At 46.8% G+C, this 58,613-nt stretch overlaps 1 protein-coding gene across 2 annotated transcripts; it reads right to left on the bottom strand.

Annotated features, from left to right (window-relative positions):
* Positions 1–2,272: 2,272 nt before the first annotated feature.
* On the bottom strand, positions 2,273–52,456 carry NKAIN4 (sodium/potassium transporting ATPase interacting 4). Of its 2 annotated transcripts, none has more exons than XM_030233073.2 (7): positions 52,308–52,456; positions 27,763–27,900; positions 27,241–27,321; positions 18,196–18,393; positions 10,469–10,529; positions 7,376–7,460; positions 2,273–3,551 (listed from the first exon to the last, which is right to left on the bottom strand). In XM_030233073.2, exons 1-7 carry the CDS (start codon positions 52,359–52,361, stop codon positions 3,542–3,544), a joined length of 627 nt encoding a protein of 208 aa, XP_030088933.2. In that variant the 5' UTR covers positions 52,362–52,456; the 3' UTR covers positions 2,273–3,541. The 2 variants fall into 2 exon arrangements, with proteins under 2 accessions (XP_030088933.2, XP_050838199.1); XM_050982242.1 differs by lacking the exon at positions 2,273–3,551 and adding an exon at positions 4,055–4,074.
* Positions 52,457–58,613: the final 6,157 nt, after the last annotated feature.

Below are 58,613 nucleotides of genomic sequence, written 5' to 3'. Positions count from 1 at the left end.
CCAGGGATCCAGGGGCAGCCACAGATTCTCTGGGCACCCTGTGCCAGGGCCTCAGCACCATCACAGGTGAGAACTTGGCTCCTCAAGATTCTCTGAAACTGCAAAAGAAGGGATAAGGATGAAGGAGAATAAGGAACTGATACATTAAATTGCAAATGCAGAATAATTCTGATCTGAACTCCTTGTGTAGTTTTGGTAGGTGGTTCTTTTGAGTGTATTTGTGGCTCTGGAACTGCTTCTCTTTGGTTGCTCCTCTGGTTATTAAACAGCTTGCCTGTGAGTCACTTTAAGGTGTCAGTTATCTGTGGGTCCCATGGGAGGGCAGCTCTCTTCATCCTTGCCTTCAGAAGAAGGGAATATTAGCACAGTTCTTGGCAAAGATGAGAGAAATTAATTCTTGAGTGGTTTAAACTCTGCAACTCTTGAAGGAATTGGTTGGGTCTCTGCCAGACAGCAGCTTTCCTAAGGAACAGAATGTCACCACCATGCCAAATTAGGTCTTGTCTGAGTTCAGGATATCGTTGGCATTGTTTTGCCTCTATAAATACAGCACAAACTTACAGTTTAAATAGATGTGCTAATCTGGGGAGGGAAAACACCAGCTCAGTGCTGGAACAGTGTTGGTTCCTCCCAAACTCATCTGAGTGTGACTGGAATTGAAGCAAAGCTGGAACTGCACGAGCTATTTCTGGGACTAACCCTACTGAACAGTGTTAAAATGGTGAATGGCTTTTCCACCCCAGGGAAAGGGAGGAGCTGCTTTGTTTTCCTGCAGGGAAATGTCCATTCAGAACCAGGTACCACGTTGTTCTTTGAGAAGCATCTCCAGCGATGCCTGTCCCCAACAGAGGGCACTCCAAAACTGGAGATAAGGGAACCCACCACCTTCAGCTGCTCCTGGATCACGCTGGGCATGGCATGGGGTGGGCTGGAACGGACTGGCAGTCCCTGCCCTCACAGAGCACGGTCACTCTGTCACCTTCAGGTACTCTGAGTCTAGCACAAGCAGACCATGAGAGGAGTTCTCAGGAGGAATGGCTCTGCTGATGAAACCTGGAAGAGATAATTAAGTGTGGAATGTGACCCTTGGTAGCTTTGTCTCAGACCCATTTTTTTCCTTATGAATAATGGCAGTTATTGATATTGCATATTATAGGTTTCCCTGAAGTTGGGCTTGGTGTTTATTTTACTTCTGTTAATTGGTGCTTTATGCTACAATGAGCACAGGCAATTGTGGTAGTTCTGAAGTGACTCAGTCATCACACTTTTATTTCATTGTTCTTTATCAGTGTGTATTAAAGCCAAGGGGCAATGCTGTTAAGTGCAGAGTTTGATGCTTTATCTCTTTAGAGTGCTTAAAAAGTGGTTTTGATCAGTTTAATTGGTGACAGTGGCATCAGAGCTTGGTCAGTTGGAGAGGTGGAGAGTTAAAAACATGTTGAACTCAGTTCCCAAAGTTCCCTCCTCTTACCATCTAGAGGAATTGCTTCCTGGAAGTACCAGCAAAATGCTTCAGGTATTCAGAGCTGAAACGGTGCTTTTTCCACCATTTGTGCTGAATTTTGGTTGCTCCCAAACAAGGCTGACAAAGACTGCTGGCATCTGATTGATAATACTCTCTCTGAGGAAAAGGAATCATATTAAACCCAAAACGGGTGAAGTCAGTGCTTAATGAGAAAAGATTAATTTGAAAAGCCCCAAACAAATGCAATCTTTAATGGGAAAATCTCATTGAATACAGGATGTGTATTCTTCTGTTTTTCTGCCTTTCCAGGAACATCAGGTGGGCAGACAGAAATGAGTGTGATCCATAAAGAAAGTGAATAAAAGAGAGGTGGAGAAAGACTTCTAAGTGTGTGCACACTGCTGTGTGTGATCTCAAAATGGAGAGCAGATTGTGTTTCACTGGTTGTTTTAATTTGGTATTGACACAATGTTAATAATAAGGGAGGTAGGTGTGTTTTGTCATGCAGAGCTGCCAGGGTTGAGCTTTTTCCTTTGAGGTATTAAACAAGGATGAAACCAGTTGTCTGTTTTGCTCAGTCAGAAGCTGTGGCTTTTGGTGGCTAAAGAAGGGAAAAACACACCCTCCAGAAAACAACATTTTTACTTGCAGCTGCACCCAAGTAGAACTCAGGATGTTTGGGTATATGGAACAGAAGTTGCACAGAAGCAAAAAATACTCTCAGTGCTTATGCATTTGGGTTTGTAAAAGGATTTTGCTTCCTGGGCCCTGTGGAATGAGACTAAAAAAAAGCTGCATCATTCTGTCTTTGATTTAGCACTTAATGTTTTTATTTTTGTTTTTAATTCTTCCCTCACACTTCTCCCTAGCATGGCTTCAAACTTGACCCTTCTGAAAAGCATTTCTCAAAAAATGCAAAGTGATCCCAAACAAATTAGGCAAAACAACAATGAATTACAACAGCACTTGAAGTATTAGCCCAAAAAGGCCAGGGCTGGCTGACATCTGCTCCTCCCCTGCTTTTGACATTTAACATGCTGGGAGACACAGCTAACAAAACTGACTTGGTTTTGTTCTTCTTTTTAATCAACTGCTGCAGCTCATTAATGCAACTTAATTACACCTGCATTCCCCTTCAGCCCCTTCCCTCCCCTCAAAAAGCCTGTCACAAATGAAACTCTTCCACCAGGCTGTTACCATGGAGTAGGTGTGGCTCCAGGTGAAGAAGGCAGGTGCAAACCCACCTCTGCTCCATGAGGAACTGGGCCTTTTCCAGGGCCTGCAGCAGGATTCAGCTACACCAGGGTTAATTTAATGTAGCTGGGCAGACCCAGAGTAAGCTACAGCTGCTCCAAGGATGGCTGGGCTGGCTGGATGGGGTGAAGCTGCATGCTGAGTGAAGGGCTGATGGCTGCAGTAGTGTTCAGCATGACAGGAGTCAGGCCCCAGAAGGCTGAGCTCCAGGACAAAATCCTACTGCCATGTCTACAGAGAACGAGCAAGGGGGTCCTGGCTGGGGGGCACAAAGGAGGGAAAAGTTCTCACCTATAACTCAGAACCCAACAATGCCTAAGTAACTCAAGTGTAAAGAGCCCCCACCTCATTTTATGCAGGCAGGGAGGAGATGAAGTTGTGTTAGGGGATTTAGGCTCTGCTCAGAAAAAGGGGAGGAAACTAACTACAGAAGATATAAAATGTCCCAGGGTGTTATGCAGTGCTTCCTTCTTTCTGGATCCATGGCACAAGGAAGCAGCTCCAACTTCAACTGTAGCTCTGGAGAGAGGCTCTTGGTGAACTTGTTCTGCCAGAGGTCTTTAGGCCTGTGCCATTTCTGGGCCAGTGCCAGCAGACTGTGGTAGGAAAGGTTCGTCAGGGCACTTGGAGGATTAAAAACCAACTGTGTGGCCATTCTTTGATGTACATTCATTGCGTTTGAAAAGAAGACAAGGAGCAAAAAAATGGAGTGGAGTTCACCATCCTGCATTTCCTCTGCCAAAGATCCAGGCCCCAGGGGACTGTTTCCTGCAGCACCTTTGGTGGAGTGCAAGGTTCATCCATCCTCTGGCTCCTCTTCACTTACGCAGGCCTGTAAGAGGGGAAAGAAGGTGAAGGCAGGATGTGAGTGTGGAGCAAGTACTCAATGGTTTCTTTATGTGACAGAAATGGTGTGGGAATAATGAGGACAATTTTTTCTTTCTTCTTCTGGACTTTTAAATATGATTGACTACAGATGAGGAATAGGATGGAGAGCTCACAAGTAATGTGGTTATGTAGTCTTCAAGGCTGGAAGGAATGCAATACACGTGTCAGACCTGAATATGCTGCAGTTAGGCTCAAGTGTTAGATCTATGGATCCTCAGCGTTTGGAGCTGCATAAAATGTGGTTAGAAACTTAAAAAGCTAAGAGTCATCTCTAGGATACAGGAGCTGCTTGAAATTGCAGTGATATGCTTTTGGTGTAGGTGCAGCAGGATAAGCAGATCTACTTTTGGAGCCAGCAGTAAAGGTGAGTGAATGCTTTTGGCTGAAACATCACCTCTTACACATGCAGCTTCAGGATGATCAAAAGAGTTTGCAAATTCATGTTGTTTGTTTGGGAAAAAGTCTACCTAGAAAGAGAAGCAGAATTGTTTTGTTTTGTGTTTTTTCTCTCCTCAGAACAAAGTGGAATGTTTTCTCATTGTTTAAGTTTCCTTTGTAAATTATTCTGCTTGTCAAAGTTTGGAGAAGATAGGTGGGAAAACAATTCTAAAGGAGTTTTCCTCCCTCTCCTTCTTATTCCAGTATTTCAGTCTTGGACTTTGGTTTTTTGACTTAATGTTTTTTGTGTGCTTGTACTTGTTGGTGTGTTGAAGAACCCACTTTAGACCAGTAGGGGATGATGGATGTATGGGGACAAGTCCTTTAATGCTCACAGCTGCTTCGTGCCTCTGGCCGGCAGACAGTGACCCACAAAAGATTGATCAGGAACCACTGAAGTGAGAATTGCCAACTGGAGCCTCAGATCCCTCAATTAACCAATACCTCCTGTTGCTGCCCTGTCAATACTGAGGTCTCCATCTGACAGAAGTCACACCCTGTGTTAACACAGGGCCCTTTCCACTGGCAGATCTGAGGAAAGGCAAGTCCATAAAATCTGGCTCCACAACTCAAATTTGGCTCTGAAGCCCCTAAAGTGATGCAGTACTTGAGGTGCCAGATCCCTTTAGGGGCTGGAGCCTCACAAAGGTGCAGTTCACTGCCTGCCCTTGCAAACACAGCCTGAAAAGGCAGGAAGACCTAGTGCTTGTCCCTGTACCTTTTACATAAACAGAGAGCACCTCCTGCCACCCAGCAGGTTCTTGATTTAGCACTGCCCTGTGTACAAAATCACACTTTGTGGCTATTCTGCTTTATAATTCAGATTGCACAGTGCTGCTTTCCAAAACAAATCTGGAGAGTGATGTCAGGAAACTGAAAGGATTCAGCAGGCAGGAGGGGCTGACAAATGCTCAGGATGCTCTGGGTACTTGGCAGGTAGTGCAGGGCCTTGGAGAGAACAGCTTGAGTGAGAAATGTCAAAGCTGGCTTGGCCAGCGCTTCCAGTTATTGGTGCAAAAATGCTTTTTTGCCTCAAGTGATGAGAATTCTGTTACTACAAATGAACAAATAAGAAGAAAAGCAACTCAGAGCTGAGTTCCTGAGCTGTGCAGCACAAGGGGGGACAATAGTGCCAGGAGGCACAACCTGTGCCTGAACTCGTGCTTCAGTTGAGGGAGGAGAAAGGGTTGAACTCTTTCTTCCTAAAAACTCACTGAAAATATTCTCTTTTAGCCTCAGGTGAGCAACTTTGTCTTTCCAGAAGTGATTTACTATCCTTTGGGTAAGTACTTCAACAGAGAAACTCAGGCACTGAAGACTTTAACATGTCTTCTATCACAAATGCTAATATATTATTATTATTATTATTATTATTATTATTATTATTATTATTATTATTATTATTATTATTATTATTAAATAATTAGTGTAGTGCCTTGATTGGCAAAATCAATTGATTGGTGCACAGTTTGAATACTGAATTTAGCAGCTCATGCCATTGTTCTGTGGAGCTTCAGATCTCTAAAAACTCATAAATGCAGAGATGAAGAGGAGAGAAATGCAGGAAAGGGCACAGTGGGAGGAAAGAATGAGATCTCATCAGAAAAGGATAGGTAAAACTGGAGTGAATAGGATAATTCCATTAGGGAATGAAGGAAAGTGATCCTGTTAGAGAAGTGTGGCAGCCCAGAAAGTGCATCTGACTGCAGCCAAGGAGGTGATGCCATCCTAAAATGAAAGTTCCTGCTCCTGCTCAGCTCCAAGTGATCAGTTGTAGAATAAATTTGGTTTCATTCAGCATTTCCAGCAACAAAAAGGAGTTCAAACCAGAAACTGAGTGTTTTCCTTAGCCCTTCTTAAACTTAAATAAGTTTGATGAATGTGTTGTTTCACACCTTTTTGAAGAGGATATAAAAAAAACCCAAAAAAAAAACCTGCCTTCAAGTCATCACTAAATGATTTTCACAGCTGGACAAGGGCATCTGGCAGTCAATGCCTGCAACACTCCATGGCACCATAACCTGGGAATGAATTATCCCTTCCTCCCATTCACACGCATGGAAAAGAGGCAATAGGCTGAAATAAATAAACAAAAATTGCTATTTGGTGGCTGCTGAAATTTATAGAGGGTCACATTATCTACAGCTCAGCAGCTGTTTTCCCCTTCTGTTAGCCTGAAAGAAATATTATTTTGTGCTGGCAGAAGATATCAACAGAGAAGTGATGGGCTAAAGAATGGGAGGGAAGAACAATAAAATTATCTGTGGACTTGAGCAGCAGCTTCCCATCTTACTCAGGTCCTGGAAGAAAGTTTTACATTGCTAACTTCTCTTCATATTACAATCTTTCCCATATAGGAATCTTCATTTAGGAGTGATAGCTTGTTTCACAAGCAGAATTGGTCATTTTAAGAAAAAAGCAGCCCAAACCCGGTACTGTAAAAATGTGATGCTTCTTCAGCATGCTGCTGCATCCAGCTAGTAAATCAGGGAGCTGCTTAAAGCTGCACAGCTTCTGCCGACTATGAAAAATTCCACCCCACTGTGACAAAATGAGAGAGAAATCAATATTTAATCTCCTGTAGCATCCCTTGTAATAACACTAGAGAACCCCCAAAGTTACAGGGACTCCAATGGCTTTGCAGAAATTATTTGTATTCCTGATCTTGTGCTGCAGTGACAAAGTGGGCAGTAAGTCCTTATGAAATCAGAGGGGCACATCCACCACTCCACCTCAGGGAAGTATTTCTTCCCTCAGCCCCACTCTCTTCCACCATCCTCACATCCCTCTTTTTGGCAGGACTCTGGTAACTCTGTTCCTGAAAAACAGCCTCCCTCAGCAGCTGCTGTAAAAAACTTCCATGTGTTGAACTGCTTCTTGCAGAGCAATTTAAAGAATATAAAATCAGATCTCACTGCTGCTTTAAACAGAGAGAACTGGCCTTTGTGTTTGAGAATCTCATTAAGAACCAGCTTTTAAGTGGACACAGTGAAGTTGTGATCTTGGGCCTCAAGGCAGAAATGGGAATTCAACAGTGGCCCTTCATTATTGGTATGAGAGAACTGCTGTGGACAACTCCCCTTTCTGCTCTCAGCTGAACTCTTGGGCTGCCCCACACGTGGAAGGCTCAGTACTTGGAGGCAACAGAATTTAAAATGATTTTGGAGCTGAGAAAGGGCAGCTTCACCCCTTGTGGTGTCCATTTGTTCATTCCTTCCATGCCTGAAAAGCCTGTTGGAGAAATCAACCTAAAAGGAGGGGAAAACCCAAACCTGTGGCACCCTTGAAACCAAGAAGCACGTGGAGTCTCTTAGCACAGATGATACTTACAGGTATGTCTGCTTGAACAAAAGGTTGGTGGGTTTTTCATTGACATGGTAGAGAGGAAATGGATCAAATCCACCAATGAAATCAACTGAAAAAAAATCAAAACTCAAATAAACAAACAAACATGGCCAGAAAGTTGAAAGGAAATGAAAGGAAGGCTTGGTGAATGTCATGGCATAAACACAAAAATTAGTGACAGAACAGAACAGAAAAGTGATTTTTTTCAGGTATGGATTTCTGGGATCTCCTGGGATGGGCAAGCGTGCCAAAGAGGAGATTTCAGCTAACACAAAACTTAAAGCAGAGCTAAGGAAGACTCTAGAAAAGCCTCCTTGGGTATTGCCACCACGCTGTGACTGCATAGGAGAGGAGCAGACAAAGCCAGAGCTGAGGGGAGGAAGCTGGGGAACAGCTCCTGAGGCAGTGCCAGGGAGAGGCTGGCAGCACAGCCCTCCCCGTGAAGGTTACACACTGAAGTGGGAATTTGCTTGCCCCACTTGTCTTTCCTGAAAGACAACAGCAGCTTTGGAAAACTGCACCCAGCTCATTATCTCCAGCTCTGGTATTTTTTGCATCTCCTCTGCCAAGTGAATTTCTTTTAACTGTGCACAAGCAGGAACAATGCTTCCCTTCTCCAGGGCTCACGGAGGGCAGCGCAACTCAGCGGGGAGAGCTCCAAGTGACAATTCCCTCAGGCACCAGGGGAGAATGTTCCAGGGCTGCCTCAGTTCCCTGGACTCCAGGCCAAGCCTGCAGCACAGAGCTGGCCAGCACAGTCAGGGCAGGAGGGTGTCAGGTGCTGGGATTTGTCACTGACCTCGCAGGCCTTCCAAAGCCCTTTTAAACTGACCCAGTTTGGATCATTTTTTGGTGCCAAGTTAGCACATTTTGTATGGAAGTGTGAAAACCATCCTGTCCAACTGCCATTTAAAAATAACTGGAGAGTTTTATTAACTATTTAAGTGCCTGTTTATTTTTCTTTCCTGAAGGTGGCACTATTATTTTAAATTTAAGCTGAAGAGGTTTGAGGGTTTTTTTGCTGATCAAATAATAGAAAAAATATTTACTAATATACTGGATGTGAAAAAACCCAAACTTCTTAAAATATATTTAGAAACCTAAGGACGACAAATTCTGAGAAATTCCATCTTGATGGAGAGCTTCAGGCTGATATTGCAATTTTGGGACAACTGCCAGGTAATGGGTGAAACCTGCAGAGGTTCTAAGTTAATTGTGGGAATAATTCCCAAACAGTTTCAGTGAAACTTTACCTTTTCTCAGCCACTTTTGAAAGTGTTTGAGTATTCCAAAATCAAAACAGGCTACCATTTTAAACAAAACCAAGATATTAACTTTATCACCTCAGCTGTGGAATGCCTCAATTGGGAAACTTTAAAGAACTGCAATTTTTAGTAACTGCTGAGTACCTTGAACAAACACAACTCTTATCATCTGAACACACAAGCATGAGGGCACTCAAAATCCAAGATAGTTACAAAATAAATCTTAAGTGTGGTTCCTTGTGATTCAATACATTGCATTAGCACATCTAAAATATTCTTGCCCACAATTCAGCATTAGTAGGTCCCTACTGCTGTGTTTTCTCATGAAAATCACGTTAGCATGAGCTTCCTGATTAATGTGCCTCTGCACTTATAATTACTTCATGCTGCATATCAAAGCAACATTTAAAGGAAACCACAAATGGAAGAGAAAATTAAAACGCAGCTCAAATTTATTCAGGTCACTGGAAGGATCTACCCCTGTGAGTGTGAAATATTGATGGTTTGTCATTGTTAATTATTCAAGCTGGCATTTTAACTCCAAGCTGGGAGACTGGGAGGGAAAGTGAATTTGTTAGTGGGAAAAAAAATACATATTCTGAAATTACCAGCTCTGTGTTGCCTAGATAAAGCTTCCTTCCATGTTGTTGCCTCTCCTAACAGATCCCTACTATAAAAATTAGTTCTGTCAAGTTATTGCTTTACAATATTCAGCAGGGGCTCAGAACTGGAGCTATTTAGCTAATACAAGAGCTATAGCCTAATTTAAAAAATATTACTATAATGTAGCACCTTCTCTAAGTGCACTGCCAAGCTCTAAAGAAATGATCAATAAAGCCAGGAGAATGAGTTCAGCCAGGAAGGAAGGAAGAAAAAAACATAAGGACAAGGCAGATAAGTAATGCATCTCCTCCCGCTCCTATGAAAACACATTCTTCATGTACTTTCAAATATTCAGTTCAAAGCTGTTGTTTTCCAGCTCTCCTCCATGCCAGCTGCTCTTTAAAACAACAAAGCTACTTGCACAAACCTAATCAATGCCTTAAAAGAATTGGATGTAAAACCTTTGGATGAGATCCTTTGCTGGAGTAAACTGGCCTCGACCCAACACATTGCCAAACAAATCTAACTTTGCATTTACTTCATGCATCCATTTTCTGTTTGTAAAATCATTGCTCTCAAAGGGTATTTTAGAGGGGCAAAGAAATCCAGGAGCAGTTGGATACCTGCACAGGTGCCACAGACCTGGGGGTCTTTACCCTGACAGGTGACACAGTGACTGTCACTGAGATTTGTGTACCCAACTCAAGGGAGCTGGCTCCTTCCTCCTTGTAATTCAAATACAGCACTTCCTCTGCTCTTAAATTAAGTGGTCAGATTGCTTCTTGGCAAGAACTCTCATGATCTGCTTCATCCTCAGCTTGTGGCACATGAGACTCTGCAGGTCTCCCACTTGAGCCCTGGGCTGAGAGCTTTGTTGTAGGTGCTTTTAATCACAGCAGTAATATTTCAGAGCCATTATTCTCAGGCTACATGAGCTTGAGAACAAAAGCAGCTGCCCAGTTTCTCTTAGGCCAGCTGAGAAGCCAAAACCAAGCTCTTTTTGTGCTCTAAGTGTAGCAGAATTACAGCATCTAACACAGAGTGACATGGGGTAAAAATAGCTGATCCTTAAGGGGTAGTTAGTGCCATAACACACAGAGGCAGAGATGGAAAGAAGTCTGATGGCAGCTCAGCCCTGACAGACAAACAGCTGAGAGAGAAATAAAAATTACTGAAACCTTTGCCAAGGGATCTGTTGATAAATACTTACAGCTGTCTTCTTCTTCTGTAAAAACACTAACCACATAACAGGCGTACACAAAGCCCACCAGCTGGAAAAGAGAGAGAATAAATCATTTTAGCATCAGCCAGTGTGAGCCTGGTCAGAACCCACTGGGCACAACTTCAGCAGGCACTGTTTACACTCAGTTGGCAGCACTTCTGTAACTGTGGAGCCAAGCCATACCTACTGTAGGGAGGGAGGCAGGTGTGGGTGTCAGGGAAGGCACTGATGGAGCACAGGCAAAGCACCAGAAGGAAAACTTGTAAGAACCATCCTCACCTTCAGAGCAGCACCTTCAGCTGCTTGAATGATTGGCAAGAACATGGGTTGGCTTTGCTGAAACTGAAACTGCTGTGCTAAGTTAAGTCTCTGTAAGAAGTGATGGGGATAGAGGAGAGGGCCTTGTAGGACAGACAGCAATGCACAGGAGACAGAGCTGGAATGACAAGAACTCATCAGCTCAGCACTCCTGTCCTATGGGGTAAGTCACCAATTAGAGGTGAGTAGTTTTCATGCAGATGAGATAGAAAATTAGTTAACCATAAGAATGGTGCTGTACTGGCAGAAATGTTCAGATGCCAAAATAAGTAACTTGGTAGTTTCTAGAAGCTCTAAAGCATCAGAGCTGCCTCCTTCAGGCTCACCATCAAGGTGCTCCTCAGCCTAAACAGAGAAACAAACTCCTGGTACTATGGGAGTTAAGCACTCCAGATGCAGCAGGGTCTTATTTTGCTTTGCCTTCTTCCTGTTAATCAAATATCCTCTCCATCCTTCATTTCACATCTTTACATAACACCCCACTTAGTGAGATCTTGGTTGACAGTAACTGCATTAGTAAAGTTATTGTGAGGCATAATTGTTTTCCACTGTGAACTCAATTCCTGGGAACAAGAGTCAGCCTGTAACACACAGTGACTCACTCCAAGTGGAGACAGAATGATGCATGGGAGGGCTTGAAAAGTAGAGTCCATTCATTTCTAATATGACAGAAAAATACATCACACCCGAAAACAAAAGGCAGGATAATGAGATTTCTGCTGGCGACTTTTACAATGTTTGTGGTCTCTCCAGCTCTCCCTGACAAAAACCACCTTGTTGGGAGGAAATGGAATGTTTTTGTAGCATCACTAAACCCTATTTTTCCTTTGAAGATTCTTCTATAATCATCTGAAAGAGAAGGCAGCTCAGTCCTTTCCTCTTGGGTGAGCCTTATGAGAGCACATCCCATAACCTCAGTGGAGGAAGGGGAGCTCTGGGGACTCCCTCATTCCTCTGCTGGGCTTTTCTGTAACCAAGGCTGCTTCAGGCTAAGCTCCTGTGAGCTATAGAGAAACATAAATCCTCTGGCCACATGCAATGGACAATCTAATTGTACTTTTAGAATTGTCTCAGAATGGAACTATCACTGTTTAAGGCAGAATATCAGAGATTTTTCCTTTATCCTATGCAATACAATAAAACCTGGATTTTTTTTTTTCCTGAAGTTTGTGGCAGGTTTTGGACAGGTCAGAGCAACAAAGATGGGGAGGAGTCTGGAGCACAAGTTTGATGAGGAATGGCTGAGGGGGGCTCAGGAGAAAAGGATGCTGAGGAAGGACCTTAATGCCCCCTGTGCCTCCCTGGAAGGTTGTAGCCAGGTAAGGGCTTTCTTCCTCCCAAGAAACAAGCAGACAATAGGAAATGGCCTCAAGTTATGCCAGGGGAGGTTTAGATTGGATATTGGGGAATATTTCATAATTGAAAGGGCTATCTAGCCCTGGCACAGGCTGCCCGGGGCAGTGGTGGAGTCACCGTCCCTGCAGGCATTTAAAAGACAAGCAGATGTGGCACTTGGGGACAGGTTTAGTGGTGGGCTTGGCAGTGCTGGGGGAGCTCGATGGTCTCGGGCAGCTTTCCCAAGCCAAAGGATCGCGGGGCTCCCGGCCCGGGCTCTGGCCGTGGTGCTGAAGCCCCGAGGCCGCTCCCGGAGCCGGGAGCCACCCTGGGCTGCAGCACCTGAGCCAGGTGCTCTTGGAGAAACGAGAGAGCATCCTGCACGTCCCAGCACGCCAGGAGAGGTCCAACCAGCCTTCTGATCTCCAGCATAAAGGCATCTGAACCCAAATAACAAATTCGGAGAGTGCTCACACACATCCTCTGTACTTGCTTGAGCATTTTTATACTTGCAAGATGCAGCCTCTTACATCACATCAAATAACTCAATTTACACACCCACAAATATCCAGGCAGGAAAGATGCACCCTGAATACACACCCTGATTCCAAGGGAACTCTAGGAGCGTTTTGTCCCTCCCCAGATTTCCCATCACCTCTCAGAGCAGGAACTTTGGGTTAACAGCCATGCAAAGTGGCAGCCCTAAATCCACTCACTGCAATTACACTCTATAACACGTAGACACAAATCTTATGTGGTACCTGTGCCAGGAAACTCTGGCTAGAATTACCAATGAAAATGATTTACCTGCCCAGTTTATGAGCAGAGTCAGCAGCGATTATCAGCTGTACTGTCACAGCAAACCTGATAAAGCTCTGGGCATTTTTCACGGTTCGGAAGCACCAAGCAATGTGATTGACTTGGGAAGTTTGTTCTGCACAGGAATTAATGCTCCATAACCCTCAACCATCAGTCTGCTCACCCATACATTTTTCACTTTATGACTAAGGTGACTTTTTTTTGCATTCAGAAAAACAAACCAACCAACCAAAACCTAGTGAATTAAGTGAACTTCCCTAAATCTCTAATTCCAGCTTCATTGGAGTGGAGGGTTTTCTTTTTTGATTCTTTCCATCTCCTGGCTTTGATTCAAAATCATCTGCTTAGTGTTTAAAATTTACTTTTTATTGATTTTATAATCCATTCCTTCTTTAGATGCATTTCAGCAATAAAAAAAACTTGTTTATTTAGTGGAACTTTTTTTTCAAAGAAGCTTTGTCTTGTGATTTGGCCAGAACAGGAGAGTCTCAATGGCAAGGGGGGGAAGAGATGTACACCAAAAATATGAGCTCCAGTTTTTTATGTGCTGACCTAATTAAATGCTCTCAAGGATTCATCTGTAATTAAATAACCTCAAACTAAATAATCTCAAGGATTAACTGAACTCACAGAAATCCCCGTGTCTCACCTTCAGAATAAATTATGAATGAAATACAGCAAAGGAGGAGAAAGTCTTTCCCTTGGAAGAGTCTGCTGGGGTGTGGAATGAGCAGTCTCCAAGAAACACCTGAAATTCCCTTCTGACTGCATCTTTGATAACGATGTGTCAAACCCCCAAACATCACCCAGTTTATCAGCAATTAACACACAACAGGAAGCTTCACAGAAGCCAACAATTTGGAATAATCTCGCCCTTGCTCCAAGTGCCATCCTGGCTGCTGATTTCAATACCAACGAGGGGTTTAAGTTCTGTATCCCAGGGAAATACCAACAATTCCTGGATCTTGGCAAATTACATCGGGCAGGTGGAGGAGGAGGGAAAACGTCAGCGATGTAAAATGACACTAAGCCATTGCTCTAATTCCCCAAAGAATGTTCTAGGGCTTTAGCCTCTGCTGCTGTTTCTCTGCTTGTTCTGCATGTGCAGTACCAGCTTCTCCAAGCTGCAGAAGGATCTGATTAAGCCTTTTATGAGGAACACATGTTGAGGGCAGGTGTGTTGTGTCAGCCTGGGAACGCACACGCTGCCCCACAAGAGAGGAGGGAGCTGGGCTGCCCCAAGCATTCTGCAGGCAAACAGAGTGGGAAAGACAGGAAGAGACAAGTGTGTCCCAAGGGAATGGGGGAAACATATGTCTGAGCATCCCCTTGCCCCTCAGCCCTCTGAAGTGAACTTTTTAATAGAGAGTTGAAAACTGTTCATCCAACAGCAGTGTTGAATGAAGGCTCTGGGGCCAGAAAGAATAAATTAGAGAAAAACCTGGAGAAAGGGAGCAGCTGGCTGCAAGTGTGCAAAATACATCAAGGATGGGAAGGCAAATTTTAGGAGGTGTTACTGTTACTTGTGTAAGATCTTGGCTTTACTCTACCTCTGTCCTAGTGAAGATTCTCCAACGCTTCTCTCCATAGACAAACTTGCCACTGCTTTTCCATCACAGAGAAGAGGTGCAAAGACTCTTCTTTCAGGCAGATGCATTCTAGGTTTCACTTCTAATCAGAGCTAATGAAAGGTGCACACTGACATCAGTGCAAGAGGGAGAAATGAAGGGAAGTCTGCTGTGAGAAAGCAAAAATCCAGCTTGTGAAAGAGCTATTGTGACCAGATAGCCAAAGAGAGGCAATCAAAATCCTTTAATTCCTTGACCTTCTTTACTCTTTGGATGCAATTACAACCACTGAAAATCTACCTTCTGCCAAGAGCAAGGCATCTCTTGCACACTGCTTCTCACATAACATCTGCTGTCAAGGCTTGCCTTGCTGCCTCCCTGGGAACCTTCCAACCTGTCAGTCTGAGTGAAAACAACAGACAGGCAGGCAGCGAGTTTTGGCGCCTGGGAAGACATTTCCAATTTCTACCCCATTCAGTGGAGCCTCAGGAAAAGCCCAAGCCTCCCCACTCCCAGAAGTACCATATGGAGAGCCCAGAGCTATGCCAGGTATTTCAGAACTGGGAATCACTCCTCTCCCTGCTGGCTGGCAAGCTGGGGACGTGCAAGATGAATCCTTGCTAAGGAAAAGCAAAGCAAATTCTTATCTTGACAAAGAAGTTGCTGCTGCATTTCCTACCTGGGTTGGCAGGATTATCTTTACAGTTCATTTCTGTACCAGGACAGACTTTTAGATGTTGCCCCAATGAGCTTTTGCCTCTGATGTGTTTTGTGCATTGAGAAAGAGTTCATACTGGGCCCTACAGCAACTTGTATCATGTGTGGTGACTAATATGCCCAAGTTTGATTGCATTCCAGATTAAAGGAATTGCTTTTGCCTTCAAGGAGTACAGACAAGCTCTGAGCAAAAGCAGACTGAGACCTTATGTATCCTCAAATGTATGCCCGGGAGCAGGATGATACAATCAGCAGGAGTCAAGCTGACAGCCAACACTGTGCTCACCAGATGGGTCCAGGTTTGCTTTCCTCTCCTTTGGCATGCAAGACTGAGCTCAGGGAGCCTTGCCCCAGGTACACAACACTGCAGTACAGTCCCTCAGTAATCTCAAGGAATTGGAACTTCCAGAAAAAAAAATAAAGCGCTCAGAGTTGGGCACTGCATATTCACACAGCGTGGATTTCACAGTGCTGTATCTGGGGTGAAAACCAAACCAAGCAGAACACACTCCCCACCCCACAACTTCTAAAAAGCTTCAGAAAAAGCAAAACCAAACTACTGAAAGCAAAATTTTGCCTGTCCCTTGCCCTTCCTAACAGGGTACTGACTATTCTGGTCTCAGACAAGGAGGGAACGAGGTCATGTCTCTTGCTGCATCCCCTGAGCCTTCAAGCTGCTGGTTGTGTTTTTGTGCTATTGATCTGTGTCCCTGCCTGTCTGCAGCACTGGACCTGCCAGCACTCTGGGGACAGCTGCCCGTAAGAAAACCTGCCTCAAAGTGAGATAAAGTGAACAGAAAAAGATAGTGGCAGGGATCAAAGAGTTTGACCCTCAGAGGGTAAAAAGGGAGAGAATTGGCTGACTGCTTTCAGGCAAGGTCTGAGGGAGAAAGACTTGCTTTTTGCCTGACCTCAAAGAAGAGGGGAAAAGCTCCATTCCTTCCACTACATGACAAAATTACATGAGCATTTCAGAGCCAGAAGCACTTACAAACCTGGGCCTTCAGTACTCTACTTTTATTACAGGACAAATAGAAATTTAGTTCACTGCATAGCTCAGCCCATATGGGTTTCTTGCCTACAAGTATTTTAACCCCATTTCCAGGGTTTAGGACTCAAAAATTTATTGCGCCTTAAATGTCAGGGAGAAAGAAAGTATTTCCCTAAATCCTATTTTGTCTTGTATTTCCCTCCTGTCTCCCCATCTGGCCCTTAGTGATGATTTGCAGATGCACAGAGAATATTGTCATGTGCCTTTGGGAAGAAGCAGAGGAAAAGCCACTGCCAGAGACAGAGTTCTATATATCAGAGTGATCACTCAGCCCAGGGCCATGTGTGTAAGTCAGGAAGCTGCCAAAAAACGAAGATCTACTCCAAACAAACTCAGGACTATTTGCTGGCTCAACCTCTGGCCCAGGGCACAGTGGTTGTGCCAGCTCAGGAGTTCAGGAAGGATGCTGAGAGTGAGAAACCTCTGTGCTTTAAAAGGGGATGTTATGACTGCAAAGTCTGCCCCTGTTTCACCAAACTCAGGTACAGTCCTGCTCCACCTGAAAGCCCTCTCTAAAAGACACCAGGCTGTATTCTGCTGGACACACAGGTTTGCCTTTCTCACACAGGGCCATGGCAGCAGCTCTCAGACAGATTCATGCAGATCATTTGGCCCGAAGGAGAACTGAGGGAATATTAACAGCCAGCACACGTGCCAGGGAGCTCATCCAAGTCAGGAAACAGGAGCTTCTGCCTCTGCCTCTTCTCTGTGACGTGGCAAGAAAGGGGCCTGAGCCTTCCCCCTCCCTGCAGTTCCCTGGGTCACACAGACCAGCCCAGCTAATAGGAAATGCAGGATCAGGACAATATCAAAAATGTGCAGGAAAGAACTTGGCACTCCAGAAACTTGAAAAATCTCTGTTATCCTTCAGCATTTAAACAGGGCAAGGTGCCTTTCTTTTTTAAGCCAAAATGTGAATGGTTCCCCAGTTCATGTTTTTACCTAAAGCCATTAACCCCAAAGTAACAACCCAAAGCAGATTAGACATGTGGGTTACAAAATGCAAGAGCAGCACCAAAGTGAGGAGCACAATGGATATTTTGTTTGTGTTAATTTCACAGAAAAGTGAGAAACAATTAACACTAAATTTTAAGGATGCTGCATTTTTACAGAGTACTTTGAAAAGCCTGAAGAAGACTGTGATGAGGAAAGAGTGGATGAAAACATTTAGGGAATATATCTTGGGTATCAGCAGAAGGAAAATAAGCTGCTTACTGCCTCTTAAAAGTTGATTTCATTTTCTGGAGATTGTTCACAACAAATGTGCAGGTGTGTGTTCCACCACCCATCACTGAGCCATGGGGACTAAGAGCAATCCTTCACACAAACATGGAATTAAGGCTGCAAGAAGCCTTTTAAGATCAAGTCAATCATCGACCAGCATCACCACCACGTCCATCACTAAACCAGGTCCTCAAGTGCTATATCCACACATTTTTTGAACACTTCCAGGTGTGGTGGCTCCACCTCTTCCCTGAACAGTCTGTTCCAGTGCTTTACAACCCTTTATGTGCAGAAATTGTCCCCAGTATCCAAACTAAACCTCCCTGGTGCAATTTAATGCCATTTACTCTTGTGCTGTCAAAACTTTTTCTTTTGACCTTCCTCCATCAGGGTCAAAATGTGAATTCCCACACCCCAACAGGGATTCAGAACCCTTTGTTACTGTATGGTTGCACAGATGCATTACTTCAAGCATCAGGCTGCTGACCCCCTTTTCCAACTGTTTCCAGCAGTACTTTGCATTAAGAGAGAACAGCAAACAATCCAACAAAACACATTTACAGCAGCTTTTGCAATCAGGCAATACAAAAAGTGGTGGAAAGCACAGGCCAACCTCTGTGCCTGGGAAAGAACAAAACCAAAGCAGCATCTCCTAGGAGCTGCTGCCCTGCGGAGGCACTCACCGCGATGAGGATCTGGAAGGAGCTGTGCATCACCTCGATGTAGCGGTACTCCAGGGCACAGCCAATGACTGAGATGTAGGAATGGTTATCCAGCCCCTTGATGCCAGACATTGAAGCCTCCTTCCTCACACAGCCAGGGCCATTTTCACTCCACCAGGACTGGTGCCGGGAGATGTTGAACGTCAGGAGCTCGCTGTCCTAAAGGGAAAAGTTGCCAAGAGAGCTCTGGTTACTCTGAGAGTGTCAACTCACATGGCAGCTCCTTTGGGTCAGACCCCCTTAGAGTCAAAAGGAAAAACAGATTCTGTTGTGGTGTTCGGTCCCCAGGAGGAGGTGAGAGATGAGAATCTGACTCCAAGTTTTCAGAAAGCTGATTATTGTATATTATATCATATTATATCATATTAAAAGAAAATTATATATTAAAACTATACTAAAGAAAGAGAAAGGAGACATCAGAAGGCTAGAAAAAAATGAATAAAAAAACTTGTGACTGACCAGAGTCCTGACACAGCTGGACTGCAATTAGTCATTAATTGAAAACAATTCACATGAAACCAATCAAAGATGCACCTGTTAGTAAGCAACCTCTAAACTACATTCCAAGCAATCAGATAATTATTGTTTACATTTCTTTTCTGATGCTTCTCAGGAGAAAAATCCTGGTGAAGGGATTTTTCAGAAAATATCATAGTAACAAGATTCAGAGCAGCTTATCCAAAAAAAAAGTTCCTATTTTTAGTTATTAATACAAAGAAGAAGGGGAAGAACGTTGGGGTGAATGTGTACCTCCTCTCTAATATCATATTCTAATGTCTTTCAATCATATGAAAGTACAATAATCCTATGATAAAAACATTTCTGTGGACTCTGAGACATGCTGGACACCAGCTAGATATATCCAGCCTGCACTACATCCTGCATTGGACCACATGCTGTAAGATCAGGTGGTATTAAATCCACGGAAAACTTTGTTTCTGAGATCCCCACTCCCCACAAATGCTAGCACAGGTCAAAGCACATTGGCTTGATATTCCTTCATACAATCATGGAATGGGTTAGTTTGGAAGGGACCCTAAAGAACCTTCCACTACCCCAGGCTGCTCCAAGCCCTTCCAGCCTGGCCTTGAGCACTTCCAGGCACGGAGCAGCCACAGCTTCTCTGGGCAATCTGTGCCAGGGCCTCCCCAGCCCCACAGGGCAGAATTTCCTCCTATTATCTAATGCAAACATAGTTCCCAGCCAGGCTGCTGTAGTGAGAACCATTCCTGAGCCCTGCAACAAATCTATTTCACCATCCTGTAGCAGCACGGTTTGGATGCAGGCTGCAGACCCAAAAACATTTTGCTAGTGGTTTCTTCACCCAGAAAGGGACCCTCAAGTTTTGGGTTTGGGAGATGAAGCCTGTAACTCTGGAGGAGAAAGGTAAACAAGGCAGCACTCAGTGTCCTGCCAGCCACTTCCCAGCACAGGAATCAACACAAGCACCTGGAAAATATGAACTTCATAACCCCAAAGTGAGTTTCAAGACCCAACAGATTTTCCTCTGTTCCTAGCTTTTAACACCTCTGACAAGATCCTGTTCCATTTTTACCTGATTTCCTTCCACACTCTTCACATCTGGTGCTTCTGCATCTCCTGCCAGCCTACCCAGCCCAGCTGACAGTGCTCACAGTGCTGACTGCAGCTTCCTGTAAACTCCTCCCCTGCAATTTCTTATCAACTTTACCTCGAGAGGCTTTTTGTTTTGCTCCCTTGTCTTCCCTAGGTAAATACTTTAAACAGCTGAGGGGGCTACAGAGTGAAATGCCACACAAGGAGTGCAGGGCTTTGCAGCCAGGAGCTTATTTAGGAATAGCCACACTTTCCTCACACTTGAGAAAAGCTCAGTGTTTATAGGAGCACTCAGAAAAGCTTTGGGATTTTGAGCCTGCAGGACAAGGCAAAGGTAAAAGACAAACTCAGGACTGGCTGAACAGCTGCAATCCTTCATGGATGGGTGCCAAGTGCTGGCTGCCCCTGAAGGCCTCTCAGGGCACTCTGATGCAGAATCAACATTTCCTTTTGACCACAAAACAAGGCAAGGGCTTGGAAGTTTTATTCTCAAGAATAGATAAAAAAATTTGAAGGCAAAGAATCTGTATTTCTACAGAGAGGGATGAATGCTGGATATCCACACATCACCCACCCATTACTAAAGGTTTTAACACCTATCCATAAACTATTTCACACTGCTCATGCCAGGGTCCTACACAGTCCCAGGAGGAAAGCTGTGGCTCCCAGAACAGCAGCAGTCAGAGCTTGGGGTATTCACACTTCCCAACATGGAAAACCTCACATGGCAGCTCCTTTGTGTCAGCTCCCCGTAGAGTCAAAAGGAAAACCAGATTCAGAGCAGCCTATCCAAGGCCCTGCTCCAAATCACCCTCCAGAGAGAGGGCCTGTCTCCACAGCCAACACAGGAGCCCAGCCAGGCAGTCCTGCAGATATAAAACAGACACTGAAAAGCATGTCCAGGGCCAAACTCGAGCCACAGGGCCAGGAACCTGAATGCCAGCCACAGAACCAGTGAACAGTCCCCAGCTGCTCCACTCTGCACCTTGTGTGGGGACCCTCCTTCCACCACAGACACCCCAAACCAGCCTGCAGAGCCCTTATTCCAGTCTGCTGCAGGAAGCACGTGCTGAGCAATGTGGACAGTGAGGTGAGAGGACAGCTGCCAAGCTCCTGACAGAATCACCACAGCAGATGGCATGTGCTGGGCAGGAGATGGAGCAGGGCACAGAGATGGAGAGTGGCACTGGGGCAGCAGAGACAGTGGGGAAAACTCCAGGAACAGTTGGGAGTTTAGCCCTCTCCTGGGCTTCACCCTTCACACACAGCTCAGGAAGGCACCAAATCACAGCTTTTCTGCACAGCTTGCTCTTTTCCCCCCAAGTTTGTGTGTCATGAGGCTGATGGATTTTCCCCAGCCAAAGCCAGGCCTCCAGGCTGGGCTCTTCTCCCTCTCACAAGGCACTCGCTGCTATGGCTGGAGAAAGAAGCAAACATCTTCCTCAAAAAAAACCAAAACAAACCCCCACAAACAAACAAACAGAAAGAAACCTCCAGAACAACCAAGGAAGCCCCCAAGTGAATTCCTGTTTCTTTGCCTGGGGCTCCCCCCATTAGCACTGAACCAAAGCTGCTCCCAGGGCACCACAGCATCTCCTCCCAACCTCAGTCCCCAGGGCTGCCCTCTCCCAGCTCACAGATGGTGTCTTCCCAAACCTTCTGCCTCCCTGATGCACACAGAGCCCTCTCTGCTCCTTACAGAGGCATCAGTGTGTGCTTGGCAAAGCAAGAAACAGCCTGCTTTCCTTCTAGAATCTCCCTTTTGTCAGCCTTCAGAGATTTGGCTCTGCCTTGACTTTGCTGCTGAACTTGTAAATTCAGCCTGAAAAAGCAGAACAGGTGTGGCTGGATGTGGGCAGGTGGAGGAACAGGAGGTCCTAACCAGCACTCACTGCTTTTTGTCTGCAATCACACTCCAGCTCTGAGCAAAAAAAAAAAAAAAAAAAAGGAAAAAAAAATTAAAAAGTTCTGCCTCAGTGAAGAGCAGACTGGAAAACCAGAGCACATTTGGATTCTAAAAGCACCACAATGCCTGGAACTCATGAGCCATCAATCCCACAGATGTAGAGTGAATACTGATTGCACACTGGGATCAGGGAATGTCTCTGTGCTCAGAGCCACCCTCCTGAACCAGCACCTGTCTGGAACACAGGCAGCACAGAGGGTCTCAACATGCAAAGCAGAGCTGTTCCTTTGCCGTGTCCCTGGCTGGGTGCCCTCGGGGGACACCTCTGTGATGGGGCACAATAAAAAGAGCACTCAAGAAAATCCCTTAATTGACCTCCCATTGCTCAGAGCTTGCTGGGAGAGTACATAAACAACTCCAGGATGTCTCCTGTGGTTAGCCAGCTTCGTTTGTGAGAATGCAGTTGGAGAGAAACGAGACCATGAACAGAACAGCACACAAAAATCAGGAGAGAAGAGCCAGTTTTAAGAAGGTTTGGGGAACAGCTGTTTCCCAAAAGCTTTCTGTGATGCATTTGAAATCTAAGCACACTGAAATGCTCCCAGAAGCGGAATGTGGGCTGGGAGATGTTGATCAGCCCCAGCAGTGAGCCAGCCCTGCTGCAGGGACAGGGATCTGTGTGTGCCTGGCCCCTGCTTGTCCCTTGCCAGGGCCATCACTGCCTCCTTAACCTCCAGCCTGGGGGGAAACACCAGCCAGGAGCCACCCAAAAAATCACATCCCACTCTGAACTGCTGCAGCACCTGGCTGCCACCCGTTTGCCACCAGGCTGGGAGGGAAGACAAGAGCACTGAAACTGCAGCACCTACAGTTCCCAGAGCCTGTTCTCCCCAGCATGGCCCACGGGAAACTCACACCTACCTCCAACACCCACGGAGCCAGCTGTGTTCCTTTGCTAAAATAGCTTCCTGAAAGCTGTTCTGAAATTATTTTCTAAGGGACACTATCAGAGATGGTTTTATTTCTTGTTGTTAACAGCCTTCTGAACTGCCTCCCTCAAATTTCTTTAATTATCAGGCAAAACCACACTAGGACAGCTCTGGAATAAACTGAACTTCGTTTGGGAGCCACCAGAGCTTGACAGCAAAATCGTTTTGAATCCTTTTAGATGGAAATATTTCTTATTAAAATAGGAAATATCATGTTCATCTTTCAGTCCTGCATCACCTTGAGACACAGAGAAACACTCCCAGTGTCTCTCAGTGGGCTTGTTGACAATGCCAGCATTTAAAGCCAAATCCAGGCTTCCAAGTTGTACATTTAGAAGGAGCTGAGGGACAGTTTTACATACACATGAATTTATCCATCCTCCTGGTGTTTTAACCAGGTACAAAGTCATCCCAAGATGCCTCCCAGAATCTCTGAAATACAAATAACCCCTGTTTGACTCACAAGGGCTGCTTCCATTTCAACAGGAGATTTAGACCACCATGACTCTGGATTCAGATCAAAGCAGTGCATAGACAAGAGAGAACATAAAGGAATGATAAAAAAAAAATAAAAAAATTGGTAAGGAGCATACAAGAAGAATAATTCCAGAGGGAAAAGACAAAGGAATACATTGAAATACAGGACACCAGTTCCTCAAACCTCTCTGAACGTTTCTCAAGCACATGATGGAGAGTCAGTCAGCATGGCAGCTGGACAGACATATGCTCATATGTCTTAACAGCAGGATTTTAATAATTAACTCAGACTGAGGGGTTGCAGGAGGGATGTGTTTCACGCTCGAGTAGACAGGGAGAAGCTTAACATATTATAGCAAACCCAGCCTGGAAACTGCAGAGCTGGCTCCCAGCAATTCACCTACCCAAAAGGCCAGATGGACACAGGGAAAAGAGGGAGATGGGACAGGAGGAGGAACAGCAGCCTGGAGATGGGGCTGTGAGCCCCACCATGGAGCAGTGGCACAGCACTTGGAGCTGCAAGTGTGCTCAGGAGTACGGGCAGAGCAAGCCAGCAAGGCAAGGCTGCCAGAAGCTGCTCAGAGCACATCAGCACCTCCTGCCAGTGCTGAGAAGCAGCCCTGCAAATCCAGCACTCACTGGCAGAGCACTTCCAGGAGAGCTGGCATGGGCTGTGTGCTTGGGGAGGCCCTTCCAGCAGCCAGGGAAGTGCTTCCTCAGACACTTGTGCTGATCGACCCCTGTCTGGCCACCCAAGGAAGTTCTGCTGGGCCATGTTTCACACTTTTACTCCTGCTAAGAGAAGATTCCAAGATAAAAAACCCTGGCAGGACAGAAAGACAGAAATCAAGTCAGTTTAGCTCTTCCAAGGAGTAGAGAATAGATTCAGGGATCAGTAGAATTTTCCTTTCCAATAAAAAAAACAGTGTAACGACTGATTAGTAGCTGGTTAGTAATTAGTTATAATTCCCCTGAGCAGGGCTGACCAGAACAGCATCCTCAGCAATTCCATGGCCAGGAGAGATGGAAGGGACATGCTGGAATAACCTGGAGGATAAAGGAGCACTTTCAGAGATGTGAAGGACAGGAGGAAAGAAAGGGTGAGAAGCAGAGGAAAGATGCAGCAGAGAACAATTCCTTGGTAAGGGAAAGCCAACAGCCAAACTGCACCTACCAGCCCTGATTCTACTGATGACCTGGGATTTATAACTGAGAGATTGTCCCAACTCCTTTGCCAAATCACTCAGGGGCTGACATGGCACTGTGGGGTCCCTGGTTTCTGTTCATTAGATCAGCCAGGCACCCAAAGCAAGGGGGGCACAAGAACAACATCCCTGTTCTTGTGAGCAGCACACATCCCTTCTCCCATCCTGTGAAATCAGACCTAGGCAGCAGAGATGAAGAATTGTTTGCAATGAGTGCACATAACTGCTTCCTCATCTTTTCAATTCCCTGGGCTTTTCTTAAATCTGTTAAATCAGAAACACTTGAATCCCTTCTGTCCTTCCTCAGCCCACCTGAGTTATCACCTGTCTCAGCTGCACTGGGCTGTCAGGCACCAAGTTAACAAACTCCATTCTCTGGAGTTCCCTGCCCTTCCTGCATTCTCTCACTGTAAATAAGCTGCTGACAGAGCCTGCCCTGGCAGGCTGCCCTTGTCAGAGCACAGCAGGGTCAGTGCAGGGCTGGCAGCAATGCCACTCTCCCACTCCCCCAGGCTCAGCAGCAATCACACAGGAAACAGCAGCCTGAAGACCTCCAGAGCTCTCAGCCCCTTAAGGGTTGCACAACCCCGTCCAAGCACTCCCCAGTGTGTTCATGATTAGTCTAGTAGTTAATGAGTTAGTGTTCACCAGACCAGCCCTATCAGCCTCCCTCCACCAAAGCTCTTCTTCCAATATTTGCAGTTTCCCTGCCTGCTGCCAGGCTCACGATGAGCTTTGACTCTGACTTCTGGTCTGGACTTGAGGGCAGCCCCCTTCCCTTTAGAGGGCCCTGGGGGCACACAGAGGTCCCTGCAGCCCTGCTGCCATCCACTCCCAGCTGGCACTGCCCTGCCCTTGCCCACACCTGTACAGCCAAGCCCAGATGTCCTTCTGGGGTCTGATCCCACAGCTGACATCAGTAAATCACCTGCTGCCTTTGGATCAGGTTTGCAGAGATGCAGCAGGAGAGCCCAGCCTGTGAAGTGTCCTAAAGTGTCCTACAGAAATCTCAGCTTCTGCTTCAGGTGGATCTTTTGGTCTCTTGTGGAAGTGAGGATTTGTTCTGCCACTACAAAGACCCAAATTACTTCAGTGAAAGTGGAGGAGGATGGAAAGCAGCATCATTAGTTTTCCTTACAAAACAGCTTTTTAAAGTGAGAATAACTCATTAAGAACAGAGGCAGGGCTGTCAGCTACTTTACAGCCAAACAAGCACAAATTCTCTCTTGGTTTTGCTGGTTGCCATTAAATGAAGTAATTCCTCATTGCAGCCTGAGAGGGAAGTCCACTGAGTCAGTAACAACTCACACTGCAGCCCAACTCTGTAAAAAACGTCCCCAGTCACAAGTGTCACCCTGTAGGCTAAATAAAGCCTCTCTGTGTGCTGGCTTGGCTAAAATGAGCCCCAGCACAGAGCAAGGTTACCAGGGGAAGCTCCTCTGTGGCACAAAAGAAGGAGTTTGAGATGCTGTTTGAACTGCAGAACAGCAACCTGACATGTTGCAGTGCAGGTTGGGATTAGCAAACATGAGTATCCAGCTGGCTGGAAGCAAACACTGGCTCTGAGAAGCTCCCAGAGCAGTTTATCAAGCCAACATTTTCTCTGCAGAAGGGAGCATTTAAACAGTTACATAAATTTTTTTTTTTTTTTTTCAGTTGGTCACAGCCAACATCGAGATCATCTCAGGCTGAGATTTCAGACTATGAATAATCACTGTTTTGGGTAAGAACTCCCTCAAAGTTTATGGAGTTAATTGAGAGGGGGAATGAAGATGAATTGAGACATTAGGAAGTCACATTTTCTTATCTGCAAAGGATTTAGGCTGCCACTCCTGACTTGCTGTAGGTCTGATAAAACCACAGGGCAATTCCAATTATGACTGCAACTCCAATGCATGACCTGGAATTAAGGCCAGATGTGGAATGCTCTGAAATGAACCTGCATCCCACAATCTGAGTCTGCTGTGCTACAGCAACACTCGTAATTCATTGCTTACAGCCCAGGCTTAATTTAGGACCTGCCTCCCATTTTTATTATTTCTGACTCACCCCTCATTAGGCAGACAGCAACACTCAGCTAATCCAGTCTTCAAAGAGCTTTGCATATTAACTCACAACAGCCTGGCCAGCAGCCATGAGTAACTACCACTGTACTTAAAAAGGAAGAAATCCCAAGGAGATGAGCCAGATCCCTCTGGGGAGGGATGCTCTCTGTTCAGCAGACAGAAGAGCCTTTCCCCAAAGGCACGACAGGAAATATTTTGCCTGCTGTGGCAACAACCAGGTATTTATCCCTGCTGCTGAAATGCAGCAAGTCTTCACCAGGACTGGGAGGCACAGAAATATCAAGAGAGGGTCAGGTGTGGAGTTCCAGCAAAGTCCCATGGCTAGGAGATCTGGTGATCTCCTAGCCCTCCTCATCATCACTGCTGGGAACTGGCCCTCAAACCCCCTCTCCACTCAGGATGGCTCTGCTGCCAGGCCTGCTCTCACCTCTGGAAAGCAAATGCACTCACTGCTGTGAAGGCAGGGTTTATTCCAGCCACCACCTGCACCAGCCAACCAACCAACCAACCAACCAACCAACCAACCAACCAACCAACCAGCCAACCAACCAGCCAACCAACCAGCCAACCAACCAACCAGCCAACCAACCAACCAACCAGCCAACCAACCAGCCAACCAAGAGCTCCAGAAATCAGCAGTGGCTCCTCAGTTTCCCATGCAAGCAGCAGTATTGCCCATCCCTGATAGATCAGCCCCCTCCTCAGGCAGGAGGGCAGGATCTGCTCCCAGGAAGCCCCCAGCCCTGCCAGCCCCCCCTCCCCACTCAGCTGCACAGCCTGGCACTCACCTTCGAGAGCCCTCCCACTTCTAAGTAAAAGCAGATGATGAAGATGTTCCAGGTGACCCAGACTGCAGTCCAGATGGCATACTGGGGAGGAATGGGGTAGGAGAGAGAGAAGAAATAAACATTAGGAATTAGGATGTGTATACGTATTTATGTGTGCTCTGGTTGCTCTGTGCTCAGTGGAATGCCCTGAGTCAGCACTGGAGTCCTTTTGGGTTCCATATTCAGATGCTCTCTTGCCTGAAAAGCCCCACAGGGGCAGGAGTCTGGAGGGATGGAAGAGTTTCTGTGCTGCATTTGTCCAGCCCCTCGCCCTCCCTCTCTGCTGGGCAGCGTTTGGGCACAGAGAGAATGATCTGAAACCTGCCCAGCTTGGCACAAGCAGATTGCTGAGCACAGCCAGGCTCTCCTGCTAGAACAGCATGCAGGGCCTGATCTCCCAGGGGCTCTGCTCTGCCCCCATCTCGTGGCACATCCCCCAGGGCACAGGCTGTGTGCTGGGAGCCCTGGGTGTCCCTCACTCACCACCACGATGTAGCGAGGCCGGTACTGGATGGTGCCGAAGAGCCCCAGGATGACGATGATGATGTGCAGGAAGTTGGCGAGGATTGGGGCCCACTGGTAGCCCAGGAAGTCGAACACTTGCCTCTCTAGTGCAGCGAGCTGGGAGGGAGAAGGACAAGGAGAGTCACAGTTGTGCACCCACAGTGTTTGTGCTCAAGGTTTTCATGGGATCCCTGAGCAAAGCCCTGCAGCAGCTGAAGGTGGGACTCAGTTCCCAAAGCAATCTGCTGCCTCTGAACCAGGTCAGGAGGACACAAGGCTTGTTCACACATCCCCCCTCCCCCCTGCTCCCATCCCAGCTCCTCTGACGGCTGAGCTCCAGTGCTGTGTGGTGTCACTGCCATATTTTCTGAAAAATCCCTTTGCCAGGATTTCTTCTCCTGGGAAGCTGAGAAGCTTCAGAGGAAAATGAAAACAATAATTATCTGATTGCTTCTCCATGTTTTGCCACTTTGGAATGTGGTCTGGAGATTGCTTATCCAACAGGTGGCTGTTTGATTGGTTTTATGTGAATTGTTTTTAGTTAATGACCAATCACAGCCAACTGTGTCTGGACTCTGGAAGCAGTCACGAGTTTTCATTATCAGTCTTGTTAAGCCTTCTGTCTGAATCCTTTCTCTATTCTTTAGTGTAGTATTAGCATAGCATTCTGTAATATAATATAATACCACAAAATAATAAATTAGCCTTCTAAGAACATGGAGTCAGATTCTCAATTCCTCCTTTGTCCTGGGGACCCCGAAAATCCCACAGTGTGGGGCATTCCTCTGTGGTGTGCTCTGTGGGCTCAGGCAGAGGACACAGGGGAGCAGAGGGATGGTAACATCTCAAATCCTGAACGTGAAATACGTCCACAAAGATGTCAGTGTAACTTTCTGGAGCTCATTTGTCAGAGCCTTCAGCATCCCTCCATCATTCCTGACACCTCCCGTGTCTCTGCTCTCCAGCACACATCCATCAAAGTGAGGGAGAGGACGAAACTCTCTCCTCCACCTTCACCCCTCAGAAAATGCTGCCACCAGTAAGGAAATTCTGCCAGCACATCAGTTTTCCAGAACAGGCTGTGCTCCTCTCCAGCACTAATAACATGGTTCAAGGCTAGTACTGTGCTCTAGACATAAAACTCCATTACTGCTGGAGTGCTGGGGCTGATTTTCAAACCACATCTGCATAAAGATGTGTTTTTTACCTGTAGCCATCATCTGTGTATCAGACAACATCTGGTCCCCTGGCCCTGAGCCTCTGTGCAGCTGAAAGAGAACAATGCAATTGCTTGCTGGCCTTTGCATGCCCACAGCCTTTAAATGATATATCCATAGGAGAATTATAGTGAGTGTAGGGGGGAAACTGCTAATGCAGGTTTTTCTGCTGTGCCCAGTCTTGCATGGAGAGATCTTATCTTTTTTTGTCTTTATTAACACAGTGCAAGTCCCTCCATGGACCTGTGTTTTCCCTGTCAGTACAAGATTTGAAAGTGTGTTTAATTATCACAGTAGGCCACTGGGATTGCATTAGGACATTTCATATTTATTTTTGGCTAAATAAATAATTACAATTTACTATCGACAGTCAATATTAATTTAACTCCTAATCAGGCATTAACCATGGGTAATCCTGGTCTGCTGTGTGTAATCAGCTATGTGACACCTTTTCCTGGCTGGGATCTAAGCAGCAGTGCTTCTGTGATGGTTTAAAGCATTGGAGGATGTGAGTGGCTGCAGGTTCCTCTCAGGCCCCAGGATGAGAGAAGCCACATCTATTAAATGGCCATTATTCCTCCTTCTTCCTGGCTCAGTGGGGAAATTGCCTTCACACCTCTCTTGGGCTAGGAAGGTATTGCAATTCCCAACACTGCTTTGAAAGTTCAATAAAAATCTGTATTTCAAAGGAATCTGTGGTTAAGGGCAATCAGTCAGGGAGGGGGTAGGCAGCTTTCCCTCTACGATATCTTATTCCCAAATAAAGAAGGACAGAGACTGGGGAAGGAATGGAGGTGGTCACCAAATCTTTCTTCTGCCAAATAATCTTAGAAGCAACACCCTCTGATCCCTCTGAAGCACCTGGAAGATGCTGTGGCCACAGAGGGGGCTGTGGGGTGAGTGCTGCTCCCCCAGCACTGCAGGGCTGCCACACCAGCCAGAGGTTAAACACTTAATCCTTAGGAGGGATTAATGCACATCCCTTAAGGACACTGGGGCATTTGGGATCCTGACTGGCTGGCAATGGGCCCCTTGACTGTGCCTGCCTCATCCAATCAGGCATTTAATTGGCTTGGTGTGCTGCAGGAGTGGGAGAGCCTCACCTGGCCTGGGGACACAATGGGGTGTGCACTGAGCTACCTGCCCAGCCTCCCCTCCTGCCTGCAGGCTCTGGAAACCAGGATGAGCAGAGATCCTCCTACCCAGCCTTCTGCCAGGAGCTCCCCACTCCAGCATCAGGGCAAGCCATGTCTGGAGGAGTGTTTTCTTCTCCATTCTGCTCCACCAGTATTTGTCACCAGGGCTGTATGAATTCATCCTGCCACAGCCTCGTGATATTTCCTGGTTTGTTTGCACCAGGAAGAGATTGGGCTGGAAGTGACAGACAAAAGACCACCCTGGAGATGGACCTGCCAATCTACACAACTTCAGATTTGGGCACAGCCCTTTGAGAAGTCCCTGGATTTTCCCCATAACCCTGAAAATTATCTTCACACCATACTTCCTTCTCCCTCACCTTCCTTGTCTCCAGGCTCTTTCCATCCTCATTTACTTTCTTGTGCCACCTTCCCAGCATTATTAAACTGGTTTTGTGTACCTGGGAGCTGCAGGCAAGACTCAGCTGCTCCAGAGATGGGCTGTGCCCATCTGCTGGCTAAGGGAAGGAGAGGGGATGTGGGATGTGTGAGCTCACACAAGCTGTTTCCTCAGCTATAAAAAAAAAAAAATCTGATTTTCTGTAAAACATGTTGGTGACAAGCAAATGCTACTGATGAAACTCCAACACTTTGTTAGTGACAGGCTGGGAGTGAGTCTGTGCTGCAATCCAGCCATTGGAAATGCTGCCTGAAGTTATCCTGGGCTTCCCTCTGTTCCCTCAGGAACTTAGCATAATGAAGGAAATATTTGCTGAAAACAAATTGATAAACAGCCATTTCACTCATTACACTGCAGGTCTGTGTGCACAGCTTACCCCCAAAATGCTGCTGAGATTTGCAGGCAAACAGGGCTGATGCTGGGGCTAAGCTGGCCTTGATTTGGGGTTGGCATGTGAAGAATGTCACAGTGTCCTTCAGCCCTGGTCCCTCCAGCCCTGCCCAGAGATGGCAGGGTCAGGCTTTGCCCTGATCTATCTGTCCCCTCGTACTGAGCCTCGCTGGCTGCCTCTTGCTGAGCAGGGAAATGCCATCTTTCTCTTGTGCTGCCAGCTTTGTGCACAGCAATATTCTCTCACTGTGCTGTTCCTACAATGATTCACAGTGCCCTGTTGAGAAAGCCTATTATATTCCAGAGATACTGGTTGTAAAGAGAAATGTCACAGATTGTGGCACAGGTCTCAACCCACTCAAAGCTGACAGGACCTCTCCATCAGGGAGGACAAATTTTTCTTCTTTATGACTGTTCTTATTAAAACCAGGATTCCTTCTGCTCCTTTTGCTTCTCTAACCCATAGTATACTTTTACCTTTCATTCCCTCGATTAAATGATTTATTGCAGCACTAAAATCAGAACAGTTGTGGCAGAATTTTCTCTCCTGAAATAAACCCCACTTCTGCTGATCTGAGTGAAACTGGAGTAGCAAACAACCACGTGAAGCAATTGTTAGCCAGGCAAACAAGACAAGCCAAAGCTCTCTCTTGGGCCATCATTCATTTATACAGCTGGGGAAGAGCTGAAAGGCAGAGGGATGTTCTGCAGCTCATGGAGCCCATCCCACAGCCCACACACAGGGAGCACAGAGAGCTCTGGACGTGCTCAGGGGCATCACACTATAAAACTTCTCCAGAGGGGGAAGCTGTACCTGAGCTGGAGGGGTGCCCACAGGAAAATAGCAAAAAAGTCCTAGAAAACATCTCAAAACCTGGGACAGTTTCTTTTTCGGGGTTCAAACCATTCCAGTTGCTTTTCCAATGGCTCTGGCAGGACAGTGTCACTGGCAGGTGTCACTGCCAGCAGGACACTCTGAGCTGGTTCAGCACGGGCTGGGGGTGCTTGTTTAAACTCCAGTCCCTCCAATCTTTTCTAACCCCTCAACTTTGTCTTCTGTTGCTCCTCTCCTTCTGATAAGCTGGAGAGTCCAACCTGCTCCCCTGTGCCCCCATACTGCTGAGGAGGAAGGGATGCAGCTGAACAGTCAGGCACCTGTAATTCCTTAGCTCCCTGTCCTTTATAGCCTACTATCAAAGCCATGCTATCAGCTAGATTTGCTCTTCTTAATTTATTAAGCTTTTAAAGCCTTTAATCTTATTTGGTTTGTATCTGTGTCTTTCGTTGCATTTCTGAAATCAATTGGGACACAAAAGGAAAAAATATCAGTCTCAAGACACATTGATGTGACTCACAGAGACACAGGAAAGGTGCTCAGAAAACCCCACAACAGGTCCAGTCACACATCCATTTGTATCTATCCATTTGCAGGTTTCTGTAAGCAAACCTGCTTTTAACCTTTCCAAGTTAAGCTTCAAAATGAAATATTAGAAATAAATATGCAAGTGGGCAATAAAGAGAACAAATAGGAAAGGCTGATCCTACTGCTGCAAAAAAGCCCCAACAAAACAACAAAAAAGAGAAGAAAAAAATGTTTTATCCAGAAACCTGGGCAACTTTCCACTTGATGTATAAGAAAACAACCTGAAAACTCCTTTGCTACTCCTTGTCTCTCAGTGCTGTGAGGATACAGCAGCTCCAGCTCTTGCTCCTCCTCCAGCTTCAGCTGGGACTGAATTTGCCACCTAACCCCCTGTCTGTCCTTTCTCTCCAGCCTGAGCCCAGAAGAGCCTCAGCTGCTGCCCTGGGTCCCCCTGCACTGCTGGGATGCTGCTCTGGCTCCTGGCTGATCCCAATGCCCTGATCCAGGGCTTGATTCCCTGCCAAGCAGCTTCACTTTTTAAGATGCTCTTTCTTTGTCTACTGTGCAAACACCATCACAGCTTTCACTGGAAAAGGCCTTTTCTTGAGGAAAAACCTGCACTGGTTTCTTGAAGTATTTTGGCCATGGGATGTGCTGGCTCGAGCTCAGGGCTGTCTCACTGCTATGACCCCTATGATGGAAATTTACATCCTGCTACCTGAAAGGGCAGGAAGAAATTAAAAGTCTCAGATTGTATAATTTGAAAAATATATCTACTTAGGTTTTGAACACAAATATCTTTTTTTTGGTTCTTAAGTTTGGCAATACTAAAGACCTGTCTGCAGTTTATCATTATTAATATATTGGAATTATAATGATATAATGTTTAATTCTACACACCATTTTGTATAATTCCTTCGACTTTGCAAATGCTGGAACAATGCTGGAACTAAAGAATCCTAAACCCAAGCTGCTGTGTGCTGAGACTATCAGAAGTGAGCAAAAAAAAAATCCCTTCTGTGCCAGTGCTTATTCAAGGTAGAGAAGATTCTGTGAGTAGAAAAACAATTAAACAATGTCTGCTTTTACCACAGTGGCTGCACTTCTAAATAAATACGAATGGTTGCAATAGCTGTTTAATTAAGTTTATCTGGAAAAGCAGCTCAGTGAGCCATTGCTTCCCATCCCCAAATGGAGGGGCTGGTTCTGTGAGGTGCCACGTCCTTGTCTCTCCCAAAGTCAGCCTCTCACGTGCTCACACCCGCTGCATTCATGAAATCTCATTTTTCTTCAGTAAGTGTTGTCAAGGAAACCTTCCTTGGGGCCTTGTGATCCACAGCTCCTTTCCCAGCATCCCTCTCCCCACCACAGGGGTCAAGAGACTAATTGCACAGGAGGTCTCTGTTTGTCACTTGGTCTCTCAGGCAGCTTTGGTCACTCTGGCCACTGTGTACAATGTGCTCCATTCTCTGCTCCTCCGCTCTGTTTTCTCCCCAGAAGCTGCTGAAGCCTCTTCTGTTCACACAGACATTACAGAGGCCTCCAACAGCAGGGCTGACACCTCGAAGTCATTTATATTTCAGAAGAAAACTGGTCACTGTGCTGGCCCTGCCAAAGGGCCCCACGGGGCAGCAGGGGCAGTCCCCATCATGGTCCCACACCAGGTCACTCCCTGCAGCTCTCCAGCAAACACAACTTTTAGGCTGCCTTGTGCCACATCCAAGGATCAGGACTTCTCCCAGCCCAGAACCCTCCTGTGCAGGGCCTGGGCAGGTGTAAAACCCTCCCTGTGTTCATTACAATTTCTCTGCTGAAGCCTGCTCTCAACCTGGGCTGAGCCCTCACCTCCTCATTGCCCCTGGCCTGGCACCTCTGAGCTCTCCCCTCCCAGCATCATTCTGTGTGTGAGCTGTGACACTCAGCAGTGCCACTGCTGTGACCTTGAGCCCTGAGCTTGCTGCTGCCAAAGCCTCCCAGAAACATCTGAGCTGCAAAGATATGTCATTGCTCAGTCCCACATGCCCAAATGCTGCTTAGCATTCCAGGGAAAGCACAATCCTGCTAAACAGAAGGGATGAGACTGGCACTGAGCAGTGCAGAAGGCTCTTTGTGTCTGGCTTAGGGGGACTGAGGTTTCCTGAGTGCATCTTAGAACCACCAGCTCTGCTCAGCTGAAGACATGGGACACGACAGCAATTCACAGAATCATGGGATCCTTTAGGCTGGAAAAGCCCTCTGAGATCATGGAGTCCAACTTTCCCTCAGCACAGCCAAGCCCATCACTAACCCATGTCCCCAAGTGCCACATCTGAACATCTTTTAAATCCCCCCCCCCAAATAGTGACTCCAACACTGCCCTGGACAGCCTGTTCCAATGCTTGACAACCCTTTTGGTGAGGAAATTGTTCCTCATATCCACTCTAAACCTTCCCTGGAACAATCTGAGGCACACATCCAAGCAAACCTCTTAAGCCTTTTTACTCCAAGTGCTGGATTGTGCCATGGAACTGGCAAAACATCAGGAGCTGGCAGTACTTTTTCTAGCAAGGGACCAGAGCCCATGGTCCCTGCCACATGGCACATCCACAGGTGCTCTCTCCTCATCCACAACCTTCTCAGCAGGGTGGTCAGCAAGACAGTGAATTAACTGAAGTTCTGAATGGTGCTCAGAATCCAGCTCCTGGGAAAAAGACTGCATCCTATGAGGAAAGCTTCAGGAAAATTATTGCTCTGGATTGCCTGAACTTCTCCCAAATCAGGGTCAGTCACATGTCTGATGAGACCTGTGCTCTGTACCCCTCACAGCCTGTTTGGTTTTATGGATCCCATCTTGGGCTCTGAGCCCAGGGGAGCAGGCAGCACTGGATAAGGGAGCTGCTGTTCCCTGTGCTCCTGCCTGTGCTGAGGGAACCTCAGCTCTGCTGTGATTGCTGATTGCTGAGAGCAGCAATCAGCTAAATTAATAACCAGGTGCCTTTGTGATCCAGGCAGAAAAGCACTCTGACAGGAATGACAAACTTGTTTTATTTGCAGCCTACGTCAACACTCCAACCTAAGGTGCCCAAACATGATTAGATTAATCTGTTGTGCCCACAATGTTCTCCCCTAAGCCCCCCAGTGTTCTCTCCTCCCTCAGTTTCATGGCTCAGCTTTGAGTCTCCAGCTTTGGGACAGAGAGGGGAGGCACTGGGGTGGAGGGGATGTGACTGTATTTGCAACTGCATAAAACCCAGGGAGTTTCTTCAGTAAGTTCTTGACATTTTTATCACCCAGATGCTCAGGCTCCACACTCCTGGCTTTCTCTCACCTGAAAACTTGCTGAGCTATCTTATCCCACCTCATGCTGCTGATCCTGGGCAAACATCCCAGCTGCTCCCCTGAACAGCATCCTGGCGTGGCTGACAGCTTCAGCTCTGGGGGAAACCTCTCCCACCAGGAGCACAAATTTCCCTGTTGCATGAAATAATGTATATTAAATGTGTGCCATTAACTCAGCAGCCATTTCCCTCTGGAGATCTGCTAGAAGTTATGAACCCATCTAAACACTCCAAAGGCTGTGAGGCAGAGCAGTGCTGGAGATCAGCAGGAATTTAATTTTCTAATGGAGAGATTTATTCCCTACCAACGGGGCTTTATATTGTGTGATCCCTGCCTCTGCTCAGCCATGAAGGCTATCTGAAGTTTGGGCTTGTTCCCATTAAAGGGATGCAGGGAAAAAAGTGAAAATACTTGAAAATTAGCCAAGGGCTTGTAGTGTTTAGGGAATATAACCTATATCCTTTTGACCTGCTATCCTAGGCATCATCTGCTTAGCTAACAGAGAAGGGAAACCATCGACAGGGCTGGCACAGAAGGCACAAGGCTGCCCTGAAGCACTGCTTGGGCCAGCACTGCCCAGCCTGTCTTCTCCTGCTGCAGCCCTCTGGAGCCTCCTGCGTGTGGGAGCAGCAGAGTGCAAAGAGCTCAGAGATCCCATGAACTCTCAAGTGGACTAGAAAGACTTCAAATCATTCAGGAGTCTGACCAAAACACTCAGTGTGTATAAAGCCCATAATGCACCAGCTGGACTCACCAAGTTCAGAAAAAAATTCTGTCTCTCTTTGCTATTTTATAGGCACTTACTGCAAACTGAAATTTTATTTCACTCCTGTTTACCCCAAAGCAGAACTGTGGCTGTAAATACACCACTGGCAGCTTCCCCAGGGGAGCAGTAACTCTTGCTTCAGGCTCAAAAAGCCAAGCTCAGTTTTCCCTCTGTCCTGTCCACACACAGCCTAAGACTAAAGACTCACTGTGACCAAGAGACACTGAGACCACCCCCCTGCTTTTGGCTTTAGGAACAGAAATGTTCACTGCTGTCCCCTGCCAGTCTAATTCATGGCTGGCACCTGCAGCACCTCCTCTTCAGGAAGGGTCAGCTGTGACCTGAGTGACAAAAAGGCAAAACACCTGCAGAAGGCAAAAGCCACCTGAAGCCCTTGTATCTCATCCAGCAGAAGATGAAGGTAAGAGTTGTTTGGTGGCCATGGAGCACAGCCAGCAAAACCCCACTCTCTGCACAGGTCTGTGTCACAGCAGCCCTCAGGATGCTCCCAGCCCATGGGGCAAATGGTCCCTGTGCTGCTGGACTTTTGTAGGAACCCTTGTGAGCCCGAGGTCCCTGCTCTGTCCCCTCCCTGCACCCACAGCTCCCACCCCGCTCAGGCCAGCTCAGCTCCCCCAGCTCCTTCCTGCACATGGCACTGGGAGCTCCAGCAGCTGATCCCCTTAATTAGGTCACAAATGGATCACGTGTAAAACACTTGCACCAGCCAGATCTTCTGGAGGAAAAACACACAAACCCTGCAACTGGGGTAAAAGCTCGGGAGAGGAAAGATGCCAAAGCTGAAATAACTCTTCAAAACTTTCTCTGGAGGAGCCTTGCTTCAGTGTCTGCTCGACAGCTGGGCCCTGCTCCCTGACACTGGAGCTAAGTGGAAGCTTTGCTTTAATTTCCTCTTGCTTCTGCTGCAATGCCAGATTGCTTGGATATTCGTAAACAGAAGGAATTTAATGAAAATTATAATTAGAGCCCCGCGGTGCTCTTGCAGGTCGCCTTTACACTGGGCTGCCTATTTACATTACAAATCAGGCTGGTGTCACTGCAGAGTCTACAGCAAGAGAGGAGAATTCATTAAAAGGGAAGCGCAGGGTGGGTGAGAAATAGGGGAGAGAGAGAAAATGATATTGTTATTATTAATAATCTAGGAAATTGGGATCTGCCACCGGCTTGCTGCAGCTTTGCTCCTCCAAGGAAAGCTCGTCCTAATCAGCCTGAAGCAGGAGGGGACACAGCACAGTCACCCAGAGACTTCCATGGCAATTACTGTACAAATGGACCCTTTCTTCATAGAGCAAGGATTTCTCACCTCACCATGACACAGAGAAGTGCTCTTAGCACCTAGCTGTCAATTTGGGGTGTTAGAAAGACAAAACGGGAAGCCAAATGGATGCAATTCCCATTATTTTGCAGTTTTCCCTTTCCACCTACCAGCAGCTCCATATGATGCTTTTTGCCCCCTGTAATGCCATGGGCAGCAGCTCCTGCCCCTGCTCATTCCACCAAAGCCCTCCAGCACAGCTGGGGACTCTCTGTCTTCCCATCTATGCAGTGAAAGTAGGAATAACAATCTCATTTTACACAGAGGATTGCTGAAGACTTGCAAGAAGCTTCTGTAACATTCCACACCAATAACTGTGCCTCAGCACTAACAGCATCTTCAGTGCCACTGTGACTTTTTGAACACCTACCTGCCTGTGGTGGCAAAGAGAGGTGGCATTTTAAGTTGGAAACTTCCCATAATGACGGCAGCACCAACCCTAACCCCTCACCTTTCCCTTCACTGTCACATTCTCAGCACAGAGAGGTGAATTCCCCTGCTCCCATGGCTGCATCCCCCAGATGAGAAGCTGGAGGTATTTTAGGAGTTGGACTGCAAACAGGCCAAGTGGTTTGTTCACATTTCATCCACACTATCATCATAGAAAGTGGCCCATACTGTGACAGTTGGGTTTTAATCATCACCAGTAACACTGATGTTTGTGCTTTGCCCAAAAAAAAAGAAAAACCCAACCAAAACACAAAAAATTGTTTATGTCAGTTAAAAAAAAAAAGACAAAATGAAAAATTATAGTTGAAAAAACATGTAGCCATTTTTTCAGCTGAAAAATAGATATCAGTGAAGAAATACTGACCAACTCTCCCCTAATGAATGTACCAGCAAATTTCCTGGCCTGTCATCAGAGCATGAAATAAAAAAAGAACTGGGAAGAAAACAGTATTTTGGACAAGAAAAACATTTAGCAGTTCAGCTTCTGGTTCCAGTAAAATGCTTCTGACAGGAAGAGTTTTAAATTGGAACAAACAGGAAAACAACGATTTTGTTCAAAACAGGGACTGTCAGAGGCTTTCGGGGTATTGCAGGAATTTTCCAATAACCACAATCCCCACAAAGAACTTCCCTCTAAGAAATGGATAGAAAATGAATCAATCACTATTGATTTTCATCATCTGATTGCTCCTCTGGAAGAAAATCAGTCCTACTTAAGCAATTGACTTGTTACCTCAGCAATTACAGGTAAAAACCCTGGCCTTCCTTGCCTCCTTCAAGGCATGCCAACTAGGGATATTCCAGTTTTCCAGCCATTTCAGGAGGCAGAGCCAATTTTATGTGATCAAAGACGAGTTTTGAGCTGTCACCAGTACCCTCAGAGGTGAGGAAGGCTGGGCACCTCCTGGGCTTCCTCCTCAGCTGCACCTCCCCACAAGCAGTGCAGGCTGCAGAGCAGAACCCCAGCTCTATTTTCCTCTAATAAAACCAAGAAAACAGAGACACACAAAGTGCTCAAACAGATTAAACAAGTAAATACCTAAAGAGGGAGCCGGCAAAAAGTTTAGGCATGATTTGAGGCTGAGATGGGCATCCCTCTTTCACGGGGGATGGAGCAGTTTGGGAACTGCAATCTGCTCTGGGAAGTCATGGGAGGGTGAGAACACTGCTCAACTGCAAAACATAGTCTGAGTGCTGGGAATCAGGGCTCCAGGGTGGATTTTCTGGGATTCACAGCATGAGAGTGGCTTTGGGGGAAGTCACTGTGGTTTTCTCATGCCCACTGTCCCCTGCACCGCTGTTTCCTGCTAGACTTGAGAGGAGCTCAGCAAAACCAAAGATTCTCATCAGGGATTTATCAGCAATACAGAATCATGCTGGAAACCCTCAAAGGTTTACCAAATTCTCCCACTGGCGCTGACAGCATTGACCACCTCACTTCTGGAGCCTCATGCCCTTTGTTTTTCCCCTCAGCCCAAATGGATGATGAAATGAGAGCCGTGACGTTCACTTTGATGGAGGCGAGCTGCTGGCTCTCCAACAGGGTAAATAGGGATTCAGTGCCTTTTAAAAAGCATTATTTTTAAAGGAAAGCCCTTTTGAGTGAGGGCTAGAATGGGGTTATTTTCCACATGACCAAGCACCAAAAGGAAAGCAGCAGCCCAGTCCATGCTCTTATCACCCTCCCTGAGTCACTCACTGGATAGATTTGTCACAAGGTGATATAAGAGCAAGTCCTCAATTTATTATCATTTTCTACTTGTCCTCCTTAATGCAGTTCCTGCCAGGATGAGTTTGCTGTGGGAAAGTGGAATGAAACCAGGCCTTTCAGTTTGCTGCTAAATGGGACTGGGGGGAAGAGGCTTCCAGGGGGGAGGGAAAATCTTCCTCATTAGGAGGGGAAAATGTGCAACGCAGAGTTTTCATCAGATGCTGCCCAGCCTCCCAATTAGAGTGGTTGGGACAAACAGTGGTGTTATTATATGTAACTGTTTATCCAGTGTCACTCAGCCATTGTTTATTTTATGAGCATAATTTATCTCCTCTGTTGTGCTACCCAATTTGTTTGCATTTTCAGTCCACTCGAGTGTCCCTCTTTCATTGTACACATCTTTTGGCCTCCCACCAACCAACTCTTCAAGTTTCCAGGAGTGTCACACAATGGCCAGGCCCCTCCTGTGCTTCATTTTTTGCATGACATTTTTGTCCCCTTATTTCTGCGTTGCCCCTGCCCCTCCCCTGCTGCAGACTCACAGCTCCTCAATGGCTCATGATTTATTCAACAGCAAAGCTGAATTTCTCTTTTCCTTCTCTTTTTCCACTTTCCCCTCCTTTTGGAAACAGAGGCTGGTCAATAGATGCCACTCTGGCAGCTCTGGAGAACAAAGTTCACTTGCAGCAAATCTTTGTGATCGTGTCTCCATAGGGGAAGAGTTTGGTGACCCTGTGGGGGCTGAGTCTCAACCAGCAGCTCATCCATGGGGCCCCCACAGACTCTTGTGTCTCCTTCAGCCATGGAAAGGGACAAAGACTTGTCCTCTATTAGTTTGGGACACCAAAGCTTCATCCACACCTCTGCTTGGAGGTGTGAGATGATTCCTCATCCCTGGAACAATGGCACCTTTGGTTTGCTCCTACTCCAAACTTCCCGACCATTTTTTCTCCCCAAGTTCTCTGATCTTCTTGCTTGTGGGTCTGACTGCAAGGATTAGCTAAAATAGAAAAGTGCTAATCCCCATTATGGAAATTCAAATCCTTGCTGCTACATTAAGTGATTTCAAGGAGGTTTAATCTGGCAGGATTCAGAGGTGACTCCAGACAGTGACAACACCTGTGCACCGCCTCTTCCTCCAGCCTGGTGACCCTGCAGCAGGGAGATGCAGCATTTTCCCCCCCACTGTAGCAGAACCCAATTTCTGATGGGTTCTGATGAGCTCTCAGCCCTGGCCTGTAGCTGAACCTGGGGTTTACTGTTTCATCCCCACTGAGTGTGCCAGGATTGGGATTCTAGGATTTCTGATAGACAATCTGGACAGTGTCTCAGCACTAAACTCTGGAGCTCCAACTGAAATGCCCTTTGTTCACAGATTAGTGGCCAAAACTGGGAGTGAGGAACTTTACATGGTCAAGGGAGGCTTCATGAGGAAAAAAAGTTGGCAGCCATGAAACCTGAGCTACATCTCAGGCAAGGAAAGCATCCTACAGGACACTGCCCTGGCACCTCCTGTCACTGTGAGCTGCTCCAGAAATTCATCCTACTCGAAATGATTCACTCAAGTATCCATTCAGTCTCAGTTCATGGATTGCAGAGCCTTTATTGCACACCCATATATTTAGCACTGGGACAGTTCTCAGCAGTTCTAACAGCCCTGTCATCTAAGGAATAAAACAAAGAGCCATTATTCATCACAAGGGAGACACAGTCTTTATTGTCTGAAGCCATGGCAGAGTTTTTCTATCACCCTATCTATTCTTTCTCACTGTCACACAACTCAGCTTTAAGCTGTCTCAGTGGCAGCCCTGGAGGCCCAAATGTTTTTGCAGCTTCTCTCATAAAAGTGCCCAGCTAATGCTGTGTTGGACTGACCACAGGAATGACCCTGAGCTTGCAGGAACAGGAAGGGAAAGCTTTCCAGAAAAGCTTAAGGTGGACATTCATCTCTGCTAGGTCAGGAGTAAAGGCAGGCAGGGTTATTTAAAGACTTGGGGAAGCACAGCTACAAGGAGAGATGGATGGATGTGAGTTTTGGGCACTGATTACACCCAGAAGATCTGGGTTTGGCCCTGGCTGATGGCAGAGCTGAGCTGGCTGTAGGACACACCAAGCTGTGCACATCACCTGTCCCAGCTTCCCTGCAGGCCTCCCAAATAGCCTCAGGGTTTCCTTGGTGGATCTGTGTCCAGCATGCAGCTGGAGGAGCCAGCCTGGCACTCTGGATCTGGATATGTGGGGATTAATACCTTGGGACCTAAGCACAAACCACCCTCCATCCTGCTTAGCATCTGCCTGACTTGCTCTGTGCCTCTGGGAAAAGCAGGCCAGATTTGGGGCCACAAAAGCCCCTCGAGCCAGATTTGGGGCCACAAGACCCCCTCAGTGGTGCAGATGAGCCTATTAAATGCAAACAAAGCAGCACCATTCAGAGAACCAATTACATCATGGTCTCCTCAGGCTTCAGGAGCATTTGAGGCTGTGCCTGTGCCAGCACAAGGCAGGAAAAGGAGGAAAAGGAGAAGAGCAGATCCCTCTGAGAAGGTGCTGTGTGGGGGCTCTCACCAGCTGTTTGCAGTAAGGCAAATTCATCCTTCCCCTGGATGTCTCTGCTCAAAATAATGAGATGGGAAACTTGGAGACCCACAATCCTAAAAAGTGTCAGACATCTGAAAAAAAAAAATTGCTCTTTCCCAGCTTTTTAATTTAAGGTTGGCAATCACATCTCCAAGCATCCAAGCTCCCTTTTCTCCACATGCTCAGACAGCAAAGGGCACAAAACAGCCTGTGAACTCCCATCACACTTCTCCCAGCACCCGCTCTGCTCCCTGCTGAACAGCCAGCAATCTCCCTGGCTAATTAGCCAAACGGTATTCTGCACATATTTAGCATTTCTGAGTAATTAGGATAATCAGATTTCTCCTCTAATTCTGTACATCCACAATATAAGCAGGTGTGTTGCCTTTCCCACAATGATATCACAGAAGAGTGTTGTCTGCCAGAGCCAGGGGTGCCAGCAGCCTGGCAGAGCCCATCCCCATCTCCCACATGGATTCTGCTAACGGATTACCAGCAGCCATGGGGAACTGGGAACTGGCTTTGTGTTGGCTGAGCAACCAGTAGATCAGATACCCATGCAACTTATCTAAATGCACAGTCCTCAAATCTGGCCAGAGATCTGGATGTTCCCTGCACCATCCTCAGGGATCAGCTGTGGGAAGTGTTTGATGCTGCAGCTGAACAGAAGGTGTTTGGTCCAGAACCTCAGACTCTTGGGAATCTGCCCAAGACTCAGGACTCAGGCCTTGGTCATTCTCCACGAGGTTCATCAGCCCATGGGCCCAGTCCTTATCTCTGTAAGCTGGCAACCATTTATCTGTGGGCTGTGCCACTTCCAAAGTCTCCTGAAATGAGTGACCTCAAATGAAGGTCCAAGACAGTCAGGCCAGGCCAGCTCACTCTTGTCCTGCTGAGGTGGGTCTTTGATTCAAGAGGAGATTTTCTTATTTTCTTCTAGCCAGCTTCACTCAGTAATCCCTTCAAGGGAAGCATAAAAATTTGGGGTTTTTTTAAGTGCCCATGAATATATCCTGGTTCAAGGAGCATTCAGATGTGGTGCTTCCACCAAAGTGGGAGTTCTTAAAGGAGTATCAATGATCCAGCATCTCTCAAAGAAGGAAAGGTTGCTCCCAAGCCCCACAGTGTGGAGTTACAAGTATCTGGACCATGGCAGTATCTGCTGAGCTTCAGGTAGGGAAGAAGTTTGCTTGGAGACATCAGAGTAGCACCCAGTGTACTCTCAACTGAGAGAAGTTTCTAACATGCAGGAAAATTGTTGCAGTACTTTACAACAACATCCAAACTTCCTAAATATGAACACACCTGAGCAAGACCAGGACTTAAGATTCCTCCTGATCTCCAAGCAGGTCAACCATGCTGGTACTGAGATTGAGCTTTGGTTACTACAGAGGCAACGTTCAGGTGGAGCTGAAGATAGACAGTGACAAACTGTTAATTGTGGGGAGCCTGTTTATCCATGATGGATGACCACAGCACTCAGAGCACGCCATGCAAGGCTACACTCAATATTTTATAAGTTGTGTGTGGGTAATAAAATGCTCCATCCCCTTCTTTAGTGTCCTCTATCTCACCTTCCTGTTCAGATGAAATGGTGTTCACAGATGAACTATTTCCAGGGAACAGCACTTAGAAAATACAAATCAGCACCAAATGCTTTAATGGGTCCAAGGCTGTTGTGAGGGTCACCACAGACACAAGAGAGGTCCCTGGTCCCCTGAGAGATTTCACAGGAGGCATCTTCCCAGGTTTTGTGTATTTGTTGTAGCTGTGTATTCATCTGAGCACCTGAATCCATTTTTTTGTACAGTCTTAGGACTTCAGGAGAAAAGGAACTGAACTATCCCAGTACTGTTCAATTCTTGTTCTTTCCTCTTAGCCCAGGTGACCAGCTGGCCAAGTGCTCACCAAGGAAGGACAGAGTGTGTCCTGTATCATTCTGACCTCAGGTCAGTGATGTCCCAGGTCACAGGAGTGGCACAATGACAGAGCAGAGCACATCCAGCCCTCCCACCCCACTGCTGGGCACTGGGATAGCTCTGCTGCTGAAACAGGGGCAGCCTGTGCTCCCACACCCCTGAACATCAGGGCTGGGCACACATCTGTGTGCCTGCTCCACCGGTTCTAAAGAACACCATGAGGATCCTGGTTTTCTTGAGTTTAGGGCAGAGGACTGAAAAAATGGTAGCTTAAAAAAAAAAGGAAAGAGGGAACAAAGCAGGTATTTTGCTGGCCAGAGAGAGCCTAGGGAGCAGGTGGGAAGCTGCCTGCAGGGCTGGCCAGGAGCTGAGAGGTGGCAAAGGAAGCTGGCACAGCAAGTCCTGACGTCTGCCCGCCTGAAGCAGGTGATGAAGACAAGCTGTTGCCTCAATTCCCACAGTATATTTTCATTAGGCCCAGGCAGATGGCAGCTGAGGTCACTGCTTCCACACCATCATCCTTTCAGCCCAAAGGTGTCAGGGAATCTGACATCTCAATTACTAAACCTGGAATCACCCAAGCAGCACCTGATGGATGATGGGGGAAAGGGGATCAGAAAAGCTGCACTCCTGATTTCCATGAATTTCAGAGACAATCTGGGACGTGCACTTCCCTGATAAACAACATATTTGTGTCCAGCGTTCTGACACAAAAGCAGCTGTGCTAAGAACAAGCCACAGCCACCAGGAAAATGGCAATTAAGCCCTTGTGGAAAATAGACCAAAAAGCACCCCTTGGAAAAGACATTTGATTTTAATGAGCTACAGCAAAGTCAAGGGAGGAGATATTGATCTTGCCCCAGCAGAGATCTGCTGCTCGCTCCTCCACGGTCTGTGAAGCCTCAGAACACAGAGCAAAATAAAACTTCTGTTCTTCACAAGGACTCTCAGATGTGGGGCCAGGGCTTGGCTAAGGCAGGAGGAGTCAGAGCAACATCACCATTGACTTTTCTGTGCTCAAGGTGAGACACAGTCCTGACATGCTGGTGAGAAGCAGGAACTCTGCTGAAGCATCATCTCAGAGATTTCTGCCAGGTATTTCACTCATTTCAGTTCTTCTGCTCCCTATTATTACCACCCATTCTCCTATTATTACTTTACTACTACTGATTCTTGACTTTTTACTCCTGTTAATCCATACTTTTGTAATCCCTACTATTATCCCCTGGCAAGAAGAAGGTGAAATGAGATTCTGACTCTTACCAAAGATCAATAAGCGAACGAAGCAGAAGTTGTTTATTCTTAGTCTGAAATCTCATGAACTTTAAGGTAATATTATGACTCTGGAATGATTACAAAATATCTCAGATTCCAATTTCCACAGGGTGTTTATTCACTGAATTTCCTTCTGCAACAAAAATACCCCAAACCACTGGGAGCAGATGAGTCACTGCAGCAATGCACCACCCTGAGCAACACCCAAACCTGTGCTTTCCCTTTGAGGATTTTTCTCCTTAAATCCCACCATGAGCTGGGTTTGGGGGACACATGATGATGTCAGAGATATTTGAAAGGTGAGAACATCCAGGGTGCACAACCACAATGAAAAAAAAACAACAAGAAAATAACTTCTTTTTTGGGGAGACTTTGCAACTTTTCAGAAGTGTTTTCAAGCTTCTGTAAAAGTTGAAAATATTTGGGGTTTGGCACAATGAACACCCCCATCATCTTCAGCAAACATTGCTAAATGCCAAAGTATTTTCTTCCTTTTTTGTCCAGAAATGTCATTTTTTTCCCTCCTCGTGTTCTTTAGACAGGGAAGGGGTGAAGAATTGCTGCTTCTGAGACAAAAGTTTCCACTTGGTTAAAAACTCTCTTTCTACCAAACTGAAACACAGAGACACAACCTGCGCAGTTGGCTGTGCTCATCACATGTACTGTGGGAGAAGTGGGGACAAAGGGAACATTAAATCACAAATTATCCCTGGTTTTGGGGGGTGTTTAAACAAGAAAGAAAGGTTTAGTTCTACTGACCTCAGACCCAACGTTTTGTTAATGGGAAAGGCAATGCTACAGCTGGGGCACTTACTGCTCACTGGATAATATGCATTTTCTTAAGTGCTCAAAAAGCAATGGGCTAGTCCAGGGTTTTCCTGGAGGAAAAGAGATCACAATCTGGCCTTTGTTATCCAGTTTGTTCTCCAAGAGTTCATACTTGAGGGCCCCTGGAGCGGATTCTTGGAAGAGCTCCACTTTGCACCCCAGCCAAAATGATCTGAGTTTCCATATATTATTAGCACACAATGGAGCAACGTCAGCTCCCTTAACCCCACACCAGCCAGAGGGAGAGGGTCCCCATCAGGGAAAACCAGCTCCTTCTCTTCTTCTACTGAGAGGAAAAGGGGAAGCCAAAGGAGCAGAGAGTGACCGGGAAAAATCAGAGTGGTCAACAAAGTCACTGCGTCAGCTGAAATAAAACCCCAGATCTCCAAGGAGAGTTGACTTCAACACCACCCTGCCCTCAGCTGCTTTTTTGGCTTGGCTTTGGCCAAATTTCATTCCTGGTCTGAGTGGGTTTGGTTAGAGGACACAGTTCCTGTGAGTCATCTGCAATCTCCAGCACCATCATAGGAAAGGAGGATGTGGGGAGCCAGGAGACCTGGGCACATCTCAAACACAGACCCCAAACTGCTCCTCCCTTGTTCTTCCCTTGGGCTGCAGTGTACTGACTCCAGCTGCTCAGGAAAAATGGGGGAAGAAAAGAAAAATTTCATGCAAAAATTCAACTTTTTGTCAGAAAAGCTCCACCACTCCAAAATTAAAAATGTTTGCCAGCACAGCAAACATTTGCCAGCACATTTTTGACTTTTCGCCAAAATATTCTGGCCAAAACTTGGGAGAAAAAGTCAGGATTGTCTATGGAAAGCAGATACTTCTCATGAAAATATTCATTTAGTCAAATCCCCAGGTTTCTACTGAAAGTCAGCTTCAGTGGAAAATGCTGACGAGCTCTATTATTGGCACAGCTTTAATTTTCCTTTGTCTGCAGCAGACACGGAGAAGACAGCATCTGTCAAACGCAGTCTTTGGTCTTACGTTATTATTTAGCCTGGAATATTGTTCAAGGACTTCAGGATAGGTTTGAGCCATCACAGAGCTGGGTGCTGTGCACATCCACCTAAGATGGCCTTTTCCCTGGAGGGGTTAGGATTTAAGCACAAGCCATGGAGAAGATAAACAGCTGGGGAGAACACAAGGTAATTTTGGAGGGGTCCTGAGCAGCGTGATGAGCCAAGGGATGCTGTGCTTCCCCTTGCACCTGCTCTTCCCCCCAAGGCTTTGTGCTCAGCCACATGGCAGCTGTGCAGGCTCACAGCTCCCTCAGGGCAGCCTGACTCTGCCCTGGCTCCAGAGGCAGCTGCAGAGGAGGGGAGAGACAAGTCCTGCTCTCCTCTCCCAACCTCCAGCCCAAATGATCCCTGGGGTGGAGAGGAGAATGGCAAGCAAGTGATTTTTACAGCCCCCAGACACTGCAATCCTTCTCCTCCTCACCCTGGAGAGGGACACGCTATGCCACCCTCCCCCTTGCAGCCCATGTGTGCTGAGGCATCGAGTCAGACAACTGGGATCACAGAATCCAAGTTTAGGCTGGAAGGGACCTTAGATCATCTGATTCCCACCCCCTGCCAGGGCAGGGACACCTTCCACTGTCCCAGGCTGCTCCAAGGTCCATCCAACCTGGCCTTGGACACTTCCAGGGACCAGGCAGCCACAGATTCTCAGGGGCTCACTACCCTCAAAGGAGAGAATTTCTTCCAAAATCCAATCTAAACCTACTCTCTTTCAATTTAAATCTATTCCCCCTTGTCCTATCACCACATGCCCTTGTAAAAAATCCTTCTATTCCAACTATTTTAACTCACACTTCATTTGTGCCCAGATCCAGCCTTTCCAGGGCATCCCACTGCCAGTCTGCCACACTCCCCTTCTGCCCTCACTCCTCACATGCCCTGCATCATTTTACGCTTCAATCAAACCAATACAACCACTTCAAGAGAGTAGCTAGAGAAGGATCTGTGCTGGTTTCAAACAGCTTCCAGGACTGGTTACCCTCTTCTGTAATAGATTAAAAAGGAACCACTAAGAAAGGAGCGAGGCAAAAAGAGTGCATGAGGAAATAAATAAGTAAGTAAGTAAATAAATAAATAAATAAATAAATGTATATAGTTACTTTTGGTTAGTCTCCATGTGCAGTCCCGTCCCAGGGCGCCTTGTTCTGTGCTCATTTGAAGTATTAGTCACTTTTTCCATTAGAAGCTGTTATTCTAGGGGGATTTATAATGTATCTGTAAAATTGTCTCCAGGCTTTGCTTGGCATCTGAGCTCTCAATCCATGGACAGAATGTAAAGAAACTACAGTTGTTTGATTTATAGGGACAGGGCACAGGGAGCCAGGGAATTTTTCCATGCTCAGTGGAAATAAATTCACATAGTGCCTCCGGTGCACAGGCACTTACAGCTCCAGAAAATTCACCAGTTGGGTGCAATCTCACACTGGCCGAGAGGAAAGCAACAAATCAATGATTATTTAATATCTTCCTGCCTGAGACCCAGCCCTCGTCTGTGGCTCCCCACCAGGGCCCACCCAGCCCACTGGTGGGTGTGACAGCCTCATTCCACTCGGGTTCAGAAATCCTGCCCTTGGCAAACCCTTTTCAGTTCTAATTCCTACACAGGGCATTTCTTAACTCACTACAGAGGCTCCTTGACAGAGAACCTCATGATTTTTTCCTGGGGAGGCCTATGGCTCATTTAAACTTTGTTCTTGTTTCTTAATACACATCTGCCCAAGGGCTGGGAGGGATGAGGAAGGGCTAGTGGTTTGCTGTAGGTGACAACAGTTCCTGGATAGAAGAGATGTTTGGGCAAAGTGAGAATGGGGAGGGGGCAACTCCTTTGGGAAACACAAACCCTGGAATAAAACCCCAACATTTTGCTCACGGTCCTCCTCTGTGCCATCCATGGCTGAGAAGAAGCTGTTTTGCAGGGTAGCCCTGACCTGGACCAACTTTCACCCAAACTGCTGCTGGAGATAGGGCTGGACTGGGAAAAAGGGAAGGATTAGGGACAGGGATGCACACCCGGACAGAGGGAGGGAGAGCCAGAACCTTCTTTCAGCTTCCCTGCAGCAGTGCTCAGCAAAGCACCGAGCCTAATGTGGACGCTTCAAGGAAACAATAATCTAAAATTGGAGCACGGCAAATTATTTATTCAAACTACAGCCTTCCCTCCCCCCTTGATTAGCAAACCGCTGGGGAGTCAGCCCTGATTTTCTTCAGACAGATGCAAACGCTCTCCTCCTCTCCCTGTGCCACAAGGCTCAGCCCGTGGGGGGCTGAGGAGCTCGTTGGTATTCGCATTGTGTAGCAGCTCCTTCAATTCACACGTTGTTCTGCTCTCCGGCTGGAGCACAAACTTTTTCTTTGGGAGCACACACTGCAAATGATGAATTTGTTTGTTTTCTGCCTTTTTTTTTTCTTTTTTTTTTTTTTTTTCCCAGGGAAATATTTAGACTGCAGTGTACAAACACTTCCCCGCACGCTCACTCAACTACTTGCACCTAATAAAACAATCTATATGAAGCATTGCAACTCAGAGTCCCTGAGTCGAGTTTTTTGGGGGGTTGTTAATGTTTCCATTCATCATTTATATAAAAAGCCCTGTGAAGCTTTGAGGAACAGACACCAGAATATGTAACAAATCTCAGGGGTGTGCTGCAGAACTGAAGTGGGAGATCTCAGCACCAAAATTCTCTCCCCAATTAACTCAGAGGAAAAATGTCCACACAAGAGCCAGAATTTCACCCCTGGGACTTCAGCAGTGGGAGACCCAGAGCTTGGCAATAAACATGGAAGGCAGTGAAGGGTTCAAAGTATCAAATGAAGCTAAGCAGAGACGTGAGATGAACAAAGGAAGTTCACGTCATTATAATTTATTGATGATCTTGGCCTGATTGCTTCAGTGTTTTGTCTTAGCAGAGCCCACCCTGGGCAGCAGCGAGTCCTGCACGTCACTTGGCCGTGCGGATGTGGAAGTGATGTGATGATTTACAGACAAAGTTTGCTCAATTAAATAAGAAAGTAAATAACAAAGCACCACACTAGATCTCACCCTCACCCAAGCTCTTGCTGGGAACTGGCCAGAATCTCCTGACCTCACCCCCTCCAGAGCACAGCTCCAGAAATTCCCTCACCATAGTTCACATTTTTCCAGCTCTACCAATTCACCCAGCAAGTGCCATGGGAAATCTCTACAGCTTGAGGCATCCAAACTTGCTTAAGAATGAGCCAAACTGATTCTTTTCTTCAAGGAGGAGGGTCTTAAGGAAAATAAAATGCTGGGGGTTCTTTGTCCCGTATCTTGGATACAAGAAAACTCCCACGCTTGTCAGAAATCAGAACAGCACCAGCAGTTCATGGCTTTTTCTTTTTCTCATTCCCTTCCTTTTTTTTCTCCCAGTGTGTGAGTGTGTGCTTAGAGCAGGATGACATAGTGATGGGTTTAAGAGACAGTGAGTGCTGAGACACCAATTTCTAATGTAATACAAGGTGCAGCTTCTTTCTTGTGTCATCACGGGTGAAAAATCAAAAGAAATAATACAGGACACTAAATACACTCCCCAGCCATTCAACTCACTCATAAATATGCTGAGCAAGACGCTTTGTGCAAGAAAACCCCATCACTTCTATTCTGTATTTTGTTTAACGATGAGTCAAATCCTCCACACTCGTCTTCCGATTGTGCCAGTCTGGTTCACAGGGGTGCATTCCCACCCTCTTCCCTTTCAATTTTAGGCTGTTGGGTATAATTTCAAAACTAGCAGGTTCCCAGTTCTCCTCTCCCACCTTCAATCCCGCGTCTGCTCCCTGACTCTTTGGAGGAAAAGAAACGTTGTCACAGCACCCAACTCCAAAACAAAGAGTTTTAAATAAACTCACTCTTTGGCACCAGCAAACTATTCAAAAGAACTTCGCAGGAAGCCTGCCCTTTCCTGCATGCTTCTAACTCTCCAAAATAAAGCAAATTTGGGACACGGCAATGAAATTAAAACCCTAGATGCTGTCATTTCCTTTTTAAGGCTGGAGGAGCTCTGGAGCCCATTAGCTATTGACAAGAAGGGGACCCTCCAGATCCAGGCTGGATGCGCACTCAGGGAACAACCAAACCTTTGTTTATCATCTATGCAGATGTCACAAGAACCAGGAACCCGCACCCGCCAAGGACCGACCCGTGCCCACCAGGGACCGCACTCTCCGCACACTGGGAAGTTTATTCCTACATAATTACATTCGTAATAATAGGCACATTCTATCTAAAACCTCCACTTCATCCCGAGGAGGTCTGAAATAATTCCTTCCAAGCCAGCACAAACCCCAGCAGGGTGGGATGCGGGCGGCCAGGGTGGGATGCGGGTGGACCTCTCCATGAAAGAGGCTGAAGGTACCGGTGGGTTTGTGCACGTACCAAGTTTGGTTTGGTTTGCAACACCGCCACCGAGCCGCCGGGACTCCTCTCAAACAGTAATTTTCTTCTTTTTTCAGTTGCATTTTATAAGCACAAACTTATTAATTGAGAACTACTTTTTTCCCCCTCATTTTTCTGTTTTTGAGTTAATCACGGGTAAATCCCCCCGGCACAACACAGCGTCCCCAGAGCGCAGCCCACATCCCTCCACCTTGCTGCTCCGAGCCGAAGTTGCGGAGGAGCGCAGCCCAGCCCGGGGCAGCGGGCACCAAGGCGCTTTTGTTCGCGGCCCCGTCCCGGCGAGCCGGACCCGCAGGTCCCCGCAGACTCCCTCCGACGCCGAGCGCCTCCACTCACCAGCTGCAAAGTGCAGAGGAAGATGAGGGTGCAGCGGCCGGTGCAGCATCCCATGGTCCCCAAGCAGCGGGGGCAGCGCAGGGGCAGCCCGGTGGCTGCGGCCCCGCCGCCGCCCTGGGGCTCCGCTCCGCTCCGCGGCCGCGGGGAGCGAGGCGGGCGCGGAGGTCGCTCGGTGTCGCTCGCTCGGTGCCGGCTGCCGGAGCCCCTCCGGGAGCCGGGGAGGAGGAGAGCGGGGCCACAGCTTAAAAGGGCAACGCTCCGGCGGCGCTGCCGTCCCGCAGGCTGGGCGGGCTGGCGGGGCGGGGGCTGCCGCCAACGCCGGGATGCGCCCCCCGGGCCCCCGCAGGCGCGCTGGGATGCTCCGGCCCCGGCCCCGGCCCTCCCCCGGGAGGCGGGGGCAGCAGCTCCGATTCCCCGGACAGAGCAGCCCCTCGTTCTTCCTGTAGCCGGACGGAGCAGTGAGCGGTCTGTGCTGGGGCACAGGGCTGTGCTGGCCAGGTGTGCGTGCAGGACGCACTGGCTGTGGAGCTCCACTCCTCTTTCCACATATGCTCCCCCGTGCAGGTGCTGGCATGTTCACCCTGAACATTATGAAGCACCAAACTAACCTAAAATGCAATGGTTTTTCTAATAAAATTTGTCAGAGAGGATGCACATGAAAACAAATTCCTAAAGGGCGATAAAACAAGGGATTCTTTAAAGTGAACGTTTATGGGTATTTTACAGTGTGCCCAGGTTTGAGAAGGAATCCCAGCTGACTCGGAGCGGAGGGATGTAGGTGGCATCGTTCTACTTCCAAAAGTGCTTCTATCTGAGCACCTTGTATGCACCACTTGCTGTACCCTGCAGCTGTAGGAAAGCAAGTCAGTCGACTTTAATTGTGAACAGCAGAGCAAACCCACAAGCACACAACCTTTACTTTACACGACTCCTTTACGTGCCCGAGTCCTCCCCACTGCCTCCCCTGCCGAAGGAGAAGCAGGATCCAGAAGCCACGGATCATGCCAGCCTGTCCTGTGCACACAACTTCCCTTGTGGCCGGCCTGAGGAGCAGGTCACATACCACACGCTGTGACTGGGACAGACCTGCTGCTAAGCTCAGCACAACACGATAAGAAGCTTTGGGAGAGCCTCATCTGGTGACAAGGTCGTCTCTTTGCAATCTCCGGTGGCTCCAGCGTCTGCACAACAGTTTGTTCTGTGGCCTCTGGCTGTCTCTTCTTCCTCTGAAGCAAGTCAGGGTTTCATTTCTGCCTCCCAAGTAGGGTGTGACTCCGCACCAGCAGTGATCAGCTCCTCTTTCAGTTTAAATAAGCACAGCCCGCTGCTCCGTGCAGTGGGGTGAGAAGGAGGTGGTAGCTGAAATCGTACTAGCTCTGTCATTTCACTCGAGGAAAGCACTGCCTGCCTATATTCAAAGGAAGCAGGATTGGTCCTGAAGTGCTAGGAGTGTTTAAAACCTTATATTAACAACATTATTGTTATTCACATCAGCCACAGGGAGAAACAGAACAAACAAACAAACCGAGTCTGAATACCTGAGATTAGAAGGCAGACTCTGAATTGATCACAAATCCTTCTGGTTTTAAATGGTAAAATGTATTGATTATCTGACCTGTGCACTGTGCATAACCAAGGCATCAATTAATACAGTCAGGTACAATAAAACACATTTTATTATAGGTGAAAGGAAAACACCCAGAGAAGAAACACCCTGAGAAGAAGCCAGTTTATTTCACCCAGAAAACTATGGACTGGGGAAGCTTTGGAAGTATTCATATTACCCAGAAGGTGGATTTTGAATGGAAAAAGCAATGAAGCAAAGATCAGTTTATTTTTTCATGAATGCAGATAAAACATTCCCTACATACTGCACAGGGAGGTCTCCCTCTTCACTGTAGGGTCAGGCAACTGACATCAGAACTAGAACAAGAGCTCAAGCTGGCCAAAAGCAGCCTGGGGTTAGGCTGGACTTGTTATGTGCTCTGGAAACTGCTGGGAACAGCAGGGGAAAGCTGGTGTACAGCCATGCAGGTTAGAACCTGGCTTTTGTGCCAATTCTTAAGGTTTTCTGCATCTCTTGTTCCACCTCCTGCTTCTAAAAACCTCCTGTAGGCATTGCTATTTTCCAGCTCAGTTGTACTGCAAAGGAGACACAGTGTGAAACAGCAAAAGTATTGCTGCTGAAGGGCTAAGCTTGACAGAAATAGGATTTTTTCCACCTGCATTTTTATCTTGATAAGCTCTGCAGAAAGCAAGCATGGCTTGGCTAGGACTCCACATGCATGTGAAGGAAAAGCAGACTTTCCTCAGCTTTTTAATAAGGGTGAGGCCACAGGAATAACCCAAACTGTATTTCAAAGAGAGACTTAAACTCCCAGAGCCTGATGTTATAATCTTCATCGATATGATTTCTTACCTGTCTATCTGACCATCTGAATTGCTGCACGAGTGCTGCAGGACCATGCATCTACCTTGAAAGTTTAATTCATAAAACCAACTGCAACTTTAATTTAGCAAAAAAAGAAAGAAAACCAAAATTGCTCAGTATCCTGAATGTTTTATTTCCTGAAGTAAGAACCCTCAGTGAGAAGTACACACTTCACTCATCCACCCTTTTGATGGATGAAATGTTGCTTCAGGAGTCCAGTCTGAATGTTAAGAAGGATTTATCCTGATTAAGAGGTTCTGGATGGGGTGTGAGTGATTCTTAGCAGGGATATTGTGTACACAGAGCAGGGCAATCACAGGTGGCTGCTACCCCCACCATGAGCAAAGGACCAAGGACAAAGAATTGGTCAAGCAGTCATTACAGCAGCCCTCTCCAAATGCCAGGCCACAGTGATGTTAGAGATATCCTGGTTGTTTCTTTTACTCTCCTTTAATTCCTGAGGATGTGCCTGTATTTCAAGAATCTGATGCACATCCTGACTTCATGGAGGGAATGGAATCCTTCTATGGGATGGGAAATATCCTCAAGTTCAAATGATGCTCCAAAGGTTGAATAGACATGGTTGGAATCAGGAAGCTCTTCCCATCCAAATGTATTGTTGCATGGATTCAGCTGCATTGCCAGGGATGACTAACCTTAGATAGTGGGACCTTGTTATCACCTGTCAGATTGCATCCAAATTTCTGGGAGAAGTCACAGGTTTACTTTAGAAGAGATGAAGAAGCGAAGTTAGCACACTTGAAACAAAGCAGCAGTACCTTACCACAGCTTGTTATCTCTAATACCTGCAGCCTCCTCACTCTGACAGATCAAGAGGAGCAGTAGAGGCTAAAAGTATTAGCTGGGGACGTGTCTCTTCACAGCCAAAGCCTGTAATTGTTACAGCTGCTGAAGGCTGGAGATGCTCTTAAATCCCATGGTACCATGGGGTGCATTATTCCACTCAGTTCATTTCCATCCTCCTCCTCTCCATTTTAATAATGTCAGCCTGGTCACGCTGCCTTTGCGGATGTCTGATCAAACACAGAGGTGTCAGAGTGTTCCAACCTTTCCATCTACACCCCACAGGCAAAGCCTGCCTGTCCCAGAGCTAATCAGCCAGCCCACTCCCCTGCTCCAGGGCACACAGCAGCCTTCCCAAGGTGGCATGTCACATCCTATTTCTGTGTCACAAGTAGAAGTAAGCCCTACTGCCAGTGGCCTGAGTGATGGCAGCTCAGCACTGCACAGAGCAGGATTTCCTGCAGACACATCCAAAATGATCACTGGCAAGTCTGCACATGCAAGGTGGTTGAGCTGTGAAGTTTCCTGCCGCAGGACACTGTGGAAGTTTAAAATTTACAATTGAATTAGGATAAATAACCTTCCTGCATGGGAGAAGGAAAGGGCTCTCTCCTGTCTCCTCAAGACTGATGTTGGATGCAGGGAGAGGGTCTAACTGCAGGTGACTCAAGGTTGCCTCCAGTCACCTTGGGCAGCCAGCTCTGGCTGTAAAAACCGGACTCTGTGATGTGTCCCATGTGTCTTATTGAAGACTTTCAGCATAGAGAAAGATTACTGAACCAACTAGAGAGTATGAAAAAAAAGACAAGAACTCTTGACCTTCTAATTATAAACTTGTAATTTTTCAAACCCGCCATTACCCTGGCTAATAACTGCTGCTCTGGGACTGAAGCCAGCTGAAACCAAGACTATCACAGTAGAAGACCCAAGAGAGGTGGCAATAGCCCAGATATGTCCTTCTTCTCTCCAGAGGGACCAGAGAGGAAGAGAAGGCCAAACTGAGCAGCACCACAGTGGCACACCCGCAGCAGCCCATGGCACACTCATCTTCCCCTCCTTCTGCAGCCTGGAGAATTAATTGCTAAGGAAAACAGCCTGGTGACAGCAAAGCACAGTGTTTCAGAAATTGTTCTCATAACTGCACAAGAAAGGAAAAATTCTCAATGACTTCTACGCTTTGAAATGGTTTCCCTGCAGCCCAGGGCGATCTGTAAAATTAATCAGAACTGGTGTGTGAAATCTGTCACTTTCTCTCTGATCCCTGTGAAGTCTCCAGTGTTGGGGGAGGCAGCTCCTAATCAGGGCTTTTCGGCATTTTTACACCACCATCGTCTGCATTTCACATTTGTAATTCTCTAATATTAACTTGCTGAGCTGCACAACAAATTCTCATCACTCTTTGATGAGCAGGTGGAGGATGGCAGAGGTAGAAGGCATATTCACCAAGTTCTCTGGTATATCAGAGTAGCAGCAAAAGGAACAATTTGTCCATATCTGCCTGATGCAGCTGCCTTGTTTGTGAGATCAAGGCCTGTATGAGGGAAACCTGACTGGCCTGGTTCCTCCCCTGGATCAAACACATCAGCAGCACCCATTTGGAGACAAGGTTCAAATTCACACCTTTACAGATTTGCTAATGTGGTAATTCTGCCATAACATCCCACAAACAGCCTCTCACAGCCTTTTTTGCTCTATTTCTGCATGGCTATAAAGGCAAAACACTGAGACAGATACAACCTGGAGGCTGCCAGCATATTTGTTAGTCTGAGGGGGTGCTTTGTGCCACAGACCACCTCATCCAAGCACCAGCACTGAAACTGCCCACCTGTCTTATTGGTCTGGAGACCAAAAACATCTAACAGCTACTGAACTTGAGAAAGGATGCTTAAACTAGTGCTGTACTAACTGTGGGGATGGCATGTGCAGGGATAGGACCCAGGGAACAGCATGGAGTTGTGTTAGGAGAGGTTTAGGTTGGATATTTGGAACAAGTTCTGCCCTCAGAGGGTGGCTAGGCATTGGAACATCTCCTCAGGGAAGTGGTCTTGCCTCCCAGACTGGAAGAGGTCATGAAATGTTTGGACAATGCTCTCAGGCACATGAAGGAATTGTTCTGTGCAGGGCCAGGAGCTTGATGGATCCTTTCATGTTCCAACCTAGATTATTCTCTGATTCTGTGTCAGCATTCCTGACAAAACAGGCACAGCCTGGAGCAGAGAGGAGGCAGTGCCCAAAGGGTTAAACCCCTCAGGAGAAGCACAGCTGACACCCCAGCACCTCAGCCATGCAATCCGAGTAGCTGGCATGACTGCAGCCACATTTCCAGCCGCAGTTTCACTAGGCACTGTGACCAAGGAGTAATTCAATGCAGCTGCCAAGGTCCCTGGGTATTGATACCAAGTGATTATTCAAGGTTTCCATGCAACAGTTGCATTTCTCAAATGATATGACAAAAAAGAGAGCCTGAAGGGTGAGAGCAGTCTCTGGTTTCAGGCACTGGCTTGGGGTGCTCTCATTTAGAAAAGCTGCTTCCGCTTTGCTTAGGAATCATTTCTTCCTCTCAAATGATTACAAACTTCCCCCAGCCAATTTAACAAGTCTCAAGTGATGTGAAGGAGAAGAAATCAATAACGAGTTTCTTTAAGCATGTCTCTTGAAGGACATCAGCAGTGTGGGTGTGCAGTGTCAGGAGAGGGCATTTGTGAGTCCTGCCCCGAGGAGGGATGGAACATGCAGCCAAAGATATTCCAACACATACACACACAAACCCAGCTATTTTCTGCTGTGCTTTCAGTGATATTCTCTCCAGTCCCAGCCAGGGAGAGCTAATGTGTATTAAGAAGTCAGCAGTGTCAGGTGCCACCAGGCTGAGGGAGCATTTTTTATACACATTTACTTAAGAAAGACTTAATTGCCTTGGAAATAAGCCACTTGAACCAGCCTCCCAGAATTCATTCTGAATATCCACAGAGTAGATTCAAGCAGCACTTCCAGGCTTTTTCCCTCTCCTGGACCAAACTGGCCACTTTGAGAGCTTTGATTGACAGTGCTACAAACTGTGATGTGACACA

Source organism: Serinus canaria, chromosome 20, assembly GCF_022539315.1.
Source record: "Serinus canaria isolate serCan28SL12 chromosome 20, serCan2020, whole genome shotgun sequence".
NCBI classification, from domain to species: Eukaryota; Metazoa; Chordata; class Aves; order Passeriformes; family Fringillidae; genus Serinus; species Serinus canaria.
Note: the sequence above shows the minus strand (reverse complement) of the source record. Positions and strands in the feature narration are given on the sequence as shown.

What these genes read in the sequence shown, in the direction of transcription:
- NKAIN4 (XM_030233073.2), bottom strand. Translation starts at nt 52,361, where the DNA reads ATGGGATGCTGCACCGGCCGCTGCACCCTCATCTTCCTCTGCACTTTG. An exon ending in GGCCTCGCTACATCGTGGTG is followed by an intron (nt 27,322 to 27,762) that starts GTGAGTGAGGGA and finishes ATTCCTCCCCAG; the next exon opens with TATGCCATCTGGACTGCAGT. An exon ending in CCTTCCAGATCCTCATCGCG is followed by an intron (nt 10,530 to 18,195) that starts GTGAGTGCCTCC and finishes TCTCTTTTCCAG; the next exon opens with CTGGTGGGCTTTGTGTACGC.